The following is a 72,089-nucleotide window of genomic DNA, read 5'->3' on the forward strand; positions in this document are numbered from 1 at the left end:
GCGACGCACTGTCAATCAAAATTTGTTTGTTGTATATTATTGTTATAAAACTTCTATTGATATTGGACAAATTACTACATGTAGATACTTTTATCAAAAAGTAAATAAAAACAAGACATTTAAAATGAAACTTGGAATTCAAAATTGCTTCAAAGTACTAGCATGTAGAATAGCCCAAGAAAATTCACCTGAGAAGCACTCTTAGGATAGAAGCAAAGGTTCTACAGCTCAGAGGGCAGAAAGATACTTTACCTTGTCCGTTCTCAGATGCATAGCAAAGTTATAAAATTTGTCTTCTGTAATCTTTATACTATGACTCTTCTTTCATGACAATATTTTGGCAGTTACAAAACAATAATTCAAAAACTTTAGCAAGCAGACGGCTCACTAAAAATCTTGAAGTCTGGGCTCTACCCCAAACATATGGAACTGAAATCAATAACATGTTGGGAAGGAGGAGAAGGAAAAGCAGCAAGCTTTAACATATTTAACTAGATAGCTCTGAAACATACCAGAGTTTGCGAATCATTGTTCAGACACTCTGATCTTCCCTTTTCCCTTATCAAACCCAATATCTGGGGATCACCCTAGGATCCCTGATAGTTCACTACCTTCCAGAATGCTGTTACTTTGCCTTCTATGTGATTGATATTTATTCCTTGCACCTCATGCCTTAAATTCAACATCATGGTTTCTTCAAATCAACAATTTACCTGATTCTCCAAACTTGTAACCTAGAGGAACCTTTTCCAGTTCTGACTCACTTCCCAATGTCTTAAAAATAATTTTCTGCCCATGGAATAATCCAATGTGGTGATTAACTGTTGGGCAATTCGACTAGAAGGAATAGGGAAGAAGTCTTATTTTAAACCATCAGATAATATATTTTAGGTCTCTTGCACAGTATGATCTATTTCAAGTATTATAAACTAATACTTCCACCTATCTTAGCTCCATTTTATTTCAGACAACCCAGAGGTTTTCTTAAATGTAAAGAATGACACTTAAAGAAAAATAAGAATTTTATAGTAGAAATTTATAGATTTTATAGGTTTTATAAGACCAGTGGGTTTATAAGATAAGGGTAATTATTCCCCTACTTCATGAAGTTTTTGGATTTCATTTGTTTTACTTCCCAAAGTCTCAGCACCTAGATAACATCACATTTTATGTATTAAACAGGTTCTTTACTATAGATATTCTCAAGAAATTTTTAATACCCTAATGTTCAATGTAACTAAGTGGGACATAGAGTATGCATCATTTTCCAAATATATATGAGCAGATTGCAGAATTTGGACCACTTATTTGGAAAAATGAATTCTAGAAGAGGCCTTTTATGAATCTTCTGTCCCACATAGTTGTCAACCTGCTCCAGATAGTCTGGAAAGCATCACTCTGAAATGAAAACTAAGATAATCAACTTTGGGTTAGGAAGAAACACAGTTTGCTTATATCTCTTATTTCTGTTGCATTTAGAATCAGTAGATTTCAAAACTTAACTGTTCCACTGTAATTTGGAAAGTCAAATAGCATTTTAACAATGGAGAATATATTTTTTAATTTAAGTTTTTATTTTAATTCCAGCTTATATACAGTTAGTTATATTAATTTCAGGTGTACAATATTGTAATTCAATAGTATCACTATACACCTATCAGAATGGCTAAATGATGAAAGATGCAGAGAAACTGGATCACTTATATATTGCTAGTGGGAATCTAAAATTGTCTAGTCACTCTGGAAAACAGTGTAGCAGTTTCTCTAACTTTTTTTTAATCATGCAGTTATCATATGATCCAGCCATTTGTTTATTTGCCACCTAAATTACCTCTTCAGTGAAATATTTTTTTCATGTCTTTTCCCCATTTTTTAATTGAATTATTTGGGTTTTTTTTTTTTATTTTCTTTTTTTTTTTTTTTTACTGTTGAGTTTGAGAGTTCTTTATATATTCTATTTACAATTCTCTGGTATACATGTAGTTTGAAATATTTTCTCCCAGTCTGTATCTTTCATGATGTTCCTATTAACAAAGTATTTTGCAGAGAAAAAGCTTTTCATTTTGGTGAGGTAGAATTTATCAGTTTTTCCTTCTATCAATTGTGCTTTTGGCTTTTTTCCCCCCATCTCTAGGGTCCTGAGACTTTCTCAGTTTTTTTTTGTAAAACTTCCACAATTTTGTTTTCCATTTAAATCTGAAATCCATTTGAGTTATTTGTTGTATAAGAAGTCAATATTTATAGGTTGATGTCCATATTTTCAGTCTATAAATGTCCAGTTGCTCTAGGACTCTGCTAGACAGGCTATCCTTCCTCCATGGAATTTCTTTTGCAGCTTTATAAAAAATAAGTTGTATATTTCTGTGGGTCTCTTTCTGGGTCCTCTACTCTGTTCAGTGATTTATGTGTTTGTCTCTCCAACAGTGCTACACAGTCTTGTAGCTCTCTATCAATGCCTCTCATTTTGTTATTTTTCCATTTTAGTTCATTTGAATTTCATGTAAATTTTCAAATAATATCATCTATATATACAAAAGAATCTTGCTGGGATTTTGCGAGGTACTGTGTTAAGCCTGTATATATGTTATCTTGAGTCGAATTGGTTACTGTGTTGTCTTCCAGTCCATGGATACAATATATCTCTCCATGTATTTAAATTTTCTGTGATTTCTTGCATTAGTATTTTATAATTTTCAGCATATGAATCCTATGCATGTTTTATTAGGTATACCTGATTATTTTGTTTTTTGAATGATTTATAATTGGTATTACATAGTTTGGTAACTATAGTTTGGTATTATAATGTTGGTAACTATGTGATCATTACTAGGATATAAAAATACAACGGACCAGGGCACCTGAGTGGCTCAGTCAGTGGCCCTTGATTTTGGCTCAGGTCATGATCTCATGAGTCCTGGGATTGAGCCCCACAATGGGCTCTCTGCACAGTGGGGAGTCTGCTTGAAGATTTTCTCTCTCTGCTCCTCACCCCACTTGTGCACATCTTTCTATCTCTAAAATAAATAATAAATCTTTACAAAATTATTTTAAAAATTAAAAAATATATGACCAAATGTTGTATGTCTGTTGTATGTCTTATCACCTTGATGAACTCATTTATTAACTCATCAAATATTTTCTAGATTCTTTGGATTATTTTATATCAACAAATAAGTCAAAGGATTGTCTGTGTCTTCCTTTTTTACCTGTACACATTTTATTTCTCTTTCTTGCCTTATTGTACTAGCTCAGCCTTGTAGTTTTATTTTGAATAAGAGTGGTGAAAGTGGACATCCTTGTGTTATTCCTGATTACAGAAGGAAAACATTCAGGCTTTCAACATTAAAAACATTACCTATAGATTTCTTTTTGTAAATGCCCTTTATTGTTTATTATACTCAATTGTATGTTTTCTGAGAGGGTTTTTTTGAATCATGAAGAAATTTGGGATGCCTGGGTGGCTCAGCAGTTGAGCATCTGCCTTAGGCTTAGGGCGTGATCCTGGAGTCCCAGGATGGAGTCCCACATCAGGCTTCCTGCATGGAGCCTGCTTCTCCCTATGTCTCTGCCTCTCTCTCTGTGTGTCGCTCTATAATAATAAATAAAATCCTTAAAAAAATTATGAAGAAATACTGAATTTTCTCAAATGCTTTTTTCTTTGTCAATTGATGACATATATCATATTGATGTGATCTTTTTTCTTAATGTTTTATCTAGTGTATAGTAGACTACATTGATTTTCTAACCTTGAACTATCATTGCAATCTTGGAATAAATTCTCTTTGGTTTAGTATATAATTCTTTTTCACATACTGCTGAATTATATTTGCAGATATTTGAGTTAAGAATTTTTGTGTCCAAAGGCAAAAATAAACTATTCAGTCTATATCAAAATAAAAGGCTTCTGCACAGTAAATAGACAACCAAAAAAACTAAAAGACAACCCATTGAATGGAAGAAGATATTTGTAAATGATATCTCTGATGAAGAGTTAGTACCCAAAGTATATAAAGAGCTTATACAACTCAACACCCAAAAATCAAAAAATTGAATTAAAAATGGGCAGAAGACATGAACAAACATTTATCCAAAGAAGACATACAGATGGCCAACAGACATATGAAAAGATACTCAGCATCACTCATCATCAGGGAAATGCAAATCAAAACCACAAGGAGATATCACCTCACAACTGCCAGAATTGCTAAAGTTAAAAATGCAAGAAACAACCAATGTTGACAAGGATGTGGAGACAAAGGAACCCTTGTTCAGTGTTGGTAAGAATTCAAACTTGCAAAGCCACTATGAAAAATAGTCTGACCATTCATCATCAAAGCTAAAAATAGAAGTACCCTATGATCCGGTAGTCATGCTAACTGGGTATTTACCCAGAACACACAGAAACACCCTGGACTGACCACAGCGCCAAACTGCTGAGCCATGCGGGCTGCCCCCAAAAACAATAGTTCAGAGGGATATAAGCACCTCTCTGTTTATGTCACATTATTTAAAATAGCCAAACTGGAAGCAACTCAAGTGTCCATCAATACATAAGTGAATAAAAAAGAAGTGGTTTACAAATACAGATACACATATAGATATGAATAGGTATGTATAGGTATATATGTGTGTGCATGTGTATACACACAGAGTATTATTCAGCCATGAAAAGGAATAAAATATTGCCATTTGCAACAACTCTCTAGGTTGCAAGATTCTAGATGAACCTAGAGAGTATAATGCTAAGCAAAATAAGAGACAAATACCATATGATTTTAATCTTAGATGGAATTTAAGAAACAGAAAAAAAGAGATAAACCAAAAAACAGATTCTTAACTGGAGAGAACAGATGGTTACCAGAGGGGAGGTGGATAGAGAGATGGGCGAAATACGTAAAGAGGATTAAGTGTACACTGGTATAAATGAGCATTGAGTAATATATAGACTTAGTATATATAGTTTCAGGGGTATCTAAAACTATATATATATTGAATTGGTATATTGTACCCCTGAAACTAATATAACACTATATATTAACTACATAGGATTTTTTTTTTTTATTAATTTTTTTTTTTTTTTTTTTTTTTTTTATTTATGATAGTCACAGAGAGAGAGAGAGAGAGAGAGGCAGAGACACAGGCAGAGGGAGAAGCAGGCTCCATGCACCGGGAGCCCGATGTGGGATTCGATCCAGGGTCTCCAGGATCGCGCCCTGGGCCAAAGGCAGGCGCCAAACCGCTGCGCCACCCAGGGATCCCCATAGGATTTTTTTTTAAGATTTTATTTATTCATGAGAGACATAGAGGCAGAGACATGGGCAGAGGGAGAAGCAGTCTCCTGATGTGAGGCTTGATCCCAGGATCACGATCTGAGTCAAAGGCAGACATTCAACCACTGAGCCACCCAGGTGCCCCTACATTGGAATTAAAATTTTTAAGAAATAATTTTTATATCCATGTCATCAGGTTATATTGATCAGTAGTATTGCCTGTTTGTAGTGATTTTGTCTGATTTTGGTATCAGGATAATAGTGGTTTCATAAAATAAATTTAGAAATGTTTCTTACTCTTCTATTTTCAGGAAGACAGTGTGTAAAATAAATGTTAATTCTTAAGTATTTTGTAGAATTATCTAGGCAAACTATATGAGCCTGAAAATTTGTGTTTGGAAGTTTTTCATTATTAACTCAATTTCCTAATCATTAAAGGACTATTAAAATTATTTTATATTGGGTGACTTGTGGTATTTTGAGATATTGGTCAAGTTCATCTTAACTGTCTATGGGTATAGAGGGTTTTTGTTTTGTTAGTATTTTTATGATGTCTGCAATGTTTGTAGTTTATACCCTTTGTTCTGCTGTGACATTGTTAATTTGTGTCTTTTCTTCTTTATATTTTGGGTCAGGCTTGTAGAAGTTTGTCGATTTAAAAAAAAAAATTATTCATGAGAGACAAATAGAGGGAGACATAGGCAGTGGGAGAAGCAGGCTCCCTAAGAGGAGCATGATGTGGTACTCGATCCCAGGATCACGACCTGAGTCAAAGGCAGATGCTCAACCACTGAGCCACCCAGGCACCCCAAGTTTGTCAATTTTATTGAACTTTTTGAAAAACCAGTTATTTGTTTTATTGATTTTTATGTTGCCTATTTTCAATTTCACCGATTTCTGCTCTAATTATTCTATTTGCTATGGGTTTATATTGTTCCTTTGTGTGCGTGTATGTGTGCGTATCTTGAAATAGGAAACTAGATTACTGTTTTGAGACTTTTCATCTTTTGTCACTTGATATATCAAGTTTCTCTCTCAGGACTTCTTAGCTCTGATACTACTCCCAAGCATGACAACTAGTAGTTTTTTAATGGTAGTCACAATATAGAATTTGGTACCATTTCAATGAACTTCTTATATAGTTAGATTAAAATCCATCAAAGTTTCTATCTGGCATGTACTCTGAATAGTTATTTTTTCCCATGCATGATTTTGTAGAATTTTGCACTGTCATTTGTAAAATACTGTTTTGCTGTGTTATGCAGATCTTTACATATTAACACATTTCCCTACACACTATCAGTATTACATTCATTAACATTACAGTTACATTAGGGTAACTTTAATAATTGGGAAGCTCATCAAATTAACAGTGATGCATTTAAGATTTTAAAATTCTGATTTTCACTTGAAAGTTCAAATATCACTGGCAACAAATGCTATCATTTGTTTTCTTTGAAATGAGAGAACCGCCTTATTCGTTTTTTAGAAAATGTTTTCCAAATATCCAAATCTGAATAACCATAATCCATCTGATGGTTATTCTTTCAGGTAAAAAATGCCATTTCATGAGAAAAGTGGCTAGGGCGTCCAGAAACTCAATCATATGGTATTTTTCATTAAGAAAAACACTGTATTGCAGAATACAGAAGTCCTTTATATATACTTCACTTTTTGACTACAGAATATTAAATAGGTGAAATTTAACAAAATTAATAATTGTACTGCTATATCAAGGACATTTTTAAGTGAATCTGGCAATTTTCCCCTCTATGTGTGAAGTGGTAAAGAATACAGTGATTAATAATGGAATTTGTCTTCATTCGTAGTAAGAAACAGCAGCTTTACACACCATTGCTTTACCCAATTAATGCAAGTGTCAACACAATGAAAAAACAAGAAAAATCTAAATTATTTTTTTATTTAAATTCTGTGCCCTACTTGGGGCTCGAACTCATGACCCAGAGATCAAGGGTCATATGGTCTACTGACTAAGCAAGGTAGGTGCCCTTTTCTTAATTATTTCATGATAATACTGACATTTCCTGTCTCATGGAAAGGTCTTTGAACCCCTGAGGTCTAAAGATCACAACTTGAAAATCATTGATGAAATATGGTCCCCATCCTATGAAGCTTTTAGTCTTGAAAGAAGAGGAGAAATAATACATAGCCACAAAGAAATATATAAAATAATTGTGATAATGAATACAGAGGAAAAATGCAGTGTAATATTAGGAGTAGAGACGACTTGTATAACAAATACAGTTAACAGAAAGGATGTACTGGGTGCCAGAGGGGGCCAGAGATAATCTCTATGAATTAGAGATACCTAAGTAAACAATTGAAAATATAATTGGAATTAGCAAAACAAGTAGTGAAACAATAATCACACGACCACTGAGTTGGGAAAACATTTAACAATCCTCCTGAAATAAAAACTGTGTGAACAGAGGATAAGTACCTATCTTGTTTTGAGATGTGGCTGGAATATAGGCATGATGTAGCAGATCATTTAAACTCTTGGAAGCAAAGGTTTGCTAATTCAACACACATTCAGTGAGGAGTTTTAACTAAAGAGACAAGATCCACTATTTAGATGCCAGAGTTTCATTCATTATTAACCAGAAAATAGTTTTACCAACTAACATCATACTCTACCAATTACTGATTCAAGAAATAATTGCAAAGTTGTCAATCTTCTGTGATTCGGGACTATGTGTTTTTCTTGTGGGGTTGATTCTGAAGCTTCAATGAGGTATGAATTACATATATAAAGTTGAAGTGTAAACTCATAGAATAATGTGAACAAAGTTCCCATTCTAAAATATTCAGTCATTCACATTGCAGTCAGTCCTCTCTCACAGTCCTGGTTCCACACAACGACTAATCTGTTTTTGGACTCCAATAGATTTATCACTGCTGGACGTTTCACGTATTGGAATCTGCCATCACTTAATTATTGTCAATTTCATTAAAATGTTGAAGCATGTATCAGTGATTCTTTCATGCTGAATTATATTGTTTTGTATGGATTGGATAGTATTGTGTTTATTCAGTCACAAAAAATGGTAGACACTTAGGTTGTTTCTAGTTTGGGGATTTATTTTTTTAAGATTTTATTTATTTATTCGTGAGAGACAGAGAGGCAGAGACACAGGCAGAGGGAGAAGCAGACTCTATGCAGGGAGCCTGATGCGGGACTCTATCCCAGGATTCCGGGATCATGCCCTGGGCTGAAGGCAGGCGCCAAACCCCCGAGCCAGCCAGGGATCTAGTTTGGGGATATTACGAAGTATGTTGTTTTCCTGCAGGTTTCATTTTTCTTCTACTTCTTTTTTTCCACTCTCTTATTCTCTTCTTCAAGTTGGATAATCTACCATTAAATTGACAGATTTTCTTTTCTACCTTTCAGATGTGCTGTTCATATACTATCGTATGTTACATGCTACAGTAAGCGTTGTTTTCCGTTTCATTTGTTGAACTTTTCAACTCTAGGTTTTACATCAGCCCATTTTTCGTTTTTTTCTGCTTATTTAGATTCTTTTTTAAAAATTATTGCAAGTATAATTTCTTTTCATACTTTAAACATAGTTATCTCCAGGTCTTTGAACATATTGATGATATAGATTTATTTATTTATTTTATTTATTTATTTTATTTATTTATTTTGCTTTATTATGTTTTTAACGCTAAACCCAACCTCTGGGCTCTCTCAAAGACTGTTTCTATTGAAGATTTAAAGACAAATTTCTGTCTTTGGGTCTGTCTGTCTTTGGGTCATAGTTTTCATTTTCTTTGCCCATCTCATAATTTTTTGAAAGTTTTGAGTAATCTCTGCACCCCAAGTGGGGCTCAACTCACAACTTTAAGGTAAAGAGTCACATGCGCTTCTGACTGACCCAACCAGGCACCCCCTCATAAATTTTGCTAAAAGCATGACATTTTAAATATTGTAGTGCAGTAACACTGGATTCTGATTTTTTTTCCCTCCTTTAAGGGTCCCCCCCCCCCTTTGGTTCTTTTGTTTTTTTTCAAAACTTACTTTTTCCCCTCACTCCTCCTTCCTTCCTTTCTTTCCTTCTTTCTGTTCTTTTTTTTTTTTTTTGTAATTCTTTCTTCTTTTTCTTCTTCCTCTTTTCTCTCATTTTCTTTTTTCTTTCTTTCTTTCTCTCTCTCTCTCTCTCTTTTTCCCTTTCTTCTCTCATCACTTTCCTGTCTGGACTAAATCTATAGCATTAGCATCCCCTGTGGTTACTGTATGTCTCTGCTTAGCTTTTTATATCTTAGGTTTTTTTTAATTTTTATTTTTTCATCATTTCTTCTTAAAGCCTGGATTTCTAGGTTGCTTCTGTGTTGTAAAGCTAGTGAACTGCCAATGATTGATCTGAAGCTGTGATAAACACCTTGAGCCAGTAAAGCTTCTACTCCTTGTTCATGGATCTGTGTATGGGTTCTTAAGTGCATTCAATGCTCAATCAGTTTCAAGTCTTCCCTACTTTCACTTTATTGTACCTATGCATGTGCACATTTGCAGCCTGTGGTCAGGCAGGCGTGCATTGATTACATAGATTTTTTTGTTCTCCATTATACATATGCATCACTTATAGCCAGAAATACGTGGCTATCTTATCAAATCCCTTTCTTACTTCCAAGGTCCCTTGTTAAATCTCTGACTAACTCAATTCTCAATTATTTCAACTCTAAGAACTGCCTTAGGCAAATGGAGCCACTGGACTTTCCCATTTACTTGCCAAGACTACAATATTTGCTCACAAAGAGACTCATCTTGGACGTTTTGCCTTTTACTCCAAAGCAAGTGAGTCTCTATAGCAGTAAAGTTGGTGGTTTTCATGGCCTGCCACATATTGGTAGAACTACCTTGCTGAATAAACAGTGGAGTGAGAGCAGCTGCAAGCAAAAGTGCCACATATTTCCACTGTATTTATCCAAGGTTCAGCAGCTTTTCCTCAGTAAATCCATCTCAATTCATTTTCTGCCTTCATTTGATTTTCTGAGCTCTGATATAGTTGTTTTCGAAAATCTTGGCCAGTGTTATTGTATTTTCTGACACTGACATTACTAGAAATTTGTTCTTTATTACCAATTTTTTTGTAGTAAATACACATAATATAAAAGTTACCATCGTAATCATTTTAACTTTATAATTCAGTGCCAGTGAACAGTGAACAACATAACGCTGTCTCACTGCTGTGTATCTCCAGTACCCTTTCATCTTTGTAAAGCTGAAAATGCATAAAACAATGACTCTCCATTCCTTTCCTTCCCCTAGACATGGAAACCACTATTCTATTTTCTGTCTCTCTGATTTTGACTACTCCAAATATCTCACATAAGTGAAATCATACATTAGTTGCTTTTTGTGACTGGTTTATTTCATTTAACATAATGATTTCAATTCTGTAGCATATGTCAGAATTTCCCTTCTTTTAAATGAGTAATATTACAACGTATGTTTATACTACATGCTGCTTATCCAGTTATCCATCAAGGCATACCTGGGTTGGTTTCTACATTTTAGATGTTTTGAATAGTGCTGCTATGAACACGAGTCTACAAATAGATCTTTGAGACCCTTCTTTCAGCACTTTTGGGGGTATATACCCAAAAGTGGAATTTCTAGAATAAAATGTAATTCTAGTTTTAATTTTTTGAGGAACTGCCATACTGTTCTCACAGTGACTGTTTAACATTTTACAGATCTACCAAAATGTACACAGGTTCAAATTTCTCTAAATCCCTGTGAACACTTATTTTTACTTTCTTATCCTTCTTCTTCTTCTTCTTTTTTTTTTTTTTTTGATAGTAGCCAAACCACTGGTTGTGAGGTAGTATTTCATTGTTGTTTGATTTGCATTTCCCTAATTGCCAGCAATATTGAACATTTTTTCAACTGCTTATTAACCTATAGTATATATTACTTGGAGAAATGCTTATTCAAGTTTTTTGCCCATTTTTGACAATTGGAACTAGGCTATTTGTTTTTATTGAGTTTTAGGAGTTTTCTATATATTCTGAATATTAATCTTTTATCAGACATATAATTTCTGAATTTTTTTCATTTTATGGGTCACCTTTATTTTTTGTTAATCATGTCCTTTGATACACAGAATTTAAATTTTTATGAAGTCCAGTTTGTCTACTTTTTCCTTTGTTGCCTGTACTTTTGATGTCATATCCAAGTAATCATTGCCAACTAGTTTGTTGAGTATTTTTATCATGAAAGAATCTCAAATTCTGTTGATTTTTTTTTTTTTCTGCATCAATTGTGATACTATTTTTTTTTCCTGTGTTCTGTTGGTAGGCATGTTACAATGATCACTTTTCATATGTTGAACCATCCTTGCATTCCAGGAATAAATTCTACTTGCTCATGATATATAATCCCTTAAAATGCTACTGAACTTAATTTGCTAATACTTTTTGAGGTTTTTTTTGCCTAAGTGTTCATGAAAGATATTGTTCTGTAGTTTATTTTCTTGTAGGGTCTTTGTCTGGCTTTAGTATCAGGGTGTTGTGGCCTCAAAGAATGACTTGGGTAGACTTTGCTCCTCTTCAATTTTTTAGAAAAGCTTGAGATGGATTAGTATTAGTTCTACTTTAAATGTTTAGTAGAATCACCAGTGAAACCATCAGGTCCAGGTCTTTTATTTGATGGGAGATATTTTTGTTACTGACTCAGTCTCCTTACTAGTTGTAAATATAATTTTGTTAGGCTTTGTGTTTTTAGAAATTTGTCTGGGTAACCACCCAGTTTGTTGGGATATAATTATTTATATTACCCCGTTACAATACTTTTTATTTCTGTAGAATTGGGAGTCTCCACTTTCATTTCTGATTTTAGTAATTTGAATTTTTCCTCCTTTTTATTCCATCTAGTTTGTCAGTTTTTGAAAATCAACAATTGGTTTTATATGCTTATCTCTTCACTTCTCTAGTCTCTATTTTGTTTATATCTGTTCTGTATTTACTATTACCTTCCTCCTTCTAGCTTTGGGTTTAGCTTGTTCTGCTTTTTTTAGTTCCTTAAGCTATAAAGTTAGGTGGTTGTTTTGAGATCTTTTTATTGTAAGCATTTACAGCTATAGTTTCCTCACCCCTTAGTAGTATTTTTACTCTGACGCATAAGTTGTGATAATGTTGTATTTTAATATTTATTCATTTCTTTTTTCTTTCAGTTAATTCCTTAGACTGAATAATTTTTATTGTAATAACTACAAGTTTATTGATTCTTCCACCATCTCAGATCTGCCTTTGAATTCCTCTAGTATATTTTTCATTGTAGTTATTGTATTTTTCAACTTAAGATTTTCCATTTGGTTTCTTTGTAGATTTTCTGTCCCTTTATTGATATATCCATTTTGTTCATATACTTTCTTGAATTTTTAAAAAATTTGCATCATATTTATTTCTTCAAGCATTTAAAGCAGTTGTTTAAAATCTTTGTCTTGTAAATATGCCATCAGGACTTTTTCTGGCACTGTTTCTTTCATTTTTCTTTCCTTCGAATGGGCCATTCTTTCCTGTTTTTTGGGATTCATGATTTTTGTCATTGTAAAATGGACATTTGAATCAAATAGTTAAGTCTGAAAATCATATTCTCTTCATCCAACAGGTTGTGTTTTTTGTTTTTTTGTTTTTGTTTTTTCAACTGTTTTAGTTGTCTGTACTGAGGATCAGGCTGAGCTTAAAATCTTCCCAGGATATTTTCTGATTTCCTATGGGTGTACAGTTGCATTTGACTGTCTTAAGTCTTTAATGTCTGTTTTCCACAAGCACAATAAGAAAAATGAAAATCAGGGGAACCATGCTTACCCTTAAGTCTCCTAGATGTGTTTAGGAGGCAATAGTAAGGTGTAAAAACATTATCTGCTGCATCTTGTCTACATCTCATTTATGAGAACCAGCATTCAGTAATCAGAGAACAGATCCTTGATATTTGAAGGATAGAATGCTTTTTACCCACCTGCTGTGTTCAAACTACTCCTGGAATGCTTATATAGCTGTTTGCCATAGGACTTGCAGTAGAGGTTGGGTAGTTGCTACTCTTCTAAGACCTGAAATTAATGGAAATTAACCACAATTTACCATCTAAGACTTCTGCTGGAAGTTACAAGTCTTCAATAGATTCTACAGTTACAAAATAGTTGTATCAGATATATTGTGCCAGTGCAATTGTTCAAATGAGGAGACAGATTCCTGGTGCTTCCTGCTGTGCCATCTTTTCAGAATCTTCTTTCTTATTATACTTATTTTTAAGTTCATTTCTATTTTGATTAGTACAAGCACTGTCATAACATTAGCAAATAATCTTTTATACTATATCATATAAAAATTGGTTATAATTTATTTATTTATACATTGTCTCCCAGAATTGTTACCTTCTTCAAGGTTGTGATTTTGGCTAATTTGTCTTCATAATACCAGCATCTGTCATGAGGTACGTGCCAGACAAAAGACAGCTGATGTGAATTTAATGGAAATGAAGAAAGGATGCTTATCATTTACTGCCTGACCAGTTCCTCACATTCTAAAATCATGATCTTAAAAAAAATTCTGAACTGGTGAGAAAAGGATTTTATGTTGAAAGGGAATGTATTCTTTAGAAAAATCAATTTGGCCAGTCTGATTGATTGGCTTTATCTGAGTAGTTTATGTACTCTTTCAATTTCCTGAATAATTCTTTGAGCTTAGTTTTCATGCCCCATCATTTAGATTATCTTTTGAATGCACATATGTGGATTATTACACAAAGACCCATGGGAAAAATAAAGATAAAGGTAAATTATACAAAAATAAATAAATAGCTGAACAAAGGTTTCAAAAATATAAGGCAAATGTGGATAATAGTGCAAAAATTTATCAGTCTATTAAAAAAGGTAGACTAACAAAACAGATGTTACCACTCCGGACAAAAGGAGAATCAATGCCTGGAGTCAAACCAGAATGTGCCACATTTAAGGCCTTTGTGGAAGTGCATCCAATTAAGTATGTAGGCATGTATGGTTTTATACACAGGTGATACTGCCATTTTGTTTTTTTTGTTTTTGTTTTTTCAACTGATGCTGCCATTGGATCCAAAGTGAAGCTTGTTTGGCCTTGTTGGTAGTTGACCTCAATACTAGCAATCTTCAGGTTCAGCTTTTGGAAGCCAAACCCAGATGAGTCTCTGTCATAATATGTGGAAAATAGCTGAGAAATAAATGCAATGTCAGTTAACTTACAAAATATAATTATCAATATATATTAAAAATTTGTGTAGAGATCGAGTTGTAAAGGAAAAGTGGCTCATTATTTGTTGAGCAATTATATTAGAACTTTAAATAATGCGATCATTTTAGAATTTAAAACAAACAGGTTGCAAAACTTGTTTGGGCTCTGAGGATGCCACCTCTCTGGGTTTATTACTCAAACTGAAGAACTCATGCTTGAGGTAAGATACTTATTCATTTGCTGCACCTTAATTTGCTTTTCTTTTAATTGAGCTCAGCATGAGGTAAGACTTTAAAAGTAATATACATACTGCCCTTTTTTAACCTAAATTTTTATAATATGTATTCCCCTGGAATAATTTTTCATTAACCCTGGTGGTTGAACAGGTTAGGGTAAGAAGTAGTAGCAGGAAAAAAAGAATAAGATAAGCCAGCACTCTAGGAAAAATTAAGCCAAAGATAACTTCTTTTTTTTTTTTTTTAAGATTTTATTTATTCATGAGAGACACACAGAGAGAGGCAAAGATGTAGGCAGAGGGAGAAACAGGCTCCCTGCAGGTTGCCTGATGTAGGATTCAATCCCAGGACCCCAGGATCACGACCTGAGCCGACCTGAGCTGAAGGTAGACTCTCAACCACTAAGCCACCCAGGTGCCCTCCCAAAGAGAATTTCTTAAGTGAACCTCTTTCCAATAAAACCTCTTTTCTAACTTGGCAAGTTTCAGTATACTCAAAAGATGGCAAACTTCAGTGAATAGGCTTGCAATTCCATTAAAAGGGGAGCAAGGCCACTTCTACTGGAGAGTATTTGCATTTTCAATTTCTAAAAAAAACAAAATGCCTGGTATTCATATTGTACGACATAAGATAGTCCTAATAGTAACATATTTCTGTGTTTGATTGCACTTTGGACTTAACCACAATCTCTAAACAGAATGTGAAATGAGTGCCAATGCTTATCATGTTACTATTATAGTTGTAAGTGATTTACTCTTGAACTATAACTGTGGTATAGGAAAAAAAAAAAAAAAAGCCTTTCTCTTATATCCCATAAAATTATAAATAAAAATTTTAGGGATTTTTTTTTTTTTTTTTGTAATCTAAGACCCTTCGATACATTTAATTTTTCCCATATTTAGAAAGTATAGAATACTATAGGGATGCCTGGGTGGCTCAGTGGTTGAGCGTCTGCTTTTGGCTTAGGACATGATCCTGGGGTCAGGATCAAGTCCCATATTGGGCTCCTTACTGGGAGCCTGCCTCTTTCTCTGTGTCTCTGCCACACACACTCTCTCTGTGTATATCATGAATAAATAAAATCTTAAAAAAAAAAAAAGTATAAAGTCAAATTTTCCAGCTACTGACTTTTTGATTTCTGAAAAGCCAGTCCAGGCCTAGCAGTGGTTTAAAGATAAGATAATCACTATACTTTTAGTATGAAGACAATTGATGGACATTTTTGAATAATAGATTTTTAATTATTAACTATAATATATGATTTCTTTTCTTTTTGAAAGAGCTACCCAGGTGTCCCTAATATGTGATTTCTTATCAACACTGAGAAAACATATGAATTACACTTATTTTAGACAATTGGAATATAAATGAACATAATGAGAAATCTCTTGCTTTTTCCTACTCAGTTTAGAAATATATCAGTAAATTGTAAAAGCAATTCTGAGAGTGAGATTTTAATAAAAAGTAAATATGGTGAATATGAAATATGTGAATATGAAATATAAGTGATTATGAAAATATAAGAAAAACACCCTCAGATTTATGGTAGTTTTCTTCTCAGGGATAATTGAAAGTGATATGTATAACACATTATCACTATTATTACAGTTTTTAAGGAAAAAGTACTTAAATAAATTCTAAAAATAGATGAGGCATAAACTTTAACCTGTCCCTTCAACTGATAGATTCAGATACACATGAATGATGACTTTTTTAACATAAAATTACATGACTAATTCTTTCTTACCACTTCATTAGTTGGTAACGCTAGCCTTTGCTTCAGAACTGAAATCAACCCATTTAATGAAATGCTTACTTAAACACCAACGTCATTATTACATATGTAACAGTTTGGAAATACTGTGCTGTACTTGGAAAATGCCCAGCACCAGTGAATCAATTTTCTATCTGCTTTGTAGAAACAACTTCTGCTTTATTGCTTTTTGGAAACAGAATTGAAGTAATACTTCACAAAAGCCATTAAACAGAATTCGTGATATAAAATATAAGACTTCTGACTAAACTACCTCATCTCTCAATTCCTTTTGAACACTTAATGGCATAATGAAAACTGATTAAGTTATTCATGTGTTCACATTCTCAGCTATCATATCTGATAGCCTCAAATTAAAAAGTTGATTTGTAAAATGAGATGATGGTACAGTTGAACAATCAACCCCATAAGCAGTCCATTGCTGAGTAATGCAAATTTTTAATTGGTCAAATGAAGTAGCCTTTAGTGCTGGAAAATCTGGAAGATAGTCTGTAATTAGAATAATTAACACGCAGATGATTCTTATATAGCAGCAACACATTAAATATTTACCCATGAGGAAAGTTAAGAATTTCAAACTGGTGAATGAAGGGAAAATGAGAGTTCTTCATGTTTTTTTTTTTTTTTTTTTTTTTAGTAGTTCATTTGGGACATAGTTGGTAATGTCATACTGCTAATATTGCAAAAGCTATGGTAGGGAGGAAAATGAGCAGTATCCTCTGATTTTATACTGTGTTCTAAAAGAGCAAAATAGATACTAGGAGGGCATGAGTTTGTTAAAAACACATTATTCCTATTGTTTCTAATATTCACTGTGGTTGAAAATACTTTAATTAGGAAGATATGTGTTATGTTTATATTGCATTTTATCAGGTATTATGGTTTCCTAAACCTTGAAAAAGTAATAAAGGTTGTGATGAGTTCTTTCATTGCCACTGAAGCAGAGGTAGAAGGATTCCAAATAATTATGTGGGTCTATGGATCATCCTAAGCATTAAGCATACTGCAAGAATTATAATTAGTGACAGTCTTATTTAAAAGATTCTTTGTTCATTTTTGCAACTCTCTTGTAGGCCAAAATTAAATCATGAATCTCCTCAACACTAGAGAAAGTGATAAAGAAGTTAGAGGACTTGATTGGATTGATGTATTAATATGTACTTAAATGAAGACAAGAACAAACATCATTCATGTAAAAAATTTTGCTGTAATAACAGTGTATAGATCAACTCTAGACTAAAAGGTTTGACCCAAAGTAAACACAAATAAATATTTAAAATCCATCACCACTTGGATCAAAACTAGATTTTTTTTCTAATGGGAAATAAAGACTCATGATTAAATGCCACATAAGATTAAAAAAAATTATTTTGTTAAAAAATTGTCAGTTGGATTCTAATAAGAAAAGTGACTTCAAGAATTTGCAATAAGTAAATGTAATACAGAGAATTGATGACACTGAATTCAGATGCCAAACAGAGGAGAGTGACATAATGTATTAATCAACAACAATAGAAGACATGGTGACTGTAATGCTAGAAGGAAAGCAGGATGAAACAGTATTATCACTGCTCAGAAGTAAAAGTCACCAAAAAAAGCTGAGAGTAGTCCAGAGTAGTCCAATCCTGAGAACTGAAGCCACAGAGAACAAAGCACCTTCATCCCCCAAGGCATAGGAAGAGGGGGAAATATATTGGTTTCTTCCTGTTTCCCAAATTGTCAAAGCCTCTTATAGCCATACTCAGGCAGAAGCCAGCTATTACAGGAGCAGTCTTTAGGATTTAGCCTACTTTTAATGCAGAACGGTGCATAGGAAAACATAGACCAAACCAGCATATATTTCCATGATACACCATCAAGGTTAACTATGTCAACTATGTCAGGGATGAACATCTTAAAACTGTTAAAACAAGAAGAAAATGCCATAAACTCTACCTTCTTCCTCATTTGATTAACGCATGAAAGATTCAGTGTTTAAGAGTGCATGAGATCTGAAGTCCTCTATTATCTCTGATATATATATATATACACACACACACACACACACACATATATTTACACACACATATATGCTTATATGTATGTTTTGCTTATTTATAAGCTATAAGTTGCTCAACAGTTTTGCATGCATTTCCACATTTTGTTTAAGGTAATTTAACTTTTATATGCATGGATGTGATATCTCCTATTCACTGTAATTTTTAAACAAAAAATACAAAGGATCTCCTGAGAATGTTAAGGGAGATTGAATTTTTAAAACCTGCTCTTATTCGAAGAATCTATGCCATTATGCCACATTAAAAACAGAGTTGGTATCATATAAAATATTTTAATTAGAACTTTCTGAGTCAAAGGGAATCAAATTATGTCCTATTTGCCTTCCCTCAAACATCATCTCATGAAAATATAAAACAGGATGAAATAGTTATTTCCTTTCGGGCACCAAACCAATGGTAAACAGATTTCATGGAGCCTCTGGAAAAGAAGATAGAGATTGGGGTAAAACAACTACAACAAAAAGTGTTGAAGGAATGTTTGAAACCTCAAAATTGATAAAAACATAATACAGATTCAAGAATCTCAACAATCCTAAGTAGGATATATACAGATAGATCCACACCTAGACAAAAAGCCAGACATTTGAAAGCTGAAAGTAAACAACAAATCTTGAACACAGGAAAAGAGAAACAACACATGAAGGTATGGTGAAGCATAAGAATGAGTAACATCCGACTTTTTATTAAAGACAAGAGAAGTTAGCACAATAATATATTTATAGGGCAGAAAGAAAAATATAATGTCACCCAAGAATCTTGTATCCAGCAAAAGCATTCTTCTATAATGTTGCCAAAATAGAGATATTTCCTATAAGCAAATAATGAGTCTGTGGTGGGCAGACTTGCCTTATAGGAAATACTAAATAAAGTTCTTCAAGAAAAAAGAAAATGAAAACAGACATTAATTCAAATTTTTAGCAAGAAATGAATAATATTGGAAAATTTATATATGGATTAACAGCTCCATAATTGCATATTTTTACATTTATTCTTTTAACTTTTACAAAAAGATAATAGGGTTATATAAAGCAATAATTATAATACTGTACTATATTGGTTTTTATAAAGATACTCAATGTGTAATATAGAACACAATAGCACAAAAGAGGGGGAAGGAATGGAGTTATATTGGAGGAAAGTTCTGTGTATGTATATAATGTATATTTATACATTATATATACATATATACATAAATATTTATACATACACATGTGTACATGTATGTATATCCAGAATTAATAGTTTTTATGAATATGCAATGGGTTATAATATGTGCAAATGCATATTTTAACTTCTAAATCAACAACAGAATAAAGGATAGTAAAAAAAAAAATCAGGATAACTAAATGTACACTGTAACACAAAAGAAGACAGAAACAGAAAAGACAGAGTAGACATAATAAAAACAAACAGGAAAATGGTAGGTGTGAAAACAACAGTATTTTCCACAATATTAATTAGTGACAATATTACTTAGTGACAATACTAATATTGTTAGTGACAAAGACTCAATATATCAGGAAGGTAACACAGTTATAAAGATCTGTGTACCTAAAAACAGAAACCCAAAATACTGAGGGGAAAAATAACAGAATTGGAAAGAGAAATAAGTAATTCAACAATAATGGTTGGAGAGTCAATATCCATTCTTAATTATTTCTAAAACAACTAGAGAGAAAATTGGGAATTTAGAAGACTTAACGCTATCAAGAAACTTAAGATAACTGACTCCACCCAACAACCCCAACATCCTCCTTGTCAAGAACTCATAGAAAATTCTCCATGACTAACTTATGCTGGGTCACAAGAGTAGTCTCAACAAATTTAGCATAAAGCATGTTCTTTGCCCACAGAATTAACTCAGAAAGCAACAACAGATAAGTCTGGGCAATTACTAAAAATTTGGGAGTTAAACAAGACAAATCTAAATAAAACATTGATCAAAGAAAATATCCTAAGATAATCAGAATATTTTGAACTGAATTAAAATGAAAACATAAAAATTTATGAGAAGCAGTTAAGTACCTAGAAGTAAATGTGTATCTTTAAACATCCACATCAAAAAGGATGAAAGTCTCAAAGTCAACCACCTAAACTTCTACCTTAAGAAACTAGAAAATGGGAGCAAACTAAACCTGTAACAAGCAGAAGAAAATAAATAGAAAATAAATAGAGAAGAAATCATTGAAATCAAAATATAGTAAAGCAATATGAAATTCTTGAAAGCAAAAATTGATTCCTTGAGATAAACAAAATTAACCTTTAGACTAACAAAAAAAGAAATACAAATTAGAAAAATCAGTCATAAAGGAGATATCATCAAACATACTGCCATATGCATCATGGAAGTCCTAGGAGAAGTGGGAGAGAAAAGAACAGAGAGAATATATGAAGAAGTAATGACTGAAAACTCCCCAAATTCCATGGAAGTCATGTATATAAACAGCCAGGAATATCAATGAACTTTAAGTATGATGGACTTTGAAGTTCAAACTGAGACAGTTTATAATCAGACTTTCAAAAGCTGAAAATAAAGAGTGAATCTTGAAAGCAGCAAGAGAAAAGCAAATTGTCACAAGAGATTCTAAGATTATTAGATTTCTCATCAGGAAAAAATACTCATAAGAAAAAATGTAGCTATGTAAGGTAACAGGTGTTAACTAAATGTATTGTGGTAATCATTTATCTATCCATCTACCTAACAACCATCTATCAAATCATTATGTTGTATGCCTAAACTTATACAATGTTATATTCAAGTATATATTAATAAAACTGGAAAAAATGATACATGAGTAAGAAGATCAACTTTTTTTTTTAAGATTTTTATTTATTCATGAGAGACACACAGAGAGAGAGAGAGAGAGAGAGAGAGAGAGAGAGGGGGGCAGAGACACAGGCAGAGGGAGAAGCAGGCTCCATGCAGGGAGCCTGATGTGGGACTTGATCCCGGGTCCCCAGGATCACACCCTGGGCTGAAGGTGGTGCTAAACCGCTGAGCCACCTAGGCTACCTAAGAAGATAAACTTTGGACAGCAGAAGACAGTGGGCTTTTATATTCAAAGTGATAACAACAACAACAACAAAGCTGTGAACCAAGAATCCATTATCTCCACTATCTGGCAAAATTGTCCTTCTAAGGTGAGGGAGAAATTTAGGTAATCTCTGATAACCAAAAGCTGAGGGAGTTGATGACCAGTAGACCTTCCCTGCAAGAAATGTTCAAGGAAATCTTATATGGTGAAATGAAAGAGTATTAGACAGTAACTCAAGACTATATAGAGAAATAGAAATCTCAGTAAGGGTAAAACATGAATAATTATAAAATCTAATGTTATAGTAATACTGGTTTGTGACTGTACTTTTTGTTTCCTACATGATTTAAGAGACAAATACATTTAAAGAAAACAGTTATTAGGGTAAAAGTAGTGATACTGTAACTTTGATTTGTAGCTCTAAATCCTGTCTTCTATATAATTTAAAAAGAAATGCATTTAAAAGAATTAATAGTTTATGGTTGGGGGCATACAATTTATAAAGATCTAATTTTGTTACAACTACTAAAAGGGGTGGGAATGAAGCTGTAAAAGAACAGAGAATGTGTTATTGAAGTCAAATTGGTATTAATTTAAATTACAGAGTTAGAAACTTAGGATGTGAATGTAATCCTCATGGTAACCACAAAGAAAATAACTATAGAAGAAATACAGAAGAGAATGAAAAAGGAATTTAAGCATTTCACTACAAAAATAAAACTAGACACAAAAGAAGACTAATTCAGGAAATGAGGAACAGAGAAACTGTAGGACCTGTGGAAAACATAGCACAATGACAAAGGTAGGTACTTCTTTATCAATAATTATTTTAAGTGTAAATGGATTAAACTCTCCAATAAATGATAGAAATTTTCAGAATGACTAAAATACATAACCTAACTATGTGTTGTTTATAAAAGGTTCACTGAAAATCCAAAAACAAAGAAGTTGAAAATGAAAGAAGAGAAAAAGACATTTCATCCAAATAGTAACTAAAAAGAGCAGAGGTGTCTGTACTAATATCAGAGAAATCAACTATTAATCAAATTTTATAAGAGACAAAGGAGGACATTATATTAATAAAAGACTCAAAGCAAGAAGATATAATTATAAACATTTTACATAGCTAAATACAAGTCATTAAAATATATGAGCCAAACATGACAAAACTGAAGGGAGAAAGTTCTCTAAAAATAGTTGGAAACTATTCCACTCACAATAATGGATAGAACTACCAGAAGTACGGAAACAGAGGACTCAACCACACAAATAATCAACTAGCTCTAGTAGAAATGTGTAGATGGACGCCTGGGTGGCTCAGTGGTTGTACCTCTGCCTTTAGCTCAAGTTGTGATCCCGGGGTCCTGGGATCGAGTCCTGTGATTGAGTCCTGCATCAGGCTCTCTGCAGGGAGCCTGCTTCTCCCTCTGCCTATGTCTCTGCCTGTCTTTCTCATGAATGAATAAATGAAATCTTTTAAAAAAAAAATGTGTAGAACATTCTACTCTACAACAAACTATACATTTTTCTCAAATATACATTGGAAATTTTCCAAGATCATATGTTAGGCCCCAAATTAAATCTCAGGATTGAAAATGAGATATCATTAAGAGTATCCATTCTGACAAATGGCAGGATAATTTTAAAAATTAATAACAAAAAGTAAACTGGAAAAATCATAAAACTGTATAATGTATTGCTTTTAAACAACCAATGAATCAAAGAAATCACTAGGAACATTAGAAAACAAAGATATTAGAAAATGCAAACACAACATACCAAAACTTAGGGGACTCAGGAAAAGTGTTGCTAAAGAGGAAGTTTGTAACTATATATTTACATTAAATATATGAAATGATATAAATAAATATATGAAATGAAGAGCCTAACTTTAAAATCTAAAGAACTAGAATAAGAACAAACTAAACTCAAAGTTTGTGGACAGAAAACAAAATAATAAAGATTAGAGCAGAGAAATAAAATAGAGAATAGAAATACAATGGAGAAAAATCAATGCAACCAAAATTAGTTCTTTGAGAAAATAAACAAATTTTACATACCATTAGCTTAAATGGAGTATGTAAAAAAAAGAAGAAAAGCTCAAATTACTAAAATCATAAGTGAAAGTAGGGATGTTACTATCAATTGTACAAAAATATAAAGGATTGTAAGACACTGTGAATAGTTGCATACCAACAATTTGTATAAACTAGATGAAATGGTCATATTCCTAGAACACTAAACTTACCAATACTAAATCATGAAGAAATAGAGATCTGAATAGACTCATAATTAGTAAGGAGATTGAATCAGCAATCAAAAATCTCCTGAAAAGAAAAAGCACTGGACCTGATGGCTTCATTGGTGAATTTAACGAAAACATTTGGAAGAACTAATATTGATCCTTCTCGATCTTTTTCAAATTAATTAAAGAAGAGGGAATACTTCCTAACTCATTCTATGGGCCAACATTACCCCCCAAACCAAAGCCAGACAAAGAGACTAAACAAAATCAAAACTAGAGACCAATATCCCTTATGAGCATTGATGCAGACATCCTCTGGAAAACACCAGCAAAAAGAATCCAGTATTAAAAATGTTATATATCATGACCAAATGGGATTGATTACTAGAATGCAAAGATAGTTCAACATAGGGAAATGATCAACATAATAAGCCACATCAACAGAATGAAGAAAAACAGCCACGTCATTTCAACTGATGCAAATAAAGCATTTGACAAAAATCACTATCTTTTCATAATGAAAACTCTCATTAAAGTAGGAAGTGAAAGACATTATCTAAACATAATAAATAGCTATGTGAAAAATCCATAGCAAACATCATATTAATTGTGAAAGCCTGAAAGCTTTTCATCCTAGATCAGGAACAAGGTAAGGAGATACCTACTTTCACCTCTTGTATTCAACACAGTACGTGAAATTCTAACTGGAGCATTCAGGCAAGACAAAAAACATCTCAATGGCAAAGAAGAAAAATCATCTGTTTTCAGATGTTATGATTTTATATGTAGAAAACCCTAGAGATTCCACACACAAAATTTAACTGATAAATACATTCAGTAAAGTTGCAGGATACAAAATCAATACACAGAAATCAATTTCATTTCTGTATACTAACAGTGAATAATACAACAAAGAGATTGAGAAAGCAGTTGCATTTACAATTGCATTGAAAAGAAAATATTTAGGAATTTACTATTTGTACAGTGAAAACTGCCAAACATTATTGAAAGAAGTTTGTAAAAATATTTAGGAATTAACTTTACCCAGAAGGTAACTCATTTGTATAGTGAAAACTACCAAACATTGTTGAAAGAAATTAAGAAGGACATAAATAAATGGAAATAAACATCATGTTCATGAAGAGGAAGAGCTAATAGCATTAAAATGTCAGTAGTACCCAAAATGATTTATAGGTTGAATACAATGTCTTTCAAAATCCTAATCATTTTTTTTCCAACTATAAAACTATAAAAAAAACTACCCTAAAATTCATATTGAATCTCAAGATACCCCAAATGGCCATAACAATCTTAGATGAATAAAACTGTGGTACTAATACTTACTGATTTCACAACTTAGTATAAAAGGAAGGTAATCAAAATAGTGTGTTAGTGGTATAAAGCAGACATATGGAGCAACAGAGTAGAATAGAGAGCCCAGAATAAACCTTCATATATATAGTGAAATAATATTTTACAAGTGTGCCAGGATCATTCAATGGAGAAAAAATAGCCTTTTCTATGAATAGTGCTGGGAAAACTGAATATCCTTATGCAAAATAATTAAACTGTTACATAACACAATATACAATAGTTAACTCAAAATTGATCAAAGACCCAAATATAAGAACTAAAACAAACTCTTAGAAGACAACTTATAAGAAAAGTGGTTACAATTTGGGAATTTATAATGATATATTGGATTAGGATGACAAAAGTACAGACAATAAATTGAGCTGACACATTTAAAAAAATGTACATCAAAAGACATTATTGACAGAATAAAAAGGCAATCCACAGGATGGAAGAAAATATTTGCAAATCATACCTGATAAGGGATTAATATCTAGAATGTATAAAGAACTAAACCTCAACCACAAAATACAAATAATTCAAAACTGGCAAAGGACTTGAATAGATACTTCTCCAAAGAAGATATACAAAAGGACTTACCAAGCGTATGAAAAGTTGCTTGATATCACCTATCATCATCATCAGGGAAATGCATGTCAAATACCTATGGCCTAACACTTCACACTTACTGGGATGAGTATTACTTTAAAAATAAGAACAAAACAATATGTGTTAGTAAGGATTTGGAGAAAATAGAAACCTGTGCAGTTGGTGAGAATGTTTTAAAATGGTACAGACACTTTAGAAAACACAATGCAAAAAAAAAGAAAACACTATGCAGTCCCTTTAAAAGTTAAAAGTTGAATTATCATATTATCCAGCCATCTCTCTTCTGGTTATATATCCAGAATAATTGAAAGCAGTCTCAAGGAGATATTTGTATCCCATATTTATAGCAGCATTATTGAGTGTCTTAAACATGGAAGCAACCCAAGCAACCTAATGAATGAATGGATAAAGAAAATGTGTATATAAATTTAATGGAATATCATTTAGCCTTCAAAAAGGAAGGAAATTCTGTAACTCAATATGATATGAATGAAGCTGGAGAATATTATACTAAGTGAAGTAAGCCAGTCACAAAAATAGAAATACTCTATGATTCCACTTATATGAGGTATTTAAGAGTAGTCAGATTCATAAAAACAAAGTATCATTGTGGTTGCCAGGAGCTAGGGGGCGAGGAGGAGAGAATGGAGAGTTATTTTTTAATAGGTATACAGTTTCAGTTTCACAAGATGAAAAGAGTTACGGGGATGGATGATGATGATTGAACAATAATGTGAATACTCATTACCACAAAACTATAAAAACGGTTGAGATGGCAAATGTTATGTGTATTTTACTACAATTTAAAAAAAAATTGCAAGATTCTACTACACATCCACTAGAATGACTTTAATAGAAGAAAACAGAAAATAGCAAATGTTATTTGCTATTAACACTCTAATTCTTATGCATTAGAGATGGAAATATAGCATCAACCCTATGGAAAATAGTTGGACAGTTGCTTAAAAGTTAAATATAGTTTTACCCTATGATGCAAATATTACTCTTGGTATCAAGCCAAGAGAAACAAAACATGTCCCCATAACAACACATTCAGCAATATTTGCAGAAACATTATTAATAACAGGTTATAACTGAGAATAATCCAGATATCAAATAGCTGATAAATAAAATATGGTCTTTATAAGCAATAGACTAATATTTGGCTATTAAATAAAAATATTTCTCCAAAGAAAACATACAAAAGGCCTATAAGCATATGAGGAGATCCTCAACATCGCTAATCAGGGAAATGAAAATCAAAACCCCATTAAGATATCAGTGATGATATCTTAGGATATCATCCTAAGATAGGATGACTATTACTGAAAAAAGACAACAAATATTAACAAGGATGTGAAGAAATTGGAACCCTTGTCCATTGGTAGCAGTAATGCAAAAATGATGCAACTGCTCTGAAAAATAGTGTGGTGGTTCCTTAAAAAATTAAAAAAAAACTATGATATGATTCAGCAATCCCAATTATCAATATTCATCCAAACTTTTTGCAATAAGGATCTCAGTATCATATTAATGCTCTCCTGTTCATTGCAGCCCTATTCACAATAGTGAAAATGTGGAAACTACCTAAAATGTCTTTGGATAAAGAAAATGTAGTGTCTACATACAATGGAATATTTTTCAGTCTTAAAGAAGAAGGAAATCCTGCAATATGTGACAATATAGATGAACCTTGAGGATCGGTAGGCGTAATCCGTTGCAGAAAGAAAACTTGCATGATTCTCTTATATAAGTTATCCAAAGTAATCACTCACAGAAGCAGAGAGTTTAATGGTGATTGTCAGGGGCTGGGGCAAATGGGAAGCTGATGAGCAACAGCTATAGAGTTTCAGTTCTGCAGAAAGAATAACTTCAGAAACCTATGGCACAACATTGTACAGTTAACAATTCTGTACTGAGCACATAAAAATCTATTAAGAAGATCAGTCTCATGTTAAGTGTTCTTACCACAAGAAAAATTTTTTAAGGAACAAAAACTGAAACATGCTTATATTATTTTCCTTTTGATGCTGTAACACATAACTATAAATTTTGTGGTTTAAAACAAGAGAAATTTGTTATCTTACAGTTTGTGTAGGTCTTCTGTATTGTACCTGAATTGGGCCACACTGGGCTAAAATTCATGGGGCTTTTGAAATTCCTTTATGAAGACTAGGGTAGAATCTATTTTCTTGTGTTTTCAAGCTTCTAGAAATTGCCCATATCTCTTGCCTTGTGATCTTTTATCTTCAAAGGCAGTAATGACGCATGAAATCTTTTTCACATCTCATCACGGTGACTCTTCTATCTCCTTCTTCCTCACTTAAGGACCCTTATGATTACATGGAACCACTGGATAATGCAGAAAAATCTATATTCTATGGGCAGCTGACTGATAAACTCATTTTCATGTGCTACCTTAATTCTCCTTTTCCATGTAACATAAAATAATCACATCTTGGCAATTAGGATATGGATATCTTTGGGAGACAATTATTCTCTGCCTACCACCATGCTACAAGATGGATGAACCTTAAAAGTATTATTCTAAGTTAAAAGAACCCATATGTAGAGTCTATTACATTATTCCATTTATATGAAATATCTGACAAAGGTAAATTTGTAGAGAAAAATAGCAGTTCTTCAGTAGCTTCCTAAAAATAGAAATATGAGTGGAAATCAACCACAAATAGGTATGGGGAAACTTTCCTGAATTATAAAAATATTCTAAAACTGGATTATGGTGATGGAAACATAATTCTATTAACTTGAAATTATACTTGGCAGTTGGTATGTTATTTGGTTTGTAAGTTATACCTCAATCAAACTTATAGAGGTACATACATATTAAAGAGGGCAGTTTATCATGAAGAATTAAACAATAGGCCATTCCTGTAAGAAAGTTATTTGTGACTGATTTGAAAGAAATAGAGTAGATTAGAAGTCAAATATATCTTAAATTATAGTTTCCATATCAAACATAAAATAAGGCCAGTTGTTTTATAAATTTGTATATTTGATTGTTTATAAATGTTGAGAGGAAGCTTTTTGTTTTTAATTTTTTTTAGACCATAATGAAGGAATCATCTCTTGCCCTAGATCTGAAAAGTGAATCATTTAACAAAGCAAGGAAGGTTGCTTGAGAATACATTATGCCAAAGATTTCCACTTCCAGAAAACAATGATGATGACATTTAATCTTTGAATATTTATGTTGAAATTTTTTCAAGCATTTTAAGAAATCTTCTAAAATTCTGCAATATGGAATAGCAATGAGTAGGCAAATGGGAAACTAAAGATGTAGTGATAGTACTAAACAAATGAATGTAATGTAAGGAAATGTTTTTATTCACACATAAGTTACTGTATTTAACACTATGTATCACAAATCCCAATTTACTTTTTTTGTAACCTAAATTCTTTAAAAACAACTTTTATACTACATTTTCTCATTTCCTTCAGGTAGGAAGAAGTTGTGATCATCCTTTCAACAAAACACAAATCCCCAAAGGGGATTTTTAGCCCTCTGTAATTTACAAACATCCAAGTAACTCCAAAGCTTCAATTCACCCTCCTAAGAGGTTACTCTCTAGTCACAGCCACTGGCAGTTCTCCAAGCCATACAGGATAGCACAGAGCAGAAGGCTACATCTCCAAGGACCTGAAACTGAGTGTGTTGGCTACACAATCATTATCTGGAAAGTTCAGGCAGTGCCCATGCCATCCCCTGAGATTTCACTCCAGCCATCACTTACAGGACTCCAAACACATCCCACAGGCAAGGCTGACAATGCTCCAGGATCCAAAAACAAACAAAGGGAATCTGGCCTGATTTGTGGAGAGTCACTATTTTAAATCTTCCTTCCCCCTACCCAGAGTATTTGGGAATCTCTGTGATAAAATGTAAATTCTTACCACATGTGGAATTTAAACATGTATTTGCATTGTCTCAGTATTGCAAGAGAGTAATATGTATTTTGAAATTTGAACCACATCATCAATGCCTTTTACCAAGTCATGCCTTTGTTCTTTTACAAGAGAACATTTACCTTTGAAAGTGACCTGAGGCAGTGAAAATTAATCATTTGGGGGACAATATAAAGTGCAGTAATTAATTTCATAGTAGTTATTTTAAGTTGGCTCAGTTTCAAATTATTCTAGGGAAAAAAAACATTAGAAAGGTTTCTTTTGGTTTCTTTCTCTGCTTTGAAAAAAAAAAAAAAAACCAGGGAAATGGATTTTATATTTTAATAAATACTGCTAGCATTTTATACTTTTTTTTCATTTTATACTTTTTATAGAAATACATAAGGTTAAGGCACTCATTTGTTCTTACACTATTGAAATACAAAAATAAATAAAATTTTTCAAACTCATAGCTAATTTCAAAATGATTGCAAACTGAATGCCAAAATAAGGAGGTAACTCTTCACATAAAAAGGCTAATCATGGTTAATTGTTTTCCTATTCCTTTTGATGATAATAGCCATTATAAACTCATTTTAAGTATGTAGATGCAATATGCAATTACCATAAGACTCAGCATTCCAAAACTCAAACAGAAGACTAAGATAACATTGAGCACTATTTATTGGTAAGGCTGTCAACGGGTTTCATTTTCAAAGGAAAATGTAGCTGAAATTCAATCCTGTTTACATGTACATATTTTCTCTTTATGTGTGCTGATGCAAAGGGTATATCTAAATCAACCTCTTTACTGTTGTACAAAACAGTAGGTGGCTGTCATTGTCTGGAAATTTTTGAAGTCATAGGACTCAAATCACAAAGCATTTAATTCCAGACCATTTTTTTTCCTTGTAGATGAGAAATGTGATCCACTAGACACTATAAAATACACATAGTCTTCTTAAGATCAAGCTTGAGGAACTGGTATATTTGACTTTGACTATACAAGAAATCGAGGATCCCTCTGTGTAAGATATAAAATGAAAGTATGGAGTTAACTTTTGACCTTCATGTAGGTTGGTGTCAATAAAAAAGCTTGTCTGACATTCAATCTGAAGATTCTGTAGCCTTTAAAATAATACTGGGAGGATAAGTAAATATAGAATTCTATGAAAGACGAGTGTCAACTTTCCCACAGAGTAGCCACCTTTTCATTAAGGCTTTTCTTAGAAATATCAAGATAGGTCTATGCCACTGTTGCTTTACATTTGAGGAATATGCTCTCTTTGTTATTGTTATGATTGGTATATCTTCTTAGGCAGCCTTGACTCCTTAGCCTTCATTTCAGTGATCTCCTTCTTAGCATGCATAATTTTCTCTACAGAAAACCTTATCTAGTTTCTTGTATCCCAATAGAGTTTCCATTGGCCTACTTCCCTCTCAAACCTCACTTAGTCACTACCAACTTCTTGAAATGTTAATCTTTAGTTACCACCTCAATGAAAATTAATCTTAATTTTGTCTGATTTTAGCATGTATTTCCAGTTGTCTTCTGGAACACACTATTTTTTTTGTCTCTTTGGAACTATAGACTAAGCAATACCAAACTTTGGCTTATCTTCACCTTCAAATTCCTTCACCCATAAAGCTCTGTATATACTCTGTGCGATGGAGCCTTAGAAATACAAGAGAGGCCTTTTTCCAAATTCTTGAGTTGCAGAACCCACATAAAAAACCTTCTACATTAATGTATATAGAAGAAATGTTGGTCTAAACTATTGCAATTAAATGCCAAATACAAGCAGCTGAACAAATTTCCTAACTGCTATACTACCAATCCCCAAACTAAAAATAATTTCGAGAAAAACAACTATTTTAACACAAAGCAAAAATAAAATATAAGTAAAGTATATACACTCTTTTACAAAACAGTCACTTGGCATATATTGAGCTTTGTAATGGCAAATTGGAAACAAAAAGAGAACACTTGCTTTCTAAGAGAATGTATGTTTCATGTCATCCAAAGAGAGCCCAATAGTTTGTATGTACAATTAGGATGGTTCAAGTATTCTTCTCTACTGAGAAAAATACCTTGGTGCAATGTGACATTTTCATTAAAAATTACTAATTTTTTTAAAGATTTTATTTATTCATGATGGAGATAGAGGGAGAAGCAGGCTCCATGCCAGGAGCCCGACACGGGACTTGATCCTGGGACTCCAGGATCAGGCCCTTGGCCAAAGGCAGGAGCTGAATGGCTGAGCCACTCAGGGATGCCCAAAAATTACTAATTTTAAATCCATTAAATTTAACCTATTAGGAACCTAAATATGAAATAACCCTTATCTAAATGTTTGTCTAATCAGAAGATTAAATTATTTCAGTTTTTAAAATTATCTCTATTCTGGAAGAGAGGCATGGTATAAATGAGATAACACATTCTATATGTGATAAGTTCTTAATGTTATTAGGAAAATTTTAATCTCTCCAGTTACATAAATTTTGTGTGTCTATGTGTGTTGTTTGTTGTTTTTGTTTTTCTTTATCTGCCACTGTCTGAAGGCTTACCCATATACTCAACTGCAGTAGCTTCCTTTAGCTTTAGTTCTTTAGTACTGTCCCTTCACTGTGACCTGCAGTTATTAACCTTGTACTTTTACTTTTGGATATATGTTTTAATGGAAATTGTGTCTTTCATCTCAAGTTGTACAAACCTAGGTTTCTTGGACATATATTCTCATCCATAGATTTATATGCTACTTTGAGATCCTGAGATTGTTTTTACTTTGCCTATATAGTCCTTGTAATAAGAGGCATCTTCCCTCCAGAAAGATGATACTGCAACTTTAGATAGTTGTGACTTTTCTGGCATCATTAATAAATGTAAAGAGAGATTTCATATTTACCAGATCAGCATCTATTCTAATTGCTCAAGCATGATCAAGGAAATAAGACTCTGAAAGACTGTATGGCTCACTTAATTTCACTTAGGTGAAATAGGACATTATGTTGTCTACAGCCTCTCCTTGCTGACTAACCAACCTGTTCCTGGTTGTATACCTTTAAGAATGGCTCCCAATTCTCCTGTAATATGTGCTCATTTAGATTATGCCTTTATACAAACTCAATAGTTCCACAATATCCTGGGTCTGATAGGGATTTACCTAAGACAGAGATCAGAAACATTTTCTGTACAGGGTTAGGTAGCAAATATTTTAGACTTTGTGGGGCATATGGTCTCAGTAGTAACTGAACTTAGAAAGAGAGTAGCCATAAACAATATGTAAATGAATGGATGTGGCTCTATTTAAATAAAATTTTATTTACAAAAACAGGCAGTGGGTCAGACCTTTGGCCTAGTATATGCTATTGATATGATACTTGTCTTTAATTCAGAAATTTCCTCCCTGGATATTACAGTTAATTAAATTTCCTAAAATGATTACTAATTTATTTCTTTGACTTTTTTTTTCCCTAATAAGTCAGGATGGCTTATTTATGTATTTGCTAGAAATAGGTATTGTTCATTCAGACATTCTTACTTGAATTTTTTTTAAGTTTACATAACAAATTGTTAACATCATAAATAATCATTTACAAGAACTCCTCTGATCCCAAATCTTTATACATAATATCAAATGTTATTAGGTTCTTCTACTCCTTCTCTGACCCAAATGTGAGGGTGCTTGAAGTCTTAAAAAGTTTTAAAAAGAAAAAAATGCATTTTATCTTTAACAGTTTATAATATATATATTTCTAGGTTTCAAAATGAAAGTATCTAGCATCCCAGATGGAAGATAGGGTAAAATGTGAGCAGAACAGCATAATTAAAGGAACAGGTAAATGATTCGGATGCTAAAGTTTAAGAAAGGAAAGGGACAGGCATATGGCCCAAGCACTGAAAATAAGTTTTGACTTTGTTATTATTTTCTCTACAATTATAATCAACAATGTAAGGTGAATTCACACCCCCCCCCCAAAAAAAAGTAGCAAATGAAAGCCATGGGGTAGAGAAGGTTCAAAATTATTATTCATCTGAGAAATTTCCCTGCTTCATGGATCAAAACTCTAGAGTAGATTTACTGAAGTTCATAGGAAAACTTCCATGCCTGTAGGCATAATTTCCAAAATTTGCTTCACCTAAACCCCAAGGAGATCATTGAAGATTCACAAATAAGAAATGCAACCCATGGGAGATCATTAACAGCTTAACACAATTTATGTGTTCAAATTCATTACATTTATAAAAATAATAGAGGGCAAATGCTGTTTTTTGATAATGACTCCATAATAACAAAAATGTAAAAGTGTGAATTGTATAAGACAAGAATGAAATGTAGATATTAAGTAGATGGTGTGACCTATTTGGATCAAGCTCTCTTTTAGATAAAAGATGAATGATTCTCACATGACTATTAATAGCTTCTCTAACCTCATAAAAATAAAAAAAATAAAATTAGAGTTGGCACAATTATCACATTTATATGCGATGAAAAATTAATATGTTTTATAGTAGAAATAGGAATATGTCATGTTCATGAGATAGTCTGACAAAATGGTCAGCAAATTTAAACATATATCTCGACTTCTCTAGGTATAATTAAATTAGTAGAAGGCATGAAGTCTGACTTACCATAAAAGATGGGAACAAAATTTACGGCTATGAAAATAAAAATAACAAATGCAAATATCACTTCAATAAACTTACAATAGGGTAAAGGTATATTTGTTTTGTTACAAGTGATAGAAATGCTGTTATAACACGTATAGGCAAAAAAAAAAACATGTTCATGGAATCCAATAAAGTATAAAAAAACAACTTTTAAAACATTATGGAATGACAATACATGCAACTGAGCTTCAGGATGAGTTGGAACTCATCAAAACTGCTAAGTCATTCTCTGTGGTGGTTACATTCTGTTTCAACACATGTAAGCTTTCTTTACATCGGAGGATTAGGATAGAGTTTTAATAATCTATCCAACATTTATTTTCCTTTTTCCTTGTTAACAGATCCTGATTGTGATGATGTATATGTTCTCTTTTGTATAGCACTGAATATCAGGAAAAGATGCTGTATTCTCAACCCTAGTGAATTAATTCTGATTGCCTTAATCCAGCTATGTTGCTATTAATTCCTTTCACAGTGGCTAGTTTAGGCATGGAATCAGGATATAATTTTGGCCAATGTAATGAAAAACTAGTTGGATGGTTCTAAAAATGTTTTCTTTTGTTTTAAGATTAAACACACTTGGATAAATGACTTTTTCTGAATAGCAGTTCTGGATAAGATGTCCTTATCCAGTATACTGCAAGCTCAAAGATGAAGTCAACCCAAGAGTGGACAGAATGAAATAATGGAAAGAATTATGATAATATCATTGAGTTGCTAAATTAATATGCATTACAGCTTCATAGTTTTGAATTCCTGCTATATATTATAATGGATTTCTTTGTTATTGAATTTTTTGAGTTGAGTTTTCTGTTATTATTGCTGAAAATGTCCTAAATGATACTCAAAAAAAAAAAACATTGCCACTGACAGAGGTTAGGATGGAACTTTTTTTTTTTTTTCTTACTGGAGAAAGACTAAAAGACCATTGAGTCTCAAGTTCAAAAGTCCTGGGGTAGGGCTTCAGCTAATCCAGATGAAAAATCCTGTACCAATTTTTTGTTTTCTTTTTTGAGGGGAATCAAGTGAAAATGTGGCATCCTTTGAGGGAATCAGATATGAAGAGCTAGAAGAAAGCTATTCTAAAAAACAACAAAAAAGAGATGATTATTCTAGATGAAAAGGAGGAAAACCTTCTAACATTACAAGGTGAAAGCAGTAAGGTGTGTCTAGTAGGAAGAAACAATTCAGAAAGCAAGACAATTGTGCTAAAAAAAAGGCAAAAGTGATTAATTCAATTCATGGATTTTGTATAGAACTCTGAAGGTATGCTAGACCTCATGGAGAAAAGAGTTAATTAGAAAACAGTCACACAAATAGGGGAAAGAAAACCCATATTCTTTATAAATGAGATTTGAAAGTCTTTTTCAAGTTGGACTACTCATAACCCAGGTAATTAGACTTCCACATTATGCTAATGGCATTATATTTTAAGTAGAAGTTAAATAATCAGTAATAAGTGTTTAAGAGAGCTTGCTTGCTTTCTTTTTCAGATTTTATTTATTCATGAGAGACACAGAGAGAGAGGCAGAGACATAGGCTGAGGGAGAAACAGGCTCCTTGCAGGGAACATGAAGTAAAACTCAATCCCAAATCTGGGGATCACAACCTGAGCTGAAGGCAGATGCTCAACCACTGAACCACCCAGTTATCCCAGAAGAGAGCTTTCTGAGTCCCCTAAGCTTCTGCTTGTCCATAGCCTCTGTGTAGACAATTGCTATGGATTGAATTGTGATCCCCCTCCCAAATATGTTGAGGTTATAACCCAAGTAACCCAGAATGTGACTTTATTTGGAAATGAGGTCTTTAGTCAAGTACATGAGGTCATTAGGGTGGGATCTAAAAGGGGGAAAATTTGGACACAGAGACAGACATGCACACAAGAAAATGTGATGTGAACATGAAGGCAGAGATTGGCATAATGCTTCTAAAGCCAAGGAACACCAAAAATTGTCATTGTCAGGGAGCAAGTAGATGGAGATAGAGAAGCAGGCTCCATGCCAGGAGCCCGACACGGACTTGATCCTGGGACTCCAGGATCAGGCCCTTGGCCAAAGGCAGGAGCTGAATGGCTGAGCCACTCAGGGATGCCCAAAAATTACTAATTTTAAATCCATTAAATTTAACCTATTAGGAACCTAAATATGAAATAACCCTTATCTAAATGTTTGTCTAATCAGAAGATTAAATTATTTCAGTTTTTAAAATTATCTCTATTCTGGAAGAGAGGCATGGTATAAATGAGATAACACATTCTATATGTGATAAGTTCTTAATGTTATTAGGAAAATTTTAATCTCTCCAGTTACATAAATTTTGTGTGTCTATGTGTGTTGTTTGTTGTTTTTGTTTTTCTTTATCTGCCACTGTCTGAAGGCTTACCCATATACTCAACTGCAGTAGCTTCCTTTAGCTTTAGTTCTTTAGTACTGTCCCTTCACTGTGACCTGCAATTATTAACCTTGTACTTTTACTTTTGGATATATGTTTTAATGGAAATTGTGTCTTTCATCTCAAGTTGTACAAACCTCGGTTTCTTGGACATATATTCTCATCCATAGATTTATATGCTACTTTGAGATCCTGAGATTGTTTTTACTTTGCCTATATAGTCCTTGTAATAAGAGGCATCTTCCCTCCAGAAAGATGATACTGCAACTTTAGATAGTTGTGACTTTTCTGGCATCATTAATAAATGTAAAGAGAGATTTCATATTTACCAGATCAGCATCTATTCTAATTGCTCAAGCATGATCAAGGAAATAAGACTCTGAAAGACTGTATGGCTCATTTAATTTCACTTAGGTGAAATAGGACATTATGTTGTCTACAGCCTCTCCTTGCTGACTAACCAACCTGTTCCTGGTTGTATACCTTTAAGAATGGCTCCCAATTCTCCTGTAATATGTGCTCATTTAGATTATGCCTTTATACAAACTCAATAGTTCCACAATATCCTGGGTCTGATAGGGATTTACCTAAGAGATCAGAAACATTTTCTGTACAGGGTTAGGTAGCAAATATTTTAGACTTTGTGGGGCATATGGTCTCAGTAGTAACTGAACTTAGAAAGAGAGTAGCCGTAAACAATATGTAAATGAATGGATGTGGCTCTATTTAAATAAAATTTTATTTACAAAAACAGGCAGTGGGTCAGACCTTTGGCCTAGTATATGCTATTGATATGATACTTGTCTTTAATTCAGAAATTTCCTCCCTGGATATTACAGTTAATTAAATTTCCTAAAATGATTACTAATTTATTTCTTTGACTTTTTTTTTTCCCTAATAAGTCAGGATGGCTTATTTATGTATTTGCTAGAAATAGGTATTGTTCATTCAGACATTCTTACTTGAATTTTTTTAAGTTTACATAACAAATTGTTAACATCATAAATAATCATTTACAAGAACTCCTCTGATCCCAAATCTTTATACATAATATCAAATGTTATTAGGTTCTTCTACTCCTTCTCTGACCCAAATGTGAGGGTGCTTGAAGTCTTAAAAAGTTTTAAAAAGAAAAAAATGCATTTTATCTTTAACAGTTTATAATATATATATTTCTAGGTTTCAAAATGAAAGTATCTAGCATCCCAGATGGAAGATAGGGTAAAATGTGAGCAGAACAGCATAATTAAAGGAACAGGTAAATGATTCGGATGCTAAAGTTTAAGAAAGGAAAGGGACAGGCATATGGCCCAAGCACTGAAAATAAGTTTTGACTTTGTTATTATTTTCTCTACAATTATAATCAACAATGTAAGGTGAATTCACACCCCCCCCCCCCAAAAAGTAGCAAATGAAAGCCATGGGGTAGAGAAGGTTCAAAATTATTATTCATCTGAGAAATTTCCCTGCTTCATGGATCAAAACTCTAGAGTAGATTTACTGAAGTTCATAGGAAAACTTCCATGCCTGTAGGCATAATTTCCAAAATTTGCTTCACCTAAACCCCAAGGAGATCATTGAAGATTCACAAATAAGAAATGCAACCCATGGGAGATCATTAACAGCTTAACACAATTTATGTGTTCAAATTCATTACATTTATAAAAATAATAGAGGGCAAATGCTGTTTTTTGATAATGACTCCATAATAACAAAAATGTAAAAGTGTGAATTGTATAAGACAAGAATGAAATGTAGATATTAAGTAGATGGTGTGACCATTTGGATCAAGCTCTCTTTTAGATAAAAGATGAATGATTCTCACATGACTATTAATAGCTTCTCTAACCTCATAAAAATAAAAAAAATAAAATTAGAGTTGGCACAATTATCACATTTATATGCGATGAAAAATTAATATGTTTTATAGTAGAAATAGGAATATGTCATGTTCATGAGATAGTCTGACAAAATGGTCAGCAAATTTAAACATATATCTCGACTTCTCTGGGTATAATTAAATTAGTAGAAGGCATGAAGTCTGACTTACCATAAAAGATGGGAACAAAATTTACGGCTATGAAAATAAAAATAACAAATGCAAATATCACTTCAATAAACTTACAATAGGGTAAAGTATATTTGTTTTGTTACAAGTGATAGAAATGCTGTTATAACACGTATAGGCAAAAAAAAAACATGTTCATGGAATCCAATAAAGTATAAAAAAACAACTTTTAAAACATTATGGAATGACAATACATGCAACTGAGCTTCAGGATGAGTTGGAACTCATCAAAACTGCTAAGTCATTCTCTGTGGTGGTTACATTCTGTTTCAACACATGTAAGCTTTCTTTACATCGGAGGATTAGGATAGAGTTTTAATAATCTATCCAACATTTATTTTCCTTTTTCCTTGTTAACAGATCCTGATTGTGATGATGTATATGTTCTCTTTTGTATAGCACTGAATATCAGGAAAAGATGCTGTATTCTCAACCCTAGTGAATTAATTCTGATTGCCTTAATCCAGCTATGTTGCTATTAATTCCTTTCACAGTGGCTAGTTTAGGCATGGAATCAGGATATAATTTTGGCCAATGTAATGAAAAACTAGTTGGATGGTTCTAAAAATGTTTTCTTTTGTTTTAAGATTAAACACACTTGGATAAATGACTTTTTCTGAATAGCAGTTCTGGATAAGATGTCCTTATCCAGTATACTGCAAGCTCAAAGATGAAGTCAACCCAAGAGTGGACAGAATGAAATAATGGAAAGAATTATGATAATATCATTGAGTTGCTAAATTAATATGCATTACAGCTTCATAGTTTTGAATTCCTGCTATATATTATAATGGATTTCTTTGTTATTGAATTTTTTGAGTTGAGTTTTCTGTTATTATTGCTGAAAATGTCCTAAATGATACTCAAAAAAAAAAAACATTGCCACTGACAGAGGTTAGGATGGAACTTTTTTTTTTTTTTCTTACTGGAGAAAGACTAAAAGACCATTGAGTCTCAAGTTCAAAAGTCCTGGGGTAGGGCTTCAGCTAATCCAGATGAAAAATCCTGTACCAATTTTTTGTTTTCTTTTTTGAGGGGAATCAAGTGAAAATGTGGCATCCTTTGAGGGAATCAGATATGAAGAGCTAGAAGAAAGCTATTCTAAAAAACAACAAAAAAGAGATGATTATTCTAGATGAAAAGGAGGAAAACCTTCTAACATTACAAGGTGAAAGCAGTAAGGTGTGTCTAGTAGGAAGAAACAATTCAGAAAGCAAGACAATTGTGCTAAAAAAAAGGCAAAAGTGATTAATTCAATTCATGGATTTTGTATAGAACTCTGAAGGTATGCTAGACCTCATGGAGAAAAGAGTTAATTAGAAAACAGTCACACAAATAGGGGAAAGAAAACCCATATTCTTTATAAATGAGATTTGAAAGTCTTTTTCAAGTTGGACTACTCATAACCCAGGTAATTAGACTTCCACATTATGCTAATGGCATTATATTTTAAGTAGAAGTTAAATAATCAGTAATAAGTGTTTAAGAGAGCTTGCTTGCTTTCTTTTTCAGATTTTATTTATTCATGAGAGACACAGAGAGAGAGGCAGAGACATAGGCTGAGGGAGAAACAGGCTCCTTGCAGGGAACATGAAGTAAAACTCAATCCCAAATCTGGGGATCACAACCTGAGCTGAAGGCAGATGCTCAACCACTGAACCACCCAGTTATCCCAGAAGAGAGCTTTCTGAGTCCCCTAAGCTTCTGCTTGTCCATAGCCTCTGTGTAGACAATTGCTATGGATTGAATTGTGATCCCCCTCCCAAATATGTTGAGGTTATAACCCAAGTAACCCAGAATGTGACTTTATTTGGAAATGAGGTCTTTAGTCAAGTACATGAGGTCATTAGGGTGGGATCTAAAAGGGGGAAAATTTGGACACAGAGACAGACATGCACACAAGAAAATGTGATGTGAACATGAAGGCAGAGATTGGCATAATGCTTCTAAAGCCAAGGAACACCAAAAATTGTCATTGTCAGGGAGCAAGAATTTCTGTCCCCTTTAAGAATTCTTTTATCTGGACTAAGAATCAAATTGACATGAGATGGATTAACAAAAGAAAATAAAATTAATAGAATACACACAGGGAATACACACAGACATGGAAATCCCAAAGACAGGCAAAATGAGGTATACATGTCATCCTGAACTAAGGAGAGTGGGGATAGGGTCCTGGGACTTCAGAGAGAAGAAATGTAATACACAGGGCAGTAAAAAAAGCATATGTCTGATAATTAGATGTTTGCCCTGACATATAAATGGGTCATTCAGATAAAATTATTTCTGGGAATAGCTCTTATTCTGAGAAAGACTACAACTTAGACTCTTCTGTGTAGGTAAGGGAGGGGAAAATTTTCTCCTGAACCTGTAAAGTCTTGTTTGCTTTCAGCTCAAAATAATCTTTTTTTTTTTTTAATTTTTATTTATTTATGATAGTCACAGAGAGAGAGAGAGAGAGAGAGAGGGGCAGAGACACAGGCAGAGGGAGAAGCAGGCTCCATGCACCGGGAGCCTGATGTGGGATTCGATCCCAGGTCTCCAGGATCGCGCCCTGCGCCAAAGGCAGGCGCCAAACCACTGCGCCACCCAGGGATCCCCTGCTCAAAATAATCTTAATAAGATAGTGACACATCATGGAGTGGGCTGCCCTCAGTTCCTATATCACCATAAGCTACAAAAAAGAGTCTGGGAACAGATTTTCCCTCATAGTCCTCAAAGGAATCAACTGTGCTGACACCTAGATCTTGGATTTCTAGCCTTTAGAACTGTGAGTCAATAAATTTCTCTTATTTCAGACACCCAATTTATGGTACTTTGTTACAGCAGTCCTAGCAAACTAATAGATGTGGTTGCATATGAGTGTTATGCGGCCTCTTCTATCCATTAACATCACCGCCTGGAAGGATCCATGGATTAGGAAAAGATTGATGTTCACTCTGCTGGTACCCTTGATTAGAGATTGCTCTTACCTGTCCTCTACCTCACGGGTAAAAGAGAAGTCAACCTATGTTTGATTTTAGTTTTACATTTCACTAACTCTTTAACATTGAGTAAATCCTTTAAGATTCTGGATATTCTTTTTCCTATTTATAAATTATACATTAGAAGGATAAAAAGATATTTTTAAAAATATACATGCCTGGGCCTCAGCTCTCAAGAATATGTCTGTAGTTGGAACCTAGGCATCTGTATTTTTAAAAGAATCTAGACTTAAATCTAATGCCAAATCTTCAATAACTACAATAACCACAATATCAAAAATTGCCCTGAACTCTGATTTCATTCATTCTTTAATTATGTTACTGTGTCTTGGGTAATAGAGGCAATGATGTAGCCATAAAGAAAGAATCCACTGTACTTATTTACAATAAGTATGTAAGTAAATAGGAATTGTAAGCAGCCCTATGTAGAAGAGCATAGATCTAGTACAATGACCTTTATGATCTAGTACAATGAGCTATAGTTTCAGTTTGTAGCAGTAGCCTAAATCAATAATTCTTATATTTCATAATATTTTTCTTAAATAATTAGCAAGAGGTACTTGTTATTCTGTGATAGTGATCATTTAATGTGGCATTGACATTGTTTTCTAATGCCCTAGTTTCTTTTGTACATTCGTATATTAAAAGCAAGTTTATAAAAATCTTAGCTTGACAAATATCTTATGAATTCTTTCTTTAAATGCTGAGGGCTACAAAATGGAAGTTAGTACATATGAACTCCTAGGAGCTATTTACCAATTTAACATTTAACAAGCCATAAATTAACATTTAAAAAGTCATAAAAAATTTATATCTTAAGCGATTTTACTTAATAGGTTAGCAATATGCATTCTATGCAATAGAAGGGGAACAGCACTAATAAAATGTATACTGAACTCAGTAAAAGTAATTTATACAGCTGGAGCTCAGTTGATGATTAGAGGGCAAGGTATAGGTTACATGTGATGGTTTTATCTGTCCCTTACAAATGATTCTTGCCACCATTGCTCCCAATAATTAGGAATGACACTCTGCTTGGGGGCAAAGGCATGGGCAGAGTGACCTTTCAAGTCCCTTTGAGTGAGAGGACCATGATAAATTTCAAAGCAACATTCAGTAAATGGTAGAGTAAGCCACTGATCTGAGAGTTCAAATCATTGCAAGTTGAAATAATTGGGACATAGTCCTTTTATTTATATATATACGTGTGTGTGTATATATATCTTTTCTTGAAATATAAGGTAAACAAATCAATAATTATTCAGTGACAGCGGTACATAGAGGAAAACAAAATCCTTGAATAAATAAGATAGTGGGAATAAAGTCAGCTCTGCACAATTTACGTCCTTCTTTCCTCTTTGAAATTGAAATGTACTCTGGTAAGTCATGGGAAAGTAGAACAATATTTAACTGCAAATTTAAGCACATAGCATCCTAGTACACAAATTCTATTTTCAGTATGCCAGAATTTTGAGTCATTTCTTTGGGGACTAATCAACAAATAAAAAAAATAGAATTTGAAATAGAAAATAGAGATAAAGAGAATGGCAATAAAACTGAAAATCTTTATAATAAAGTCTAAGAAAGAAAAAAAAAGAAAAATATTCTTGAGTTGTAGATGTGCTCTCTGGTGCTGAAAGAAAGACTACTAGGTAAAATCAACAACTGAAGAGTCAATCCTACAATCAGAAAGTCATTCAACCCCGAGTGAAGAACCAGACCCAATAAAAAGCTTTATATAATGTTTATTATCTACAATAAGATACATTTCTAAGTGTCGCCTTGATATAGTACTGGATTGATTATCAGAAATAAACTGTTTGGGATTGGTGTATAGAAATCACTAATACAATAATTATTAAAGATGTAAAAATTTTCCTGATGTTGTCTTTGTTGATTTATTATCTTATTTTGAGATATTAAGACAACACATGTTGCTAATGGTTTTAACATTTACTCTCAACTTGAGTCCCCAAAACTCCCCCTCAATTTTATCACCTAAATAGAAAAAGTTTTATTGTATTACCTGATGATGATTAATATAATTAATGCCCTTTGTAAAACATTCAGAAATAAGCTGTTAGTCTCATACATTCTGATGGGAATGGAAAATGGTACAACTACTTTGAAAAGAATTTTGCAATTTTTTAAAATAAAATCAAATATATACTTGCCATATAATCTAGACCTTCTACTCCTAGATACTTACTCAAGAGAAATGAAACTTTTATCTAAAACAAAAATCTGTACGTGACTGTTTAGAATAGCTTTATTTATAATACCTTCAAGCTGAAAACAGCACAAATGTCTATCCATTATTGAAAAAAATTGTGATACAGCCATATAACATAATACGATTTAACAAAAGAGAATAAGCTACTTATACATGCAAAAACATAAATGAATTTCAAAGCATGGTAAGTGAAAAGAAAGCAAACAAAAACAAAAGGCTCTGTACTCTGTGATTCCATTTATGTAACATTCAGGAAAAGACAGTGTCAGTAGAATCATACCCTCCACCTACTTTATCATTTTTTAAATGAAGGTATAGTGCACATCCATGGTGAAATCAAAAACACTTTGACAGAATAGTATTTTATTGATTGTACCGTAATTTATTAATTTAAATCATCTATTGATATATTTCACTTGCTTCCAAATTCTGTAACCATGAATGACTATTCTCATATGTACATTTTTATGTCTATATGTACCATATACACTTTTTTATTTTCTTAGAATAAAGCTTTACACATTGGCTTTGGAATTTAGGTCTAGACATATTAAAAGTTTTGATACAATGTGCCAAATTTATTTTCACAAAGATTATATGAAATTACACTTCCACAAAAAATGTCTGAAGTTGCTAATTTCTATACCTCCCTCAGAGAACATTATTATCAGTCAAAACATCTTTTCAAAGATAGTGAGATACCCAGCCATAAATTCTGCATTTATGAACAAAAATCTATTTGTGGAAAAGATCATAAATGTTTAAAGCCACAGATGTGAGAGCTGAAATTGAAAGTTGAAATAGTTGGGACATAGTCCTTTATTTGTGTGTGTGTGTGTGTGTGTGTGTGTGTGTGTGTGTGTGTATACTTTGCATATCTTTTCTTGAAATATAAGGTAAATAAATCACTATTCTAAGAAAAGTATCATTTTATATCTAGAATTAGGTGATTAGGTGTTTAATATTTTTAAAAAGGTTTTTCTATACTGTTTATGGATAGGTTTAAATATTTAAATTTTAAAAATCTTTATTTGGGATCCCTGGGTGGCGCAGCGGGTTTGGCGCCTGCCTTTGGCCCAGGGCGCGATCCTGGAGACCCGGGATCGAATCCCACATCGGGCTCCCGGTGCATGGAGCCTGCTTCTCCCTCTGCCTGTGTCTCTGCCTCTCTCTCTCTCACTGTGTGCCTATCATAAATAAATAAAAATTAAAAAAAAAAATCTTTATTTGATCTTCTTGAGCCAGTTATTTCTCAGATTCATTTTCTACCCTCTTTGCATTGACCTCCATGAATTTTATCACTTGGGCTACTTTGCCCTGGGGCTTCCAGATGGGACTGGATAACAGGAGACACACTTGTCTTAAAGTAGGAAGGGGAGATCAGGGCAATAATTCTCTCAGTTCTCTTGCTGCTGAGCCACAGTTTGAACAATAGTTTGCTTTTGTTCTGAGTGTTCTTCCCACTATGGGCAGATCACCAAACTATTAGCACTGCTCCTTTTGTGGGGCTTCTCTTCCAGGGCTACATTTTTCACTGGATTCTAGCTACACCATCCTTTTCAGGAATGGGGGTGTTACAAATGTTAGTTATTGCTAACAAATGTTTGTTATTGCTAGTCTCTGCATATTTAGTCATTCTTCTTGATTTTCTTAACCCTCTCTGCATCTCTGTAAAGTCTTTTTATTAAAATTGCCTTCATGTAATGATTTGATTATCCTGTTTTCTGTTGGGACTATAAGTAATACTGGGATGAAATACATGACAATAAGACATCTAGGGCTTAAGTAATTAATTCTGTCCTAGGCCATAAGCAAATAGGAAAGTGGTTACTCTAATTAATTAATTTGTATCACATCAATAATTGGTTTGGCTTTTTTTGTTTTTGTTTTGTAGAGCCATAGCCTATAGAGTTATTTAAGCAGTAGTAAGCATATAAATGGGGGAAAAAAATCATAGGAACTAAATCTAATAGAAGTGCACAGTTTGGATATAACAAAATTTAAGGAAGAATGAAGGAAAAATTTTTTTTATTATATTGAGATAAAAATTCTTAATAAAGAGTACTCTCTGTGTAGGGCTGCCAGGTTAAGCAAATAAAAGTATAGGATGCCCTGTCATATTTGAATTCCAAATAAGCAATAAGTTATTCTTAGTGTATTTATCTGAGAAGCCAATTAAACCAAGTATTCTGTATTTCACCTGGCAACCCTATCCTTGTGCACAGTTCATTAACATATCTATCAATTGACAAAATCTCTTGTGATTAGTCTACTGCACAGTCAACAATGTGTAAGTGACAAAGTGACAGATGAAGTCAAGTAGATGAAGAACTAGTATCTAGGAAATCAGTATCTAGATAGAGCAATGGGAGATGATAAGTCACCTAAACAAAATATTACAATCTGAGCTGTACATTAATTGAAGAGAGAGAAAAAAGGAGAGAAATTGTACATCAAGAGTCACTAATATGAATTCTAAGGATAAGTGTAATGAAAGTGGCTTTAGAACAAACTTTAGTGAACAAGAAAGAAAGAGTATGATACTTAAGCACATGACCTGAGATCTAGATCTACATCAGTAAAGCAAGGCCACAAAACCAGGTCTGAGAATATATTTAAGTGTGAAAAAAAAAAAAAAAAAAAAAAAACAACAACTGGGCCAGTCAAGAGGGTGGACACAGAAAAGTCAGTGTAAATATTTAAGAAGAAATAACAAATCAGTAATGAAAATATATATGTCCAGGAGTATGTTATTTTTTTCTAGCCTAAACTTGAAGAAACCTCAGACTTTCTAGGATCTATTATTTAAGTTAAACAAGAAATACTTAGTTAAGTATTTTTTAGTGCATTATTAAATTACAGGCCTAAAAAGTTATCCTGTATAATCCAGGATTACAGTTATAGCTCAACAGTGGGAGAAATTTATGCAGACAATAAAACCAAACTATTTTATCAAAGTCGAGTATAAGAAAGCAGACTAACATACCATGTCAGATAAACATCAAATGTTAATACTGGAATAGTGCTCTTTGCTTTTGTTTTAAGTGTTCTTCCTACTGTGGAAGACCAACAAAGAAAGGTTTTGCTTCTCTGTGGAACAAGATAGACTTCTAAAACTGCCCCAAGTTGTAATTGTGTCACAAGTAGAGAGATAAGCTAGATGAAGGAATTCTATTAATGTGACTGCATTGAAGAGAAAAATTAAAAATACTAACATATAATTTAGATGTGAAAATATCAAAAACTTTTGTGATGAAAAACCCTGAAGACTAGAAGCATTGTCTGATTAGAAGAAAAAGAAAAGGAAAATGTTTCTTTCCTCTCTCTGCCTTTCTTTCTCATATGCCATCATGTTTTGACTGAGACTTCAAAGAAGGTAAGAAGGAGACTTAAATTGTACCCCAAACCAGCTGGGAAATGTTTTGAATGAAATGTGAGCAAATATCCCAGTGTTTTGCAAGATATATCCAATATGAGGAAAGTGATATAAACCCATAAAAAGTACACTCCATTTTCTTTGCACAAATAGGGAATTAATTGACTTCTCCCCTCCTCCATCTGCAACATACACACACAGACACACACACAAAGGTAAGGCACACTATGCCAATGACAAGAAGAAAGATGGTACTGTAGCAGTATGTGGAATCTAAGTTTCTATGGAGAGACCAAGAAAAAAAATATACTGTATTCCAAAGTGACATGTCATACTGTGATGCAAATTTTGAATAAATTATCCCCAACTGCTAAAGCATCCATCAAAACCAATAATACAAAATGATAAAAAGTCACAAATTGGGTTGGGGAAGAATCTTTAAAATTAATTTTTGGAGCTATTCTCTAAATGTCATCTTCCTCAAGAGCAAAGAGTGGGAAATTGCTAATTTTTACTATTAGCTCAGGAAAGATAAATCTCAAAACAAAACACTTTCTGAGACCTTAATGTGTATCCTGTGGAGTTTGGCTAGAGTTTGGGGTTCCCAGAGGACGGTAGTTGATTTGGATCAAAATCTATAGGACAAGAGATTGAATTAAGAAATACATAGCTGCACAAAAGACTTATAATTTTGGAAGTATTAAACTCCAAAAAATAGTAAGTTGAAAGACTGCATGAGTGATTTCCATGGTCCAGATCTCCATCAAAGAATGGCCACTTAAATAAGGTAATTAATAGACAACATCACCCTCACCAAGGCAACACAGGTAAGAGATCCTCTGAAATAACCAGTAGGAATCTTAGAAGAAAACTTGAAACAACCCACAAAAGTAGTATTAAATTTTAAATATCTGAAATGTCTAGGGAAAGGATAAACTAGCTCATGATAATACTAGAAGATTATATATTCATAGGACTGTTTCTTCCTTTACCTCTTTGTCTCCCAAGTATGGAAAGGCCATATATTAATGTAGAAAGATAAAGAGAAGATAGCTAACCAAACCCTGCCTCTAAACTCTAGACTTCTCATGTACAGCAGGAATAAATGTGGGGGGAAGTAGCATGTATTCAATGTTAAATTAAATTTGAATATTTGAAGTAACAGAACTTCCTATTTTAATTGCTGAATTGAGACTGTTTTGCAGTTTTACATAGGGTTGTATTTTTTAAATCTTAGATTAGCCATAAAAGTCATGGAGCCCACCCAAGTTTTCATTCTTTACAAAAGAAGAACTGGCTATTCAGATTATATTTTCCAAGAACAATAGAAAACAAAAATAGAATTGCTCCATAATTATATCTCATAAGTGATCTTAAATACCAGTTGTATTAGCTTTAAGTAAAATTACTTGTGAATAAGAAATGAAATTAGCATTTTTATATTATATTTGTTTCAGAGTCCTGATACCTCTTGAAAGAGCACGCTCAAAGAATTAATTGAAAATAGAGGAGAGATTTTAGACTTCTGGTTTCCAGTTCTGCATGTAAGGAGTTTAGCTAGAAGTCTCCATTCTGTCCTAACAACATGCAAAAAGCTGAATAGACTGAAAAATCAATAACTGTTGTTACATCTACAAGAGAAGGGAGGACACAAGGAAAACTGTGGCTCCCAAGATGGGAGAGACAGGAGAATACAGGGTATTGTAGCTTCTCTGAGCAGAGACTTAGGAGCAGAAACTTGTCGTGGGAAGAAGTGATGTGGCTGGAGAACCTGAATTGATGAGTTGCTGGAGGCTCTGTGTGGACAAATCTGAGGTTAAAAGTTCCAGACGTACCCAGTCATTAGGGAGATCTCCCAATATTGTGAGATTTGCTTCCAGGAGCTTACCATACTAAATATTCTTCACAGTTCCTATAGTAGGTTTTGGGAAAAAAGCTCCTTAAGCTTTTGGCAGAGAAAGGAAAAAAGGAACCATTTTGGAATATGCCAGAGCACTCTGTTCCTCCTAACAAGGCAGGCCTGCCCTCAAGGGAAACTAGTTAATCAGAGCCTAATATTCTGGGGGTTATTATTAGAGCCTAATCAGTCCGGGAAGATAAATACTGAACTCCAGCTGGCTTTAGTCTCCTGTGTGGGAGAAAGGAAATACCAATTCCAGCCCACTCTAGCCATCTTGTCCCACCTAAATGGAGAGAAAAAACTAAATAACACTTGTGAAGTTCACAGTCCTGAGGCATAGACTCACTAAAAGATGTGACCTAAATATAAGAGTATAGAATGCTTCCCCCTCTCCTATACTTTACCACCACATGACCATGGGTGGTAACATGTATATACAATAAAGGCCTTTTTACAGTAGTTCTTTTTATCCAGTGTATCATGTCCAGCCATCAAGAAAAATTACAAAGCATCTCAAAAGATGAACTAATAAAAAATTGAGACAGAGCAAGTATCAGAACAGACATAGCAGGGATGTCGGAATTATTAGACCAGAAATTTAAAATAGCTGTGATTAATGTGCTCTAATGGATAAGTAGTCAGCATGCAGGAACAGATGGGTAATGTAAGTAGAGATATGGAAAGAAGAATCCAAAAGAAATGCTAGTGACATAAAACACGTAACAGAAATGAAGAATGCCTTTAATGGACTTATGTATAGGCTGGACACAGCTGAAGAGAGAATCTCTGAACTAGAGGCTATATCAGTTGAATCCTCAGTAACCAAAAAACAAGGAAAACAAAAGCTGAAAATGATATCCAGACTGTAGATAACTATAAAGACTGTGTAACATGGGTATTAATGTCCCTTCATCTCTTTCTTTTACTGGCATTCCTATTGTTATATCAGTCCAACCATCAAGAAAAAAATTACCATTTCAAAAAATTCCTATTGTTATAAGAATACCAGAAGAAATACAAAAACAAAAGAAATACTTGAAATAATGACTGAGAATTTCCCCAAATTAATCTTTATGTAAATTAATTTTGATTATAAATGTAAACTAATGTTAATCCACCAAATTAATAATGGATCCAGAAAGCTCAGAGATCATTAAGCAGGATAAATGTCAACACTAGCAACGAAAAATCACATAGGCATATCATCTTCTAACTACGGAAAATCAGGTAAGAGGAAAAATCCTGAAAGAAGCTGGGAGGGGGGTATTGGGGAGTTACGGTGTGTGTGTTGGGGGAACATACAGAGGAACAAAGATAAGAATTATATCTTTGTAAGATTTTATTTATTTTTTCAGGAGAGGCACAGAAAGAGAGAGGCAGAGACATGGGCAGAAGGAGAAGCAGGCTCCATGCAGGGAACCCGATGCAGGACTAGATCCCGGTACTCCAGGATCATGCCCTGAGCCAGAGGCAGATGCATTTAACCACTGAACCACCCAGGTGTCCCAAGAATTATATCTGACTTCTCAGAAACCAGTTAAGCAAGAAGAAAGTGGAGGGAAATCTTTTAAGTTTTGGAAGAAAAAAAATCCACCAACCTAGAAATGTGTACCAAGTGAAATTAACCTTCAAAAGAGGAAGAAAAAATAAAAGCTCTCAATAAATAGGGAATTAATTGCCAGTAGATGTGACTTCTAAGAAATGTGAAAAGTTCTTCAGAGAGAAGGAAAATTAAATGAGAGAAACACAACTACATAAAGTCAGAGCTTTCAAGAAGGAATAAGTAATTTTTGTTTGTTTTTCTTAATTGATTAAGAATTAACAATTTATTCAAAATAATAACAGCAGCAATGTATCAGGAGTAGTTTATGAGTAAGTGAGATAAATGACAATATTATTAGGAATAGGAAGGAGGAATTGGGAATACTCGTTAGAAGGTGTGGACACTATACATGAAGAATAGTGTTATTTCAAAGGTAATTTCAATTAGTTGTAAATACATGTTGCAAACTCTAGGACTATCACTAATTTTTTAAAAATATTACCAGCTGTGTGGACACAGCTGCGGTGGGTGGCGTCTTTGATGTCTCCAACGCAGACCGCCTGGGCTTCTCACAGGTGGAGCTGGTACAGATGGTGGTGGATGGCGTGAAGCTGCTCATCAAGATGGAGCAGCAGCTGGAGCAGGGCCAGGCCATCGATGACCTCGTGCCTGCCCAGAAGTGAGGCCCCAGCCTGCACCTGCCACCACCACCAGCCCCGCTGCTTCCTAACTAATTGCCCGGGCAGTGCCCGCCATGCACCCCTCTGATGTTCGCCACTTAGCGGCTGAGCCCTTAGCCTCGCTGTAGAGACTTCTGTCGCCCTCGGTAGAGTTTACTTTTGTGATGGCTAAAATGTTGCTGATGCTGAAATAAACTAGGGTTTCGGCCTGCAAACCGAAACCCTTTTTTTTTTTTTTTTTTCCCAGAAATGGCCATTTCAATGCAGGAAACCATGATAATTTACAAATGAATCACTTTTTGGGCCAGAGCCAGGAGGCTGTGAGGGCAGAAAGGAGGTGGAGGCCATTGAGTCTGGGGCCATGAGCTCAGCACTTTCACAACCAATCCTACCCAGGCTCTCAGGCCGGGCAAGCCCCAGAGGACCCTAGCCCCTGCCCCTGGACTCCCACTACGCATTTCCTAGTGGGAAGTTCTTGGGTCAGCTTCAGGGCAGAAGGTGGAGAGGGAGAGACAAATCCTTGGAATGAGGGCCTGGAGGGCACAGGAGGGAACAAGGCAGGAAGCTGCTGGTAGCTGTTGGCCACCTCACTCTCGGCTACATCGCCCTCTGGCCAAGCATGAAGCAGAGCTGAGCTCCGGAGGCCCAGGACATCACCATAAATATTTTAAGGTAAAAGAAAATGGAATTATACAAAATGTTAAAACCACAGAAGGCAGAAAAAGAACAAGGGCAACACATAGAAACAGTTATACAACTTATGCTCACTCAAAGACTTGAACATAAATGCTCATAGCAGTTTTATTCAGAATTGTCAAAAACTGGAAACAACCCAAATGTTCATCAATAGGAGAATGGAAAACAAATGCCATATTCATACAAATGGAATACTACTCAGCAGTAAAAAAGAACAACTACTAATGCATGCAATAACACAAATGAATCTCATAAACACTCTTTCCAGCAGAAAGACGAAATAATTCATACTGCCTGTTTTCATTTATATGAAATTGTGTAAGTAGCAAAACTAATCTATACTATGAAAAACCTTGAAAGTAGTTGGCTTATTGGGCACTTTCTGGAAAGCAGCATGATTTTACTTTTGTAAGAACAATATATCTCAATGGGGATGTATTAAATGGGAATATGTAGGCATTTAAACTTATGGAATAGTACACTTAATATTATGCAGTATACTTATATAAATGTATCTCAAGTGAGAAAATAGAAATGGCAACAAATATTGAACTAGAGTTAGTAGGTTTCTGAAAAGGGATTTTATTGATTCATTTGATTAAACATATCTTTAGTAGAATTTATTTTATTTTATTTTATTTTATTTATTTTATTTTATAGTAGAATTTATTTTAGAGAAGGTTTGGTACTACAGTGAATATAATGTTAACCTGTTTCTATGTCTTTCCACAGCATTTTCTGAGGTTAGTTTCTATGACTTTCCACTGCTTTTTCTGATGTTCTGGTTTTCATGGGATGGTCCACTTTATTTATTTTTTTTAAAAAATTTTATTTATTTATGATAGTCACAGAGAGAGAAAGAGGGAGAAGCAGGCTCCATGCACCGGGAGCCCAATGTGGGATTCGATCCCAGAACTCCAGGATCGCGCCCTGGGCCAAAGGCAGGCGCCAAACCACTGCGCCACCCAGGGATCCTGATGGTCCACTTTATAATAGCAAGTCCCCCTCTCCTTTTTGGTATCAAAATGAATATATTAGCTTGAGACCTTATGTTTTTGGGCACTCTAACTGGAAGGAAAGGGAAACATAAAAGAGAAGTTTTGTTGCATGCAAGTCCTAGGAACTACTCCTTTGCATTTCATTGGGTCTGATCTGTTATGCCTATCTTTGGAAGTAAGAATAGGGTCAAAACATTAAATAGCAAAAAAAATAAATAAGGATAGGAAAGTTCTTCTAAATCTAGGATCTAATATCAGAAGGGTGGAAAGTGAGTGCTGACAGAGAAAATGTTACTCTTGAAAATAATTTATTACTTTTCATGCTAAATTCAGAACATGAATTTTAAAATTTAACATGTCTAGTATTTTAATCTGCATTTGAATATAACTAAGGTGTAACTTAAAATTCAAGTAACATTTTGACCCAGTCAGGTAGTAAGTATTAGACTCTTGTTAAAACCTTACAAAGCAGGTGAGTAGCAAACAAGAAGCTGTTAAATTATTTTAATTGCTCTATATGTTGGCAATAGATTAATAATATGATGATTACCAGGTCAGGTCAGATTCATTTCCCATTTTTCAAAGTAGGTACAATATAATCCTTAAAATAATTGGAAGAGATTAAATCAGATCAAAGTTAAAATGAATGCCTGAATGTAAAAATTTGTAATATTTATGAGTTGATTTCACTATGAAGGTTATGAGGCCAGCGCAGAATCCTGCCACTTTTATATCATAATTTTGCCTCCTGTAGATTTGATCGCATCTATATAAATGAAATTATAGTATTAGGATCAAATAGCTGCAAGTTTAACAAATCTGATTTATTTTCTTTTATCTGCTATAACTTCTGTCATCATAAGCAATATATCCTTACTAATTTTCCTAAGAAATTTAAAGGAGAATACTGAAATAATAATCTATTCTTATTGTGATGTAAGAGAAGACCTTTAAAATAACAGATATCAGTCAGGATATTCTGTGATAGAATTTGTATGCTATTATATTTCAAACCATAGGGAAGGGTCATATAAAATCTAATCTAAATAACAAGGCAAAATATTCGGTTTGGAAAGTGAAAGTAGAAGCAAAATACTAGGAAGAGTTTATTGGATAGCAGAATAAGGGTATATTTTCATGAATCAGAAACTAAGTTGTTTAATTAAAAAAAAAGACATCAAAATTCTTTTCATAAAGAGAAGAGGAACTACAAAGCCATAATCAACTACTTTACAATATGACACTAATTTCCTGGTTAATTTCCCAGGCAAAGCAGTTAGGTTTTGTTTGTTTGTTTTGTTTTGTTTTAAACACACTAAATAACCTCAAAATGACTATAAGTTGTTTGTAATTCCCTGTCATTTGCTATTCTAATTAAACCTGAACACAACTCAATATTCTGTAGAAAACACTGATGTCACCTAACTGTAAAACTTCATTTGGCCTTTGTGCTGTTTCACAGTTCTTCACTGGCAAAATATACAAACAGCAGCATAAATTGCCTTTGTACCTTCTTCCACATTCTCCAGACCTTACATTTATATTCCTTGCTATATGACCCCGCCTATTCTAACTTATGCAAAATTGAATTTGGAAAAAATTAAAAAGCTTATAGATGCGGTAGCAGGGGCATATATTTATTGTCTCCCTGGCATCCATATCTTCCTTTCCTTTTCCAAAAAGCCACCCACATTGCCAAACCTCCTAACACCATGGTCCATTCATAAGTGGAAACATTAGCTAAGTCCTGCCAATCAGAATCCATGGAACTTAATTCTGTATAGGTGTATTTGTGATTGTGTGTATACATTTGAGGTATAAGGGTTGTGAATTTCTTCCCTGAGGGATGGGATAGTGTCTCAGTCCATTCAGGCTCGTATCACAAAATACCATAACCTGAATAGCTTATAAATAGCAGAGTTTTATTTCTACAGTTCTAGAGGCAGGAGCTCCAAGTACATGGTTGTCTGATAGCCCTCTTCTGTGTTGTAGGCCATTTTATCTTCATATAATAGAAGTAGCTAAGGAGCTCTGGGGAATTTCTTTTACAAGAACACTAATCCTATTTGTGAGGGCTCCTCTCTCGTGACCCAATTCCCCCCAAATTCCCTGTGTACTATAAGCACCTCTGGGGGTTAGGATTTAAACATATAAATTTGGCATGTGTGTGTGGGGGGTGGGGGGTGGCGGCAAACAAACATTCAGACCAAAGCAGAAAGCTTTACAAGTTTCTGATGAACAACATGAAACTCAAAGAGGAATTTTTTGGGATGTTAACAAAGTTAAGACATGAAAAAAAGCGATGCTAAGTTTTGGATATATCAGGTGTTGGATAAAGATTATCATGAGATTATATCTACTCTTGGGCAGTGGGAGTACAGGAGCCAATGAAATTTCCGACTCCCTTACCTCCTTTTCTTTTTGGCCAACTCAACTTGGGTTAGATTTTCAAGAACTTGCAACTAAATGGATTCAGATACTGGCAAATTGAATTTAAATACAAAAATAAAAATTTTAAAATTAAAAAAAAAGGATTTAGATATGTGTATTTTCACAAATAAGTGTTTTATCATTTTATAGCTCATTTTTGTCCATTCTACTAGGGAACTTTTTTTATTTTTATTTTATTTATTTATTTTTTTATTTATTTATGATAGCCACAGAGAGAGAGAGAGAGAGAGAGGGGCAGAGACATAGGCAGAGGGAGAAGCAGGCTCCATGCACCGGGAGCCCGACGTGGAATTCGATCCTGGGTCTCCAGGATCGCACCCTGGGCCAAAGGCAGGCACTAAACCGCTGCGCCACCCAGGGACCCCGGGAACGTTTTTAGCCACAAAATTCCCAGTGTTCTGGAATTTGAACTCAACTGTTCACAAGGTTGAGAACAAATGGCTTAATGCATGATATTTAACTGTCTTGTTACAATATCCCAGTTGAAAAGACAGACTGTTGGATGTGGTAGGAGTCTTATGAATAATTCCATTCAAACCCCTTGTTATACTGGTTAGGCAGGTGGTCTCAGAAAAATTAAGTGAATTGTGCAGGATCAAATAGCTGTGGTGCTAGGAACCTATGCCCTGTTAACCTTGAGTTGGTGTTCAGCCCCTCCCCAAAGCTTCAAATACTGTTTACCTAATTGTAATGAGTCATTTTGCACATAAATTAAGAAGCTGATCTTTTTTCACTTGATACAAGATTCAGAATCAGTCTGAGTTATAATAAGATCAGGAAACTTAAGAACCTAATCAATTTCCTAACCCATTTGGTTGCATGTAAAGAAAGAGGTTTTGAATGAGCAAATTTTTGTCCTTTACCTTTAGCTAAGAGAGTAAGAATCTCTTTATTAATCAAAAAGCCTCTTCACCTTGGATTCATTGCTTATAACAGTCCTAAATTTAGGCCTTTTGAGATTTGACCACTAATATATCCAAGAGGAATGAATGTGGAAGATCATAATAAAACAAATGATCAGGAGAAGATAAGAATTAGATCTTCAAGGGAATAAAAACGAAGATGACTGTCATCTTTTTGTCTTCTGAAAATATTTTCATAATCCCACGCCCTATCTATATCCAACCTCTCCCAAGTATTAGAATTTTAGTATTCAGGAACGCCTGAGTGACTCAGTCGGTTAAGCATCCAGCTTGATTTCAGCTCAGGTCATGATCTCAGGATTGTGAAATCAAGCCCCACTACACTGGATATGGAGCCTGCTTAAGATTCCCCCCCTTCCTCTCCTGCTGCCCCTTCCCACCATGCGTGAATACACACACACACACACACTCTCTCTACAGAAAAAAATTAAAAAATAAGGAAAGAAAAGAAGAAGGAGTTTTGGTGTTTAGTCAGGATGATGGAAATGAATTTGAAAGGTTATTTTAGTTTTGAAATTTATAAAATCATGTTTCAAGCATTTTTCTTTGAGCATGCTTAACATGGAAAAATATCTAGGCCTGTGTTAAATTAACCACATGTCTGAAAACGAAAACTGGAGAGGAAGCAGGGAAATTTTGCCATTCATCTTACTTTAGAGAAAAATTTTGTGGACATGTACAGTATGAATGGAATGATGTATTAAATTTTCCATGGATATTTATAGAAATATTATCTTTCTTTATCAGAACAATTAGCTTTTTCCTCTCTCAACTATATGTATATAAAAGATTGCATGTGATTTTAGATGATTTTAATTCAGGCATTATTCACACATTTACCTACTGTTCACTCTGATTACAATGTACTGCTTATTCTTTTGTTTCTGTGCATACCATCTTTTTATGTCTACCATCCACAAGTATTTAACAAGGCCTTGTCCATTTTGTTGTTCTCATCCCCTTCCACTTTGCACCTCATTGACTTTCTCCAATAACACTGTCTTCTTGTTTGTCTCAGGCCAATGAGCTTCATTCTTTTTCATTCTTAGATCCCAGAAACTAACAGGATGACTGCCATATGTTAGTTTCATAATTAGTATGTCTTAAATGAATGAATGAAAAAATAAATGAACAAATATTATTAGGTACTGTACCAGTTTGTCAGGTAGGCCATAACAACCTATTGTACAATGGGTGGCTTGTACAATGGAAATTTATTTATTTATTTTGATTATTTATTTATTTATTCATGAGAGACACAGAGAGAGAGAGAGAGAGTAAGAGCGAGAGAAAGGCAGAGACACAGGCAGAGAGAGAAGCAGGCTCCATGCAGGGAGCCTGACGTGGGACTCAATCCTGTGTCTCCAGGCTGAAGGCAGGGCTAAACTGCTGAGCCACCCGGCCTGCCCAGAAGTTTATTTTTAGACAGTCTTGGAGGCTGTATGACTGAGATCAAGGTATTGGCAAGCTTTATTTCTTTTGAAGCATTTCCCCCTGACTTGTAGATGATTGTGTACTCCTGATGTCTTCATATGCCGTTTCCTCAGTGACTGTCTATAGTCTAATTTTCTTTCCTTATAAAGGCACCAACTAAATCGAACTAGGGCTTGTTCTTATAATCTCATTTTAATTTAATTACCTTTATAAAGACCTTATCTCCATATACAGTCATATTCTGAGGGCTAGGGATTACAACTTATACATATGAATTTTGAGGGGGACACAATTCTGCCTCAAACTTTGTGTGTTAAGATTGTGCTAGCTACCTGTGCCATCCCAATAACTCTTGGCTAAGTTTTCTTTTCCTCTATTAAATTAACCATCCTGAATCACTTTATCATAACTCTATGAAGAATCAGCAGTGGCTAAAGAAAGCCACTTTTTTGATTACTATCCAAACTATATGCTTCAATATAGCCATAGTAGATGGTCCAGAGATGGTGACAGATACATGTGACACTGTTACAGCAATAGCAGCATCCACAAACAGAGTGTAGAGGTAATATATAAGAGCAATATATTCCATTTCCATTTCTGATTTGAACTTTTCTGATTTCAGAGAAAGAATCTGACTAGGCTCTGGAATAAAAGAAAATATACCTCAACTTCCTGGCCTTTTAAAAAGAATTCATCTTTGGTATTAATTTAAACTTGAAAGAACCAGATATGTGGTCTATAAAAGTTATTTAAGTTTCTCTGTTTCAAGCAATCTCCAACGTATAAAAATGTTGTATTCCAAAGATTCCTTTGTAAATCAAGGTTTGGGACTCAGATTGCATTTCACCATGGAAACAATGTGTTCACTATAGTACCTGCCCTCCCCCAGTCTACAAAACCAAAATGTTTAATCCACAATGAAGCAAAAGGAAGTATGATACTAGTAAAACTATTGCCACCGTTAATCTTAATTTTTAAAAGTCAAAATATAATGAGAGAGCCATTTGAAAAATATTTCCCTTCTTGTGCTTTTCTGCTTTTGGGATACTCAGTGCAAAGATCTTTCTAGCTCCATAACTCAGGTGAAGGATCTTATGGCTGGGGAAGATTGTCTGAGAGGGAGGAGGAACAAAACTATAAAGACCTAGGACACTTTCTTCTACAAGGGTTCAAAGTCATATCTTGGTTGCAAACTATATAAAACTCTTATCAGATATATTCCTAGAATCAATGGCATGCCAAAGAAGGGGGTTAGTATTTGGATGAGAGTGGTTCACCAACCACATTTATTGGTTGCCATGTATAATCTACAATGCATTATTTATTGTTTTTAAATTATTTACAGACAGTGCACACCCTTAAAGCCTGCACCAGTACACTGCTCTCATCTCCTAGCTGAAATTCAGTGTAATGGAAAATAGAGCTGGTTTGCTAAATACTTTCTCCGTTCCTAAACATATCCTGGCTTCTATTCATTTTCCTGAATAGAAATATTCCTCTGCCCTTCACTTTCTCCCCATTAATTGGAAAAATATATGTAAGTATACATGATCTATTTTGAGATACATCAACAACCAAATTAAAATTCAGATTGATTTATCATAGACCAGATTAATCCTAAATTGCATTCTCTTTTCACAGAGAGAGACAATTCAAGACATTTGAGTTCAAGAAATAGGATTTAGATTTTGAGATAGCTAATTCTAAAAAGCCTTTAGTAGAGAGGTAAAGAGGTGACTAAGGTGGGAATGCTGTCAATGATTCCTGACTGGGGATTCAGGAGATGAAGGAAGGAAGGAAGGAAAATCACAATTGAAAAAATGGAAAAGCATTTTATAAATCTTGTGTAATTACTTGTAAGAAATGTACATGCTAGACATATAAGTCAAAACTATCATATCTTTCTAAAATGAGTTTTATTAATAAATATTTATATTCACTGAATGTCTTAATGGAATGTCATTATTAATTGCTACTTTAAAAAATAATCTGCTGTCTTCTTTTTAAAAAAAAATATTTTATTTATTTATTCATGAGAGACATGATGTGGGACTCAATCCCGGACGTTGGGATCACACCCTGAGGCGAAGGCATACACTCAACCGCTGAGCCACTCAGATGTCCCCAGTCTGCTGTCTTCCTGTAGACTATAAAATTTAAGGTTATTCACTTTTTATAAGTAAGCTCAAATTTTTCAAACCTATCCTGGAAATAAAACATTTGAGTCTAATTCATATTGTCAACCTTAAAAATAAAATAGGAAGTTATTTTGCTAGCAAAATGATTTGGGAATAGCAGAGGAATTGCAATTTGGGACAAGCAAATTATGGCAAACCAAAGGCAAGTCTGAAGAGAAAGGGAAGATCAACTTTTATTACGTTTTAGGAAGAAATTGAGGAATGTCGCTTTGAACAAAAATTCATTAGAGAAGAATAAGAATTTGAGGTTGTGGATGGTTCTCATTGGCTGCAAGCAGTTAGTGAATTGTTGTGGCAAGGAGAGATCTTCCTTGTTTTTCTTAAAAGCTTTCTTAATATGTGAAAAGTGTTCTCTCTTGTGAAGATAAGAACTATCTTTCTCCTACTGGTCATGCAGGCTAGAGAGGTACACATGTAAGTGTACGCAACTCCACTTTAAATGAGTTTTCCTTAATTAATTTTCACAATATCTTTATCTAATACAAAGAGAATCTTAAACAAAAATAGTCTGAGAACAGCATTGACCTCTCAAGCCTCAAATATTTTTCTGTTATTTTATCACAATGCAGTACAAATTCCACACTGTTCTCAACAGGACCAATTTGCTAGAACACAATTACGAGTAATATAAATAACTCTATGAGTGTCCTTTCCTGGCACAATTTTATAAATTCGATCTTTGGAAATTTTGTTTTCTTTCACTTGTTTGCAGTTTTATAATATAATCTATGAAAACTAAGATTCAAAGTGAATAAGGCCTTTGGAGTATATTGATAGACCATCCATATCAGAAAGCAAAAGAACTAATATCTTTAAGGCCTTTGATGTGCAAACATGGGGATTCTTTTAAGAAATAATTATTCAATGCTGTGTAGGTTTTGAAGGAGTTCAGTGAAGAAAAACAACATGTGAAAATTCCACTCCTGGAATTTCTCAAGCTTCTATTATAGGAGAGAGATCTATTTTATATGTATAACCCAGAGATCCCAAGTCTTCCAGGCTTCTAGAATCACACATTGTAACCAGAAGCACTGGGGTGCAAAAGCACATGGCCACAGGGGTCCCAAACAGAGCAGGTTTGACCACTCACCACTGACAAAACCCAAAATCGGAGAGACAAGTGGTGGTGAAACATAAATTTATTTCAGTGAGGCCAACACCAGTCTTGTTTAAGGCACAACTGGGTCCTCTTTCAACTCTTGTTTAATATCTTTAACACTTTACCAAGTGACCTTTCCTACAGGCAGAGAAAAAACTTTACAACTATTTCTATGGAATCCTAAATGGAAGACTGGGAGAGTAGGTGAACACATGAATCTCATATTCTCCTGATTTTCCTAAGTACCTCTTTTGAAATTCCTGCCTCTGCTGAATTATTGATCCAATTGACCATTTTGTTTACTGATGGTCTCTTCCTACTCAGTTGTCTTTATCTTTTAGTCCTTGCAGTATGCCTTATAATGCATTCAAGTAGACAGAAAGTTTTACTAAAGGACTGGAAGTAACAAGGCAAGATTATAACAAAGGGCAGGAAATCGCTTAATATTCAACCTTACATCCATTCAGCTTAACGTCCTTCAGTTATCTGCTATTGGAGTTTATTAGTGGACATAATTCACTTTTGCCTACACTATTGTTGGAATTTAATCTTTAACTTATCCTTCTGTCCTTTTTTTAAATCTGGACCATTCTCTCATTGTCTTATTTTTGTTACTTCCAGAATCCTTCGCTCTAGTTGCTCTGTTTTTCAAATTCCAAATACTACATCATACCAAGCTAAAATATTACCTGCATCATCACCTAGATCATCATCATAAATAACTATTATGGGGACTGCCTGGGTGGTGCAGTGAATTAAGTGTCCGACTCTTAGATTCGCTTCGAGTCATGATCTCAGGATCATGAGATTGAGCAACCTTAAAGCCCCTCCCATCATGCTCCACACTCTGTGAGGACTGTTTGAGATTCTTTCTTCCTCTCCCCCTACCCCTCCTGCTCATGCTCTCTCTCTCTCTCTCTCTTAAATAAACAAACAAACAAATAAATAAATAAATACTCATTATGGTGCATTCCCTCTTAAAAACAAACAAAACATTCCCAATGGTGTTCTTATACTTCCATAGAACATACAATCAGCAGCATTCTTTCTATAATTTTTTTTCTGTTACAAGTGCCCTAATTAAAAAAAAAAAAAAAAAAGTGCCCTAATTATTTAAATCCTTATAACATATTATTGTAGACATATCATTATTCCATTTTATAAGTAAGGATATTACACATCAGACATCAGAGAGTATAAACAAATGACCCAAGGCCCCGCATTTATTATTAAATTGCAGAATATGGAATTTATATCATGTTTGATTGCAGAGCCTCTGCCCTTGACTGCATAGTACTCACTTTTACTTACTTTTTTTGATTAAGCAATAATTTTACTAGTTTACTAGATGAAACAGACTTGCAACATAGTCTGCATGAATGCAAAATAAGCCATCTACAGAAAGTGATAAGGAAACTGGGCAAAAAGGAAAAAAGCATACATTGCAAAAAAGATTCTCTCAAAATAAAAAAATCAAACCATTATTATAAAGGACTTTACCAAAAACTGCTATATTTCCCCCATCCCATTTGCTGGAAGTCAGTAAGAGCATCTAGCACTTTGTGGTTATGTCAAATGTCAGATCGGAGCATCCTAATGTCATCACGTGTCCAGGTCCATGCACTTAAGATGGGCTGGAAAGGTCATGGCTTGGGTCTCCCCTGCACAGAACAGGACTCACAGGGGAGCGGGAGTCCAGCATAAGCTGCCCGAGCCCCGTCTACAGCCTCCTTCCCTGGCCTGGGGTAGCAGGGAGGCAGCCCTGACCTTTTGGAGCTGTGGAAGGGCTGCAGGAGCTGCCTCATGGGCATCACATGGGAGTCTGTGTGTTCTCACCCAAAACCAAGAGGCCAACGCCTCCACCCAGACTCACAAGCTGCGCAGTGACCCAAGGGGAGCAGGGAGCAGCTCCCACTCACCTGAGACCTGTTTCTGTGTGAGCACCTACACTTTAAAAAAAAAAAAAGTACTTACTTTTACTGTGTGGAATTTACACATAATACCTATATAGTTATAGTTACAGCACATTTAACATTAGTACCTCAAATATTTTCTGGGATGATAAATAGCTTTGGTAAGAAAAATGTACAAGTTGGTATTATTTTTTAATATTAATTTTCTTTTTAAAAATGAAGCCTGCTTTGATTTTATGTAAAACATTAGTAGCAAATATCTCCTAAAACTTTGATCTGACAATATAATTCTAATTACGGCCAAGAAAACCTAAGATGTTTAAAGGGTGTGAAAATTGGAATCTTAAGTGGCAGCTTAAAAAAAAATTCAAAACTAATCAACACAAAAAAGAAAAAAAAGGCAAAAGGTCTCTCTGCCTAAACCTTGACTCAGCTTCCCCTTATTATTGGCTTGGACACCCTGCAGATTAAACTGCTATTTGTGCAATTTACTGAGCCTGGGGTGAACTCAAACTCCTCTACTTCACACAATTTTCCTTTCAAGTTATCTTGTCAAGGAAGCTGACAGTCTCAATGATGTTACTTTATAGACTCCTTGGCAAAAATAGGATGTTGAAAATCTACCCATCAAAAACTAAACCCACAAAGTTTGCTGTCCTTGGGTCAAAGAATATAAATGTACTGATCTCCTATTGAGATTGTCCATATAAACTCTTCAGAGACAGTGAATTAGAGGCAGTAGGAAATGGGGGGGTGGGGGGAGGAGCCAGCTATTCTAGCTCAAACCAGGGCTTTTTTTTTTTTAAGATCTTATTTATTTATTCATGAGAAACACAGAGAGAGAGGCAGAGACTTAAGCAGAGAGAAGCAGGCTTCATGAAGGGATCCTGATGTGGGACTCAATCCCAGGACAGCGGGATCACACCCTGAGCCAAAATCAGGTGCTCAACCACTGAGCCACCCAGGCGTGCCATCAAACCAGGACTTTATGCAAAAAAATAGATAGGCTAACACAGAAAATATTCCTCCCAAACCTATCAGTTACACCTTTAATAAAACTTATTTAACAGCCTCACTTGACTTAGACATTATTAAGAAAATGAAGAAAAATAAATACTAGATCCCTACATTATATGCACACTGTGGCCAAACTTCTGATTATTGGATTGATTTTCAGAAATGATGATTGCAAATTTGTGTGTGTGTGTGTGTGTGTGTGTAGGAATATGACAGTCATCCCAGTTGAAAGGACAATTATTCTTAACCACTCTATGTTGGTTGTTCTTACCTTTTTTTCGTCTAGTGTTCATGCTATCCAACTTCTATTTGGTGGAATCTTATTCTTTACATATTTTAAATTATTAATTACAATTCACATCTAGTTCTGGGTTATTCATGCACATTGTTGAAAGCTGATTACGGCATTGTAATAGGAGATACAATTAGTACTGTAACATCAATACCACCAGCTTTCATTCTGTTTTTCACAAGTGAATTAAAATAGTGTTTAATTATGATATTTCTCAGTATTCATTTTCAGGTTTAATAAAGATTCCTGATAGATAACTGCACTGATTATGTGTGCATGATAAATGTTTAATAGCAGAAAATAAACTTAGTTATAAGCACATTTTTTTACAATAGGAAACAAATGCATATTTTTTTGTTACTTCCCCCCTTTGTATTGTTTATGTATAGAACTAAAAATGTGTGAAATGCCTTGGAAATATACTCTTTTATATAAAAAGAAAGAACAGATGTCAATACATCCTTATAGATATTATGATGTACATGGTTATTCATAGTGTGCAAATTGTTACTATTATTTTCGAATGGAAAGAAATTCCTCTAGCTCCTATTCAAAACTTCAAGTAAAAAAATTGGTGTTCTGGAGAGGGTCATAGTTATTCAGAGTTAGAGGGGCTGAACTCTAGCCCAGGTTATCTGTAAATACATGAATGAGCCCTGGTGATTATCAAGTTAGCAGCAAGTCTTTTCCCAGTAGAATCTTTTGACAAAAGTAGTTGAAAGGTGCGTGAACAGCAATTAATCACCCCACTACTTACTTGCCCTGAACAGAGTTTAATTAAATACAGTTCACACCTCTATACCTACTTTTATCACATCTTCAGAAGCTCCAAATGATTTGAGTCGGCAATGTGCCAAAGAGGAAAATTATACTGGGGGGAAAAAAGCAAATGGGCCTTTGTTACTAAAAATGAGACAAAAAATCAGTAGAAGGAACAGTAGGCCAAGTACATACATTATATTTTAACAGTGGGCAAGTTTAAAATCCTATAAATGGCATCTTTTTATAGAAATACAATTGGTGGAATTTTCCCCAAAAGATTAATATTCTCTTTATAATGAATTTCTAAGGACATTATATAACTCTTAATATTGTGAAAAACAGCATCTAAGGTCACTTTATGAAGGTGAAGAAAGATACTTACTGGCTCTGATGAGTTGGATTTAGTGTACACTGTTTGAGAGGAAGATAGGAAGATACCATAGTTCTTAACCAATATCTTTCCTGTAAGTGTATTCTTTTTTTTTTTTTCTTTTATTTATTTATTTATTTATTTATTTATTTTTTCTGTAAGTGTATTATTAAAATTGCTAATCCTGTTTCTAGTTACGTATATGTTGAGGTAATGACAATGGTCTTGAATTAATAAAGTTTTTCCCAGTGAAATAACTGAGTATTAATATGCAAATTTAGAGAAAGATTCTTAAATATGACAAGTGTCCCATATTTTCCCATGCATACACAAGTCTATTATTTTCAGATTCAATGGCTATGAAAGAGGATTTAGAAATAATACACATTTGTGTTATCATGTTACCCATTGTCACCATAAATCACCTGTATTGCCAACTTTTCTTTTATGGAAAAAAGTCTAAGCTTTGTTGTAGGTATTCTAAATACATTTGGTCTAAATACACTTAGTATGTCTTCAGAATTAATATTTAATTCAATAGGTATTCATTGAGCAAAAATACAATCTTCAATGCTGTGTTGACTTCTGGAGGGGATTCAAAGAATGCATATAGTTTTGCTCTTAACAAGGTAACACTTAATGTTAGGAAAGCCCATAAAACAAATGCACAGTACATAAAACATGTAGATGAGAAGAGGGATTCAGAAAAGGAGAAGCTTAATATGGTATATTTTTCAAAGAAGAGGAGATAGGAACCATCAAAATTCATTGATGGGAGCAATCATAGGCAATATGGTTAACCATTTATGAATAGAATCAGGTTAATCATTTAGAGCACATGTGTTTTTGCGAAATGCTTGGAGTTCTGCATCATATGACTATGATGGAATGTAAAACAAATAAGCATCCACTTCTACTGAGTCTGTATTTCATCATCCCACCTATACAGACCTTTCTGTGTTTGACAGGAAGACAATTTGAACTTAGACTTTTTTATTTCTCCATTTCATCTTATCTCAACCATGTATCCCTGCTCACTTTCCTACAATAGCTGATCATAACCATCTGTATCCTACCTGTGCCTTCTCTGTGGAACATGTGAAGTGGACCACCCTTTCTCTTTATAGGTCTATGCATTGGTATTTTTTCCATACTATTTCCAAAGGTTTTACATGTATATTTGAATTTCTTGAATTTCACATTCATTTCCTATGATAAAATTCCATATAATTTCTCCAAATTTTCAGTAAACTTTGTGATAAATATGACTCTCAGTGTCCATTGAAACTTAACTAAGACATTCAGCTATCTGGTCCCCTGGCTACCATGTTGTTGGATTCCTTATTCTCTTTCTCAGGCTCCCCCATGAGATTTGCCACCCATCTTTGAACAACTGAGAGAAGTTATCCACATGATAGACTTGAATTTTAGTCTGGAATAATTCCCCAATATGTATTTTTATTTTTATTTATTTATTTTTTAATTTTTATTTATTTATGATAGTCATCACAGAGAGAGAGAGAGAGAGAGAGAGAGAGAGAGGCAGAGACATAGGCAGAGGGAGAAGCAGGCTCCATGCACCGGGAGCCCAATGTGGGATTCGATCCCGGGTCTCCAGGATCGCGCCCTGGGCCAAAGGCAGGCGCCAAACCACTGCGCCACCCAGGGATCCCCCCCAATATGTATTTTTAAATGTGAAATAGGGAAGGCAGAATGATGTGATGGGGAAAGAACTATGGAGGAAAAACGAGGTAAGAGCTTTATTCAATAATGTCTGTTGACCACTTAGTAACCAAGATAGGGTCTATTCCAATCTATCATTTTGAATTGTGGGAATATCAAGTGACATTTGCTTTTTTTTTTTTTTTTTTCAATTCTTTATGTAGAACTTTTCAACCAAATATGTGTTTGCACACATACAAATGTACTCTACTAAAGAAAAACACTAATTCTCAAAAATACTGCAGTCTCCATTCAGAAGAAGGAACACACATTTTTCATCTGTTAGTTTGCTAGGCATTTATCCTTCACAGAGAAGTTATTATTATTTTTATGGCAAATATTCACACATTAGTTCTCTTTGATCTTCTCTTTTCTAATTAGGCTATTTATATTTGAGCAAAGGATGGGTGAGATCTTTGTTTCCATTTACAAGAATATTCAGCTTTATATTTCAGTACTTTTTCTGATTAAGGTCCTAAGTTGAGGACTTTTTTTCTGAAAATTTATCCTATGAGCTTTTGAGTGAAGTTTTTTCTGATTATTCTGGAAAAGACATTCATAGTTTAGTTGCCTATCAGGTATCCATTTGTTCCTCACTTTCCCTCTTGCTAATATAAACCCTGTTTCCTTTATAGTTACCATGTGGAAATCTGCAGGTGAGACATCTTAATTGATTATCCATTCATCCACCTTTTATTTTAGTTAGAGGCAGTTCTGACCAGTTAAAACAAAAATCTATTGTAATTATTTCAAGTTCTGGTGTATCCAGTCAACAAAACAATTTTCAGAAGAACTTGTTGATTATCCTACAGTGACAGAGAATACTTCTTTGAGAGATTCTTAGCAATGTTTGAGAAAGGGGAGGTTAGAGAGGGATAGTTTTAGGGCTTAAGGGTCTGAAATGGCAGACTTTATGACATGGTATTTCTGGATTGATGAACACAAAGAAGTCAGAGTCTCGAAGCAAGCCTGATAATCAAGAGACCATCTCCACAAGTTCTCTTATCAATGAACAAGTATTTCCTGAAACAATTTATTTTTGCTTAGTCTCAGTAATATTTAGCACAGAAATGGGAATATTTGCTTTACCTTAGATTTGAACTACCACAAATAAAGCAAAACGTATTTATTCTCAGAATTGTTTAGTATAAGGATGGGAATGCATGTTGACTGAGTTCCCACCACCTTTATGATGTAATATCTGCAGCTGCATCAGAATGAAGCAATATACAAGGGAAGGGCCTCTAGAATCTTAGAGACGATTGGCCAAAAATGTTCTACAACTGAACCAATGACACAATCTTTTCCATTTCTGAAGTTTTTATTATGTGAGAAAGAGAAACCCTAACTTATTTGAGGCACTAATTAGGGTTTTCTATTACTCATAATTGAATATATTACTAGTATTACATGCAATACCAGGCATATGACTTTTTCCAATATTGAGAATGTCATTTACTGTTATTTTAAGTGACCTTTTAAAAACAGCTGATTTTTTCAACCACATCTTGAATATTTCCACAACAAAATATGCAGAAAGACTTAAAAAATCTCAAATATAATCTTTCATTAGACTCTTTGCAAATCAATCACATCAATATGAGTTTAATGTTTCTGTATAGGAAAAATAAAAGTGGATGCCTTGAATCAGGAGGTTTCAGAAGTGCTGAAATAAATTCAGAAAGATAGATTTTGTGTTAAGGTTAAGGTTCATTTACATGGTACCTATAGTTTTACTTTCACATCCCCACATTTGGTTAATCAAATTGAATGTTTATTTTATGTTAAATATACATTGGGTTGTTTAGCTAAAGTTGCCAAGAACTATAGGGTATATAATATTTTATATTAGAGAACAAGATTCTCCAAGGAGGAAACCATATATTTTTTCAAGTTGTGTCCCCATAAACCAGCAGGAAGATAGTGCATTGTAGTATTTTAATAAATACATATTTTTGAGAAAAAGGAAGATCAAGTCTCATATTCATCCCCTACTTGTACCTGTCTCCAGACTGAAATTGTTGTTATAATGGGTCATTAGTGGCACTTCATTCCTGCAGAGCTAATCCACCATGGTGGTACAAGTTTGGGTTAGGTGTTCTCCCCTGTAAGTAAATATTTCCCCTTCTTCTTGGGAGGCCCTGTCCTGTGGGAGGCATGTGTTATCACAGTCTCAAGCCCAGGGGTAGCTGCATGGGCCTGTGAACAGTGTAGTCCTTACCAGGTTCTGTGCTCAGAAGGGGAACTTGTACTTGGCTTTAATGCTTTGTGGCCATTGTCATAATATTCTTTAAAAAAATCATCTTTGAATTTTTTAAAAAAGATTTTATTGATTTATTCATGAGAGACACACAGAGAGAGGTAGGGACATAGGCAGAGGGAAAAGCAGGCTCCCTGTGAGGAGCCGGATATGGGACTTGATCCCGGAATTCTGTGATCACACCTGAAGCAGATGCTCAACCACTGAGCCACCCAGGCGTCCCTGAATTTGAGTTTTGTAAAGGAAATCTGATTGGACAATGTAACACATGTCAGGGAGCTTGAAGCCTCAGTTCATATGTAGTTTTGCACAGTACTGTCTCCATACTTTTATGGTACAAGTACTTGGCCATAAGTACTTGTTCCCCAGCTCCTTAGAGAAGAGAATCAAGCCTTCACTGAAGAAGAAATTCTGTCTGTGGACAGAAATCTCATCCTGTGCTCCAGAATTCCCAGCCTGTCCTTCGTAATGGCCTGCCCTGCAGATTTCAGACTTGCCTTGCCAGCTCCCACAATCTTGTAATATATCTCTCTTAATATATAGCTTCTACTAAATCTCCGTCTCTGCTTGAACTCTAACTGACACAGCACATTAAACTCTACATTGTAAGTGCTATGGTCAGAATCCGGTCAGTGGAAAGGAAAATTCAGCTAAAGAATACATTTTAGAGCGATACACAATGAGCATTTATCATTTGTTTTAAAATTTTTAAATGCGGGATCCCTGGGTGGCGCAGCGGTTTGGCGCCTGCCTTTGGCCCAGGGCGCGATCCTGGAGACCCGGGATCGAATCCCACATCAGGCTCCCGGTGCATGGAGCCTGCTTCTCCCTCCGCCTGTGTCTCTGCCTCTCTCTCTCTCTCTCTCTGTGACTATCATAAATAAATAAAAATTAAAAAAATAAAATAAAATAAAATTTTTAAATGCCTCTTAACTTTTAAAGAAATAAAACCCTAAATATTTATTGGCCTTTGTTTTTTCTCCTAAGTGAATCTGTGCTTTAATTTCTTAAGTTAAATTGCTTGCATCAGGGTGAGAAAATTGTGAAAATTCTCACTTGCCAGACTCCTCCTAAGCTACCAGTCACAATATTTTGTATTGTCTCTACCTCCAGAAAAAGTGTACTTTAAAAATATTATTTTTTAGAATAGATTACTATGCATGTAATTTCTAATTTCATAAGTCAGAAATATTGTATTTTAGTTAGAAGTCACAATGTAAAATGTCATCTGTCTAAATCACCTCAGATTAAGAAAAACTGGATTAGTAAAAATTACAAGTGTATGTTGGAAAAAATAATTTCTGGTAATAAGTAAGGATTAACCAGATGTACAGAGAAGACAGGTGGCTTGACATATTACAGGAGAGAAATCCTACTTTAAGTAGATGCTGAAATTTAGGACTGAGTGTCATAGTTTCTGGTATTTATATCACAGTCACACAGATTTGAGTAAATAAAACCTTCAAATAAGTCCTTCCAACATCACACAATCAAGAACAATCATGATTTTCTGTAATCAACTATAGCCATTTAAACAAATATGCTGAAGTCTAGACACTCTTTAACCTATAAGAGCAGCCATTCATTTACAAGTATCCAGAGGCAGCCTGGCTTCTCTGTCTCCACCCATTTCCATCTCCCATCTCAAAGTCAAAAAGGTTAGAGGCAACAGATGGAGATAATGAGAAAAAAAATGTCAACATTTGTTTTCAGTTCTTTCAGCAAGTACTTCATGATAAGGATTTCTTTTAATGAGAAAAGTTAATAAACTTTAATTATGACTATAGATGTGTAACTTAGTCCACAAATTCCAATGCTTTCAGGAAACTCGCTGGTAAGCTAAATTAATAAAGCAGGTAAGACAGAGGACTAATGCAAGTAGAACTTGCAGTTTATGTCTGGGTATGTACTTGATCCCATTTATTCTGCTTAGGATTCATTGTACTTCTTGACCCTGAAGAGTCATGGTATTCAAAATTTCTGAAAAATTCTAATTTAGTATCATTTCAAATGTGGTCTATCTCTAATCTTACTCTCTACTTCTGGAATGCTGATTAGACATATGTGAGACATTTTATCTTATGTTTTTTAATCTTTTTACTTTAGTTTTTATGTTTTCATCTGTTTGCTTCCGAGTGGTGCTTTTTATTTCTTCAGTGCTTCCTTTCATTTCCTTAATTCTCTCTTTAGCTTTATCTTACTGCAATTTAATTATGCATTTGAGTTTCACATTTAAGAGTTAAGTTTTCAAAAAAAAAAAAAAGAGTTAAGTTTTCTTGTCAGACATTATAATTTTTTTTTTATACTTTTCTGGTACTTTGCAATACTATAGTTCTTAATTGTTTGGCCTGCCATTCCTCTTGAACCTCATTGTCTATTACCACCACT

The sequence above is a fragment of the Vulpes lagopus genome, chromosome 24 (assembly GCF_018345385.1).
Source record: "Vulpes lagopus strain Blue_001 chromosome 24, ASM1834538v1, whole genome shotgun sequence".
Classification (NCBI taxonomy): domain Eukaryota; kingdom Metazoa; phylum Chordata; class Mammalia; order Carnivora; family Canidae; genus Vulpes; species Vulpes lagopus.